The 60,948-nt window shown below is 36.9% G+C and overlaps 9 protein-coding genes, 1 long non-coding RNA gene and 1 pseudogene across 13 annotated transcripts; 3 read left to right on the top strand and 8 right to left on the bottom strand.

Moving 5' to 3' along the window:
• The first annotated feature begins 693 nt into the window (after positions 1-693).
• Positions 694-10,280, top strand: LOC103961278 (glutamic acid-rich protein). The gene is made up of 5 exons (XM_009373823.3): positions 694-862; positions 5,026-5,113; positions 5,523-5,824; positions 8,119-8,759; positions 9,752-10,280. The coding sequence occupies exons 1-5, from the start codon at positions 694-696 to the stop codon at positions 9,989-9,991; spliced, it is 1,440 nt and encodes a 479-aa protein (XP_009372098.2). The 3' UTR covers positions 9,992-10,280.
• Positions 10,281-12,487: 2,207 nt separating this feature from the next.
• LOC103961277 (protein REDUCED WALL ACETYLATION 2) lies at positions 12,488-16,768 on the top strand. Of its 2 annotated transcripts, none has more exons than XM_018650912.2 (16): positions 12,488-12,772; positions 12,926-13,017; positions 13,193-13,330; positions 13,413-13,469; positions 13,564-13,636; positions 13,884-14,042; positions 14,229-14,378; positions 14,469-14,724; positions 14,810-14,925; positions 15,069-15,155; positions 15,226-15,314; positions 15,405-15,467; positions 15,672-15,728; positions 15,928-16,024; positions 16,099-16,257; positions 16,411-16,768. In XM_018650912.2, exons 1-16 carry the CDS (start codon positions 12,740-12,742, stop codon positions 16,414-16,416), a joined length of 1,632 nt encoding a protein of 543 aa, XP_018506428.2. In that variant the 5' UTR covers positions 12,488-12,739; the 3' UTR covers positions 16,417-16,768. The 2 variants fall into 2 exon arrangements, with proteins under 2 accessions (XP_018506428.2, XP_018506427.2); XM_018650911.2 differs by having other exon boundaries at positions 12,489-12,772; positions 13,190-13,330.
• Positions 16,769-17,461: 693 nt separating this feature from the next.
• LOC103961276 (ER membrane protein complex subunit 6) lies at positions 17,462-19,673 on the bottom strand. Its single transcript, XM_009373821.3, has 3 exons — positions 19,536-19,673; positions 18,379-18,509; positions 17,462-18,039 (listed from the first exon to the last, which is right to left on the bottom strand). Exons 2-3 carry the CDS (start codon positions 18,474-18,476, stop codon positions 17,793-17,795), a joined length of 345 nt encoding a protein of 114 aa, XP_009372096.2. The 5' UTR covers positions 18,477-18,509; positions 19,536-19,673; the 3' UTR covers positions 17,462-17,792.
• A 281-nt stretch (positions 19,674-19,954) lies between these two features.
• Positions 19,955-22,449, top strand: LOC103961272 (pentatricopeptide repeat-containing protein At3g48810). The gene has a single exon (XM_009373816.2). The coding sequence runs from the start codon at positions 19,968-19,970 to the stop codon at positions 21,969-21,971; it is 2,004 nt and encodes a 667-aa protein (XP_009372091.1). The 5' UTR covers positions 19,955-19,967; the 3' UTR covers positions 21,972-22,449.
• A 252-nt stretch (positions 22,450-22,701) lies between these two features.
• LOC103961273 (desiccation-related protein PCC13-62-like) lies at positions 22,702-24,135 on the bottom strand. The gene is made up of 3 exons (XM_009373817.3): positions 23,804-24,135; positions 23,323-23,548; positions 22,702-23,079 (listed from the first exon to the last, which is right to left on the bottom strand). Exons 1-3 carry the CDS (start codon positions 24,133-24,135, stop codon positions 22,702-22,704), a joined length of 936 nt encoding a protein of 311 aa, XP_009372092.2.
• Positions 24,136-27,543: 3,408 nt separating this feature from the next.
• Positions 27,544-29,636, bottom strand: LOC103961274 (desiccation-related protein PCC13-62-like). Its single transcript, XM_009373819.3, has 3 exons — positions 28,663-29,636; positions 28,177-28,402; positions 27,544-27,936 (listed from the first exon to the last, which is right to left on the bottom strand). Exons 1-3 carry the CDS (start codon positions 28,992-28,994, stop codon positions 27,559-27,561), a joined length of 936 nt encoding a protein of 311 aa, XP_009372094.1. The 5' UTR covers positions 28,995-29,636; the 3' UTR covers positions 27,544-27,558.
• Positions 29,637-31,424: 1,788 nt separating this feature from the next.
• Positions 31,425-32,578, bottom strand: LOC125471419 (annotated as a pseudogene).
• Positions 32,579-33,657: 1,079 nt separating this feature from the next.
• LOC125468245 (30S ribosomal protein S6-like) lies at positions 33,658-36,089 on the bottom strand. Its single transcript, XM_048571540.1, has 5 exons — positions 35,730-36,089; positions 35,277-35,331; positions 35,101-35,157; positions 34,849-34,926; positions 33,658-34,179 (listed from the first exon to the last, which is right to left on the bottom strand). Exons 1-5 carry the CDS (start codon positions 36,033-36,035, stop codon positions 33,785-33,787), a joined length of 891 nt encoding a protein of 296 aa, XP_048427497.1. The 5' UTR covers positions 36,036-36,089; the 3' UTR covers positions 33,658-33,784.
• Positions 36,090-38,661: 2,572 nt separating this feature from the next.
• LOC103961270 lies at positions 38,662-43,664 on the bottom strand. Of its 3 annotated transcripts, XM_009373815.3 has the most exons (11): positions 43,474-43,664; positions 41,892-42,799; positions 41,417-41,546; positions 40,867-41,318; positions 40,510-40,590; positions 40,313-40,411; positions 39,815-39,973; positions 39,578-39,664; positions 39,298-39,369; positions 38,853-39,169; positions 38,662-38,731 (listed from the first exon to the last, which is right to left on the bottom strand). In XM_009373815.3, coding segments are annotated over exons 2-11 (2,223 nt in total). In that variant the 5' UTR covers positions 42,717-42,799; positions 43,474-43,664; the 3' UTR covers positions 38,662-38,730. The 3 variants fall into 3 exon arrangements, with proteins under 3 accessions (XP_009372090.2, XP_009372089.2, XP_009372087.2); XM_009373814.3 differs by having other exon boundaries at positions 38,662-39,169; positions 41,892-42,737; XM_009373812.3 differs by having other exon boundaries at positions 38,662-39,169; positions 43,474-43,663.
• A 672-nt stretch (positions 43,665-44,336) lies between these two features.
• On the bottom strand, positions 44,337-45,884 carry LOC103961269 (F-box protein At5g49610). The gene has a single exon (XM_009373811.3). It carries the CDS (start codon positions 45,584-45,586, stop codon positions 44,792-44,794), a length of 795 nt encoding a protein of 264 aa, XP_009372086.2. The 5' UTR covers positions 45,587-45,884; the 3' UTR covers positions 44,337-44,791.
• Positions 45,885-55,014: 9,130 nt separating this feature from the next.
• LOC103961268 lies at positions 55,015-56,063 on the bottom strand. The gene is made up of 2 exons (XR_669374.3): positions 55,941-56,063; positions 55,015-55,828 (listed from the first exon to the last, which is right to left on the bottom strand). It is a non-coding gene; the product is annotated as an uncharacterized LOC103961268 (long non-coding RNA).
• Positions 56,064-60,948: the final 4,885 nt, after the last annotated feature.

The raw sequence follows: 60,948 nt of genomic DNA, 5'->3' as shown, positions 1-60,948 counted from the left end.
ACAAACGATATTATCTACACTAAAGGGAGAGGGTAGGCTTAGCCTCATAATGGACTAATGATAATGCGGTTCAAATTCGTCTTTGGCAAAAATCGAACCTAAGACCTCTCACATACAAATAAAAAGAAATACTACTTGACCGTAGTAACAAGTAGCGAGCCTACGCGGTGACTTACTTTCAAGAAAACGTCGAAGCCACCCAAAATGTTAATTTTCATAGTATTTTGTTATAATTTTAAAGGCAAGTGGGATGTTTATTTAGCTTTCTCCTAGGAACATGAATTGCTTTAATAGAAAGATTTAAACGCTGCTTTCCTTTCTCTATGCTTGAGAGCCTTTCTCACTGTCTCGTGTGAGTGTTTGCAATTTCGTCACTTTTCGTTGTTGCCAATCCTAGTTCCAGCTGGGGTCAGTGGCAGTTTCTTTTCTGTTTCTTCTGTTTTTCCCTTTGTGATTTTCTGCTGCGTTTTCCCTTTCCTACCAATTTTTTCTAGTCTGTTCTCCACAATTCTTTGGCATCCTTTTTTCTGTGTCATTTCCAATTCCATCTGTAGTCACTTTTCATCGTGATTTGTCGCGATTTATCGAGTCGGTGTATCGAATTCCTGTGTTCTCACTGGTTCAAGTGTTATCTACACCACCACCTTCTCTATCTGCCTTTGGCAACGTTGCATTTGGATCTCCATAGGCTTCATGGCTGGTTTTTCCCAGCTTGTGGTTGCGATTGAAGAGCTGTTCTCAGCTAATGATGGTGATCAGAGTGGGGATGCTTTGTCGGAAGCTTGGAAGCAGGCTGCTGGATGGGATTTTCTGGTGTGGAAATGGCTGCATCAGAGATCTAGGTTGTTCTTGGTTTTTTCTGGTTTGGGCTCAACCTTTGGTTGGGCTTTTTCTGTTTTTTGGGCTGGTCCTTTTTTATTTGTATATTTTGTCTGTGGGCCAGTAATTTGTAAATTTATGGTGTGTGTTTAATAAGGGTTCCTGCCTTTAGTTGATAAAAAAATAAAAAATATTTAATGGTCACTACTAATGAACAAAAGGTCCTACTAATATGGTCTCTACTAATATGGAGGCCAATAATTTGCATGAAAGTCTTCTCAACCTAGTGGTACGTTGTGGTGCGTCTAATTTGGGATGAGTAGGGAAATCAACGACCAAGATTAACCCAAAGCCAAAAGATAAAAATAAAGGTTTTTTTTTTAAATTCAATAAATACCTAACCATCTTCTTTATTTCCCGCACCACAACTTAATATTTAGTTTTACTACAATCTCTTAGGTTGTAACGCTAGTTGCTTTGTATTGTATTTGAAATTAAATTATTGAAGTTACATGGAGTTTTATTATTTTCAAAAAAAATATTTACAAAGTTCACGCTTAAACACACTTACAAGACATAAAAAAATATGTTGTGAATTGTATCACTCTTCTTTTGCCCTTACTCTTGCCCAACGGGTCGAGTTGCAGAAAGGCAATTGTTTTTCAGAGAGCAATTTATAGGGCTTTGCTGTTTCCCTTCTCCAACGGGTGAAATTGCTTTAAGGAGTACAAAGTAAATAATAATATTGGCATAACCATGGCTCTTAGAGATAGTCGTAGGACTGCTTCGCGAATGTATAATATTTGTGTCGAAAGAGAATCAAATTGGTTATTGAATGCAAACTTAAACGGTGCCCTATGCCTTGAAAGACGCTGAAAGAAGATGTCAGGAAGCGGATTGAAGTTTAATCTTATTTCTTGGCGACGTATTTTCTGGGAAGCAGATTTTGTACAAACCATGTGCATCGATCATTTATTATGCTATTGTTTTTTTAGTGCAATAAATTTGTAGCTCAAGTAATTAATGTAAGAGTCATGTTGAGATTAATGTAAGACTCAAGTTGAGTTGTCAATTGTTATGAATCGAATTACTTAAAAGGCAAATAACTTGATCTTCAAGATATTTGACTTTTGACATGATTCAATATTGGTTAGTAAGAATCATGAAACCAAGATTTGAAACCCTAATTAAATAAGACATATTGTATATGTGTGGGCAAACATTTTGATTTAATAGTGATTATGTGTCTCTCTCTATTAACTATAATTGTAACAACCCGTCCCCAATTATTACGATTTTATAAGGTGAATTTACAAAAATGCCCTTCAAGGAAAATGCGTTGACTTTTGTTAACTGTCTTGTCGAGTTACGTAAAATTCATTTTCTTGGCGTATCCTTGTAGTACTCGTCGCTACGGATGTGTGGGCACAAACGAAACGCATATTATTGCATGACGCTGCGAACGCCCAGGTAAGTTTCAGGTAAGTACTATATGATGTTAATGATTGCATTGGTTATGGTTATACGTAGAGGCATGTAGAGCTCATTATCCTGCACCTCGGTGTTAGTGCTCCCGCCTATGGCCAGGGCACAGTCCTTCACGTGATGTTCACCCCCTGCACCGCACACTTACCTTGGATCCAAGTTTGGTGCACAGCCTTGTCGTACATACCACAATAGGTGGTTCCGACTCGTGGGTGACCCGCGATTATTCGCACAGCCTTCACGTGATCGTAGCACTTGAGCGTATTTATTTACACTCAGCCTTGTCATACATACCACATTAGGTGGTTTCGACTCGTGTGCAGGAATTGATTAATGACCTATAGGTTCAGCTGTACAGGTCACGTTAGGTGACTCTGGCTGGCATATCATTTTACATTGATTTATTTCACCTGGCTTACTTATTTCATTGCTGAGATATTTGACATGACATATACTTGGTTTTCACTACTCTTGAGAATGATTTCTACATACGTATGTATTATTATTTTCTGGAAACTATACAAGTTTTACAGTGAGAGGTTATTACTTTCAGAAAAGAGAAATGTGTTTTCTAAAGCTTTGTTTTTGTGCCCACTCACCCTTCTGTTTTTCGCCCCTCCATGTTTTAGCTACTAAAAGTTCGTATCGACGAGGATTCTTGGCAAATCTCAGTATAGGTGGCTATCTTCGAGGGTATGATCCTTATCCACACTACTGTACTTTACTTATACTCTAACATCGAGTGTGAAATATGTTCATTCTAGCTCACAGCGCACTCTAGTCTTTAGGCACTTTTAGGTTTAAATTTATTCACATTTTCCACATCACCGTACTTTATAACTTCGTTACCTTCTAGGTGTCGACCAACACAGCTCGATTAGGAGTCCTAGTGGACATTTCGGGTCGGAGTCTGTCAATAATAGGCTGTTTTAGAGGAATCCTAATCACTGTATTAAGAGTGTCCCTGCTTTCACAAAATACACATTCCATTTTGAGCAAACCCTATTATTGCTAGAACATTTCCGCTTGCTGAAAGTAGAAGACTCATTTGTCATCTACAAGATTATGTTTTACGTATTCTACAAATAAGTAAGCTATAATTGGTTTATTGTAATTTATGTTTATCAAATATGTAATCCTAATGTTATGTTGTTGTTCTTATGATTTAAAAAAAGAGTATTCTTTCAAATCTAAGGATATGTTTGATTTATAGGAAATCTAATGAAAATAGCTTAAAAATTTGAGTTTTAAAGATAAGGACAAAAATAAAAAGTAAAGTGAATAGTTTCAGGATTGACTTTTTAGTATAACAATGTGATTTTTCGTTAAAATAAACAGTACCAAAAATTTTTCTTTAAAGTTCCCTTGATTTATCCCCTTCCCAATATCATATAAACGATGAGTTAATTTATCAACTTACGAGTTCGCATAGAAAAACTTAGACGGAGATATACTCAAACACATCATCTACAAAGCACATCTCAGAAAATATAAAACTTATATTTTTGTTTCACCTGATCTCACGTAAATCCTACGGGAGAGTTCTTTTCGTCAAGTAGCCCTAGGGAAGTAGTCAAAAGGGCCATCGTGATTTTACTGCCAGCAGGCTGCTAAAGCATTAACAGGGAAAAATAATTTTTCCTTTTTCCCCTGTTTTTGAACTTTTAACTTTCGAGATATTTTTCACACAGAAAAAAAAAGTGAGATACTTGATGGCAACTTGGTGATCTGCATTACTGCCCAAGTAAGTTTCAGGTGAGTACTATATGATGTTAGTGATTGCATTGGTTATGGTTATACGTAGAGGCATGTAGAGCTCATTATCCTGTATCTCGGTGTTAGTGCTCCCGCCTGTGGTCAGGGCACAGTCCTTCACGTGATGTTCACCCCCTGCACCGCACACTTACCTTGGATCCAAGTTTGGTGCACAGCCTTGTCGTACAGACCACAATAAGTGGTTCCGACTCGTGGGTGACTCGCGATTATTCGCACAGCCTTCACGTGATCGTAGCACTTGAGCGTATCTATTTACACCCAGCCCTGTCGTACATACCACATTAGGTGGTTCTGGCTCGTGTGCAGGAATTGATTAATGACCTATAGGTTCAGCTGTACAGGTCACATTAGGTGATTCCGGCTGGCATATCATTTTACATTGATTTATTTCACTTAGCTTACTTATTTCATTGTTGAGATATTTGACATGACATATACTTGGTTTTCACTACTCTTGAGAATGATTTCTACATACGTATGTATTATTATTTTTTGGAAACTATACGAGTTTTACAGTGAGGGGTTATTTTACAGTGAGGGGTTATTTTCTTGATATTGTTTATTTTAACGAAAAAACCCTTCACTGGAACAATATCAAGAGTTTTTCGTTAAAGTTCCCTTGATTTATCCCCTTCCCAATATCATATGAACGATGACTTAATTTATCAACTTATGAGTTCGCATAGAAAAACTTAGACGGAGATATACTCAAACACATCATCTACAAAGCACATCTCAGAAAATATAAAACTTATATTTTTGTTTCACCTGATCTCACGTTAATCCTACGGGAGAGTTCTTTTCGTCAAGTAGCCCTAGGGAAGTAGTCAAAAGGGCCATCGTGATTTTACTGCCAGCAGGCTGCTAAAGCATTAACAGGGAAAAATAATTTTTCCTTTTTCCCCTGTTTTTGAACTTTTAACTTTCGAGATATTTTTCACACAGAAAAAAAAAGTGAGATACTTGATGGCAACTTGGTGATCTGCATTACTGCTAACTTTAAAGAAAACACACCACCGCAGATCACCAGAAGGTTATGGAACATACAGAGAAATAGGCATCAAAATTTATATAGTACCAAAATCGCTGATGGCAGCTTGATGTATGATTTTTGGTTACACTCGACGGAATCGAACTTGAAACTATCTTAATCCTAACACATTATCCGACTTCTAATCGCTTGAGTTAACCCGAACCACTTAATGGACTCAGAATTCGAGTTTACAGGAAGTTTATCTTAGCTAGGAATTAAGAAATGTAAAATCAAATTCCAAACAAATCGAATTCCACAATTAACTCATATCAACCAAATATCACAAAATTTTATCGATTAATCAACTTAATTTAGCCGACGAACCCAACATATCTCTGCAAATTCCAACAAGTTAATTATATATACTAATATATTCACAACCTACATATCTGATATCTTTATATCTAAGAAATAATCAAGAAATTGATATGGATATTAATCAAAGGGTACAACCACAAAAGAGAAAGAAGAAGCAAAGCATACAGGCCAAGGCAAAAGACTCCACCACAGTTATCAACGTCCACACCGCATCATCGAGTATCGAGGAGCCGAACCCTCGGACGCTCTGCAAGTTCAAACTCCACCCAGAAGTGAAGTACGAGAGGTCGAATATTCCGGTCCACGACCACCGGAATATTCCTAACGAGGGCATGGAGAAATCGAAATCCAGCCAGCTGAAAGCCGAGGAGTACCACCTCGCTGCGCACATGAGTAACTAATATATGATCTCTCAAATATTTCTTTGTGCTGGCGGAGAGCTTTCCGGCACATTCAATACACACAAAGTCGGACTTGGAGGAATAGTAAATGGGACATATATCATATATTAGATGCTTTTATATATAATTATTTATTTATTTGGGTCAAGGGAAATATGGTTAATTAGGTAAATATCTATCAAGTACACGTGTTCCAGCTATGATTAGCTGACTAGATTAATTGCGTGGTGTCCCAACAGGATTGTTTACTGATCCTTGGTGAGGATCTTGAAGATTCGTGAATTGTGCCTATTCATTTTATATCGTGCAGTCAGTTTTTATCAAATATTATTTGTGTTTAATTTTAAATAAAAATATTTAAAATAATTTATGATCGTACGATGTACGATAAACGGACAAGATTGACTGATATTCGAGATCCTTGCAAAGAGGATTCGACGAATATCCGGGTTCGGATGGTGACAAGCATTTGATGTGGGGTCACGTTACATACGTACCAATCTTAACATACAGCGACGTAGATTCTACGCCTGTGTTCTAAATGCCCGGGAATATGGTTTTTCATTTGCATCTTTTTCAAAGAAATAAAATGAAGAGTTCCTAGCCATACATGGTAAATGCTCTAACAGTATGCGACATACAATTTTGCATGGATGGACGTGAGTTTAATTACAAAAGTATAAGAACCGAATTATTATCGTGAATACTGGTGAAATATACACACATAAAAAAAAAAAAACTTAACCTCACAATGAATTAGTAATTATTTACTGTTTTAAAATAAAAGAAGTTTTACGATGATTTTTTATATATTATTTTTTCTTCAAATAAACCGAAGAATATACCACAAAATTTGAGTCCATTCTTTATCCAGCATACCCTGTCATTCTCAATCTCAACAGTATTCCACCTAACTTTTATTTTATTTTAGTCTATTTTTTTTTTCTTTACTTGACAAAGAAATTTGAAATTCCCCCTTGATCGGGTACATTTTTTTCCAAAAACCTTCTCTTATAAAGAAACCAATCTCATTGATTTTAAACATTGATGGTTATTTATTTATTTTTTTTCAAACAACAAAAAACGCTTGTAAAACGATTTAACAACAAATGTTAAACTTACAAAAGTACAATTTGATATTTTTTTTAAAAAGCATTTCCGGCCATAAGATCTTCACTATTAATTATTCTAGTGTTTAGTCTTTTCGTCGTGTGTTTATGTGGCTATGACCAAGGCAACAATTAAAATTTTGGCCATGTTTCCACAAAATAGCCAAATTATGCAATTATTAATTAGTTTGGCATGCTTTTGCAAGTTAGAAAAAGGACACCAACATGTGCCTCGTAGGGCCTCTATGTCTAGTAAGGTGTAAACCAAAAGAGACTAATAAGCGACATCATCTACCAAAGTTTACTAAAAGTTCAATAACACATGAAAAACATTGAGTGATATATTGTAATGCCCAAAATGTAATTTACAATTATTAGCCAAACGATAAATATATGATTTTTCACAAACAACAAAATGAAGACCAAGTGTCACTCATATCTTACTCTAGCTATGTTGAGTTGACTAAAGCTATAGTGTAGTTGCAGGTGGTCTTGCCTAGAGCGTTATAGTCCTCCACCGAGTTTAGGAGACTGGTGGATTCTATTTTCGAATTAGTGTAGGTTTTGTTTGTGTCACGTTTGGCTGATGATGTGGTCTCGCCTTCGAGAGATGACTCTATGGTCTCGTTTTTCAACTGTGATTTTATGTGGTTTCGCTCTTCAGTTATAACGTTATGTGGCCTCGCTCATTAGTGAAGATCGGTGTGTGCATTGTTATAGGTTTGTTACGTCTATCATTCTTGTGATAAATTTGTATTAGTGCACTTGTGCCTGTGGTAGTCGTGTAGAGGTTTTTAATTAATAGCTTATTTGTGCAAATTCACTTTAAATCAATAAGTTAATCACCAGAATAATATATCTAATTGACACCTTTATATTTATTTACGATGATCAAGAAAATACCGCTTTCAAAAAGATTCCTCAAATACGAAGTTGTGGTCAACAAAATTATTACCCTATGTCGCCTAATTTACACACTCCGCCAGTCCCCCAATTCCGGCCCCTAAAAAGAAACAACGAGAAGAAGGTGGGGGCCTACACAGCTTATGATCCACTGAAAATAATGGGCCGTATTTTTGGGTCTTCACACATTAATCGGAAACCCTAACCCTAGTGACCTCAGACTACGCCCTCCCTTGCACGTGACAAAGCATCTAATTAATATGAAGCGCCGCAGGAAACCTATTAGAACAGAAATACAAATTGGCTCACCAGGACCGTCCGATTTCCCGCCACGTCACCTGTCCGCGTGAACCCGCGTTTCAGCGGCTCAGATCGCTGGTTGCAGAGCTACTGCTAGAGCGAACCAAGCAGCTCCTCTCTCGTCCCTCTCTCCCTTCCTCTATCTCACTCCCTCTCCCAAATCCAATCCCAATTCGTTTCATTGAGAACAGAAAGGGGAGATTTTCTCTGCAAATTTGTGTGAGCTTGGAGAGGATGAAGGTTATGGAGGAAGTTGTGGAGGAAAACGAAGTTAAGCCTTTGACCGCCGAGCAATTGGAGCAGTACGAGTCGCAGTCAGAGTCTGAGTCCGAGTCCGATGACAGCGTAGACGAAGAGGAGGAGGACGCTGACGAGGATGAGGACGACGACGACGACGACGCGGATGACGACGAAGAGGACGACGATGACGAAGAAGAGGACGACGACGACGATGTTCAGGAGGTCGTACAGTCGTCTGGTGGCCCTCCGATTCACTCGGTAGACGACGAAGACGATGAGGACGAGGACGACGAAGACGGTGAAGGCGGTGGCGACGATGACGATGGCGAGGGAGACGACGACGACGACGATGATGAGGGCGAGCCTGATGAAGAGGTAATCAACTCAAACTTTACCTTTTCCCGAATTTTCTATTTTTTATTATTTATTTTTGGTGTAGATTCAACAGATCTGGTAATTTTTGTATGTTTTTGTTGTGTTTATGTGAAGAAATAATTTTTGATATTATTTAATCTGATTTTTCTAGCGTTCTGGTCCTGGAATTCAGCGTATATTTGAATTTTCTTTTGGTTTTTTCTATATATTTTTTTAATTGTAATTAGATTTGAAATATTTTTCTGTGATCTGTTAGTCTGTAGATTTGCAGTTCGCATTTATAATTTGCAGTCAAAGCATGTAGCTGTTTATTATTTTTTAGTTTTCTAAATATTTATTTTTCATGTAGCAAAATTTAGAGAAAAGTCCTCCATAGCTTTTACATTTAAGCCTCTGCTAGACTTGTCACAAAACTTTTTGAAATTATTCTTTAAACCTTTTATTAATTTGGTTTCTTTTTTGTTTGTTGATTTCATCCTTTATTTTGATTAGATTAAAGCCGGCTGCTTTGAGGTTTTCCTTTTTACCCTTCTGTAAATCTAGCATGTAATTTCTTGTTGATGTAGCTACTGTTTACTTTTAAATCGAAAAGATTTTCGGCCACGGACGGCCCGTCTGTGATTACTGTTCTTCGCTGGCATATGTTGAGGGCGAGCGTTGAACGCAATAGAAATGTTCATGCGTTCGAGTTGTGGAAACAGTCTCTTTGTAAAGAAAATGGTAATGTTGCGTATGATAGATGTTCATCAAACCCTCTCAAAGCAAGGAGCCTTGTAGGCTTGAGGTTTCCCTTTACGTGTACTTTCATAGTTACCCGGTGTCTGAATTTGGCAGCGACAAGCCTTACGGATCTCTCAGCTGTGTTTACTTCTACTTCAATTGTTACTCCTTTATTGCAATTGTTACCAATTCATTTGTTCATTGTGTATGGTTCTGTTTTTTTATGGTAACTGATGGTTAAACCGTGGCTGACATCTTTTGAAAATCTGTAGGATGAGCTAGGAACTGAGTACCTCGTCCGCCCGGTAGGTCGTGCTGAGGATGAGGAAGATGCGAGTGATTTTGAGCCTGAAGAGAATGGAGATGATGAAGATGTTGAAGATGAAGACGAGGGCGATGACGCTGGTGGGAAGGTAGAGGCTCCCCCAAAGAGAAAGAGATCGGACAAAGATGACTCAGACGACGACGACGATGATGGAGGAGAGGATGACGAGAGACCCTCCAAACGATAGGGATTAGAGTACCGACCATTAACAAATAGGTCATTCGCTCTCTCATAAACTCATCGTCCCATTTGTAGAAAGAAGGATAGGATGATTTCGGAATTCTGTGGCGCTGTTGTTCTTGCTGTAGCAGTATGAAGGTGGAGTAAATTTCGTAGGTTTACAAGAAGCTTTTCATATTTTGTTAATGCTTAGTTGATGTCAGTCAGTCAATGTGTTGGGGGACTTGAAAGAGGTTGGTTTTAGAGAAGTTAATGTAAGTTTAAGGAACTTGATTAAGCTTGTAGCCTTTTCAGTATTCTCCTTCTTTTGTTATCTGGTAGGGTTGGTTGCAGGTTTATTAGGGTAGGACCCTTTGAACTATTCAATTTTGGTTGGTTGAAAACTCGGAAGGTTGGTAAATCGACATCCGATGATGATTGATTCTATTTCTATACAATGGTGGAATGGATTGAGAAGTTTCTTGGGTACTCGGTACTTTGGATATTTCAACCGTTGGATTATTTTAAAAATATAAAATCAAGATGTAACGGTTAAAACATCTGAAGGATCTTAGTATCTTTGGAGCATCAAATTATTTTTAAGGAATTGAAGGATCAATCCCCACCTAATTTCTGCACACTCAAGTTTTTGCACTTCACTTTTATATAAAAAATGGAAAATCAATGAACAGAAAATATTTGTTTCTGTCCCGGGCGCAACCTCTTTTTGTCCACTGATTTCAAAATACTAAATATAGAAATTTTAAATGTAGATTTAAAATTTTAAAGTGCTAATAACACGTTTTATTTCTGATTTATTATTGGAGGATTACATTCTTGCGAGGTTTAGTCTAACTATTGATCATCCAGTTTCTTGTTTCGAAGAGCCTCTTGATATAACTTCCGATTTATTATTGAATGATAGTACTAGTAGTTAATTTTGGTATGGAACACATTTTTTCCCTTCAATTGGGTTGAAAGCACCGACAAAGTTTGTATTCAAGCCCAATATAAACATCCTATTCTCGAGTTATATGTATTTCAATATTCAATAAATATCTTATTTTGGTAGATTAATTGTTGGGCCTGGTGAGTGAGCTCCTTAGACTAGAGTTAGGGCCTCTGCATTCTTCAAAATATGCCGACAAAATTTATCAGATCAAATAAAATAGAAAAATGCAAAGTAATAAAAACATAGCGTTATCCACGCATCATTTTTATCGCTTATGTAAGCATTGCTTACTACTTCTCTAATGGAAACAAAGATTGAGGATGGTCAGTCGTTAGAATCACACAATCAAATTTGTATTAAAATGTGTTTTAACAATATTATTTTAAAGAGGTTTTTTGAAATGGATACAAAGTAATTAAAAATTGGACCTATTTTAAAAGTTCAAAGTCACTAAAAATTGGACCTATTTCAAAAGGTAGTCTATAAAATTGGACCTATTTCAAAATTTGGCTATTTTAAATCATATTGCTTAAAAAACCTCTCTTTGAATTAAAAAAAAAAAATATAAAAATAGGATAAGACTATAAAAAAAGAAAATGATAGGACAAATTTGATTGGTGGGGGTAGACCCCCAAAACTGGAAAGATTTATTATAAGCAATAAGGTCCCATAACTATTCCATTTACTTGCATCAAGTGTCGTTCTCAAGCTAAATAGACAAAAGAATTTCGTGGACATTGCCCAATTTACAAGATTGGATGTTACAAGTTTGGTGTTGCATATCTCTCTCTCTATATTTTAAATTGAAGACATAGATTATCTCATTTATTCCAAATAAGAAACCAATACAAAAGATAGAAATTTAGGGTGAGTTTGAAAATCTTGTTTTCAATCTGATTCGTCTGAAAATCTCTCCTAGCTCGTTGGGTGCAATGTAAAATCAAATTTAGATCAAATTTAATAGACTACATCTACCAGTATGTTTTTGGTGTGGTTTAATAATCGAAGATTAATGGGGTGGATTTTAATGATTTAAGTTGTGCATTGTTAGTTTTTGTTTGTTGTTTAGTTATCGTTGTAATTTGCAGTAATTATAGAAGCTCAATAGGAGTTGTTTGGCCTCATTCTAGGTGAGTTTGGTCAATATGAGGTCGAGTTGGTAGTTCTCCACCAGAGTAACGAAGGAAAGTGGATCGACTGTGGTACACCTACTACTAAACAGTGTTTGTGATGTATTTTGCAGTCATGATATCCTTCTATACAATGTTTGTACAGAAGCATAACGTTTTTCCATATCATGATTGTTTTAAGGGTTTTCATTTCTTACATGATAAGAGTTTTCATTTCTCGCATCATCTTACAATAATGAACACTTCACACGTTTAGGCAGAATCCATAAAATTCAGAACTGAGAACCGCGGATCCATATCCACACCGTCGGATCCAAATCCAACGCCCCATAAAAAAGCGAAGGTCTATCCCCATTAAGTTGAAGTTAATGACACGATTTAAATAACAGTTAGAAGAAATGGCGCTATCACAAAAAATGAAAAAAAAAAAAAAAAAAAAAAACAATTCTAACCATATATGGTTGTCTCTCGCTCACGGCGTCTCTGTTCCTCACTCGTTTCCCACCTTCTCCTTCCCTCCGACGCTCCCTCTCTCTTTCTCTCTCTCTCTCTAAATTGAATACTCTGCAGCGCGGCGTATATTACCACACAGACATTGCATTTCGCCCTCCAGATTCAGCAGCTGATCGAATCCGATCTGTGAAATGCTTGCTCATTGATCCATCCTCTCCGTCCGATCCGCTGCTTTCGAAAGATGATAATCTTTAGCCCTGTAACTGCCGGCCAGGTACTCGATTCCTCAGCTTCTGCTGTTTTCTTCCAGATCTTGCTCGAATTCGAGCCCTTGCTTCCCGAATTTGTGTAATTTTGTCACTCATTTTGGTATAAAGTGGTGAATTTTGTTGAAAGATAGTGAGGATTTAGTTCCTTGTGGTTTCAGGTTTCATTCTTGCTCGGAGTTATTCCGATAATTGCAGCTTGGATTTATGCCGAGTTCTTGGAGTACAAGAAGAATTCACTTTCTTCCAAATTGTGAGTTGAACAATTTTTGCGCTTTAGCTCAATTAATTTGTATGTATTGAAGCATTTCAATACCGAAAGCTCGAACTTCGTATGTATATCTAAGTGTAAGTATTTGTGCATGTGAGTGATAGAAATGAGCTTGTTCGGGTTTGTGCTGAGTGAGATTGGTTTTTGACATTAGCAGGTACTCCGAGGTGAACTTGGTTGAATTGGAAAAAGAGGCGGTTAAAGAGGATGATAGAGCTGTTTTGTTGGAGGGAGGAGGTCTACAATCCGCCTCCCCGAAAGCTCGAATTCCATCTGGCTATTCGCCTATTTTCAGGTTTCTAAATGATACTCTTTGGGCTCTGAGTTGTTGGTTAATGATTGCTTAAGCCATGTGCTTACGGTTATTATGTGTTTAGGTTCATGTTGATGGATTCGTCTTTCTTGCTTGATAATCGGCTGACGCTTAGGGCAATGTAAGTGAATTTTTTCATGGGTTGAATAAAATGTATTTTCTTTTTTAGTGTATCAGAATGATGACCTTGGTCTCTCTTTGTGTCTCTCTTACAGATCTGAATTTAGTATCCTGTTAGCGTACTTATACTTATGCGATCGTACGGATTTCTTCAATGCATCAACAAAGGTGATATTGATAACTTAGTCATAGTATATTAACATTTCAGTCTTCATTATTAGCAATGTTTGGTGTTCGACGAAGCAATGTCACTGCACAAGTATTTGATTGAAAAACACTAAAATTTAAATGGTAAAACACGAAAACAAAATAACAAAGAAAGTACTAGGGAAGTTCATCTATTTTTTCATTTAAATTTTTTTATATCTTTCTATATTGAGAGCCTTATATTCTTGAATGTCATCTGTTTGTGCAGAGTTACAATCGGGATCTTTTCATATTTCTATACTTCCTTCTCATCATAGTTTCAGCAATGACTTCTTTCACGATACATAATGAGAAGTCTCCGTTAACCGGGAAAGCCATACTTTATTTGAATAGGCATCAAACTGAGGAGTGGAAAGGCTGGATGCAGGTTGGTTATTTTGCAATCTTTTATGATGTATGCTTGTCTATGTGCATTTCATTGGTACCAATGTTCAATGTATAAACCATCAGGTCTTTAAGTATGCTCACAATACATGCTTCTGTCATAGAGAATAATAATACAAGGCATCTGGCTTTCCATTGAGGTCTCACTCTTCTTTGCTCTATGTTACAGGTGTTATTTTTGTTGTACCACTATTTTGCTGCAACAGAAATTTATAATGCAATTCGAGTATTTATTGCTGCATATGTCTGGATGACTGGATTTGGAAACTTTTCTTATTATTATGTCCGCAAAGATTTCAGCCTAGCAAGGTTTGCACAGGTATGGGGTTTCCTAGATCTCTAAGATTGCGTGGGTGAGTTTGCCATATTTAGTGTATATATAACTCAACTCATTCCTTTTTATGTGTAGATGATGTGGCGGCTTAATTTCTTGGTACTTTTTTGCTGTGTTATCCTTAACAACAGTTACGTGCTGTACTACATCTGTCCAATGCACACTCTATTCACTCTTATGGTTTATGGGGCACTTGGTATTATGAACAAATACAATGAAACTGCGTCAGTGATGGCTATGAAAATCGCCGGTTGCTTCTTGGTTGTTATCTTGGTGTGGGAAATACCTGGAGTGTTTGAATTGCTTTGGGGGCCATTTACATTCCTCCTTGGTAAGTAACTCGTACAGTTTTATTTACCATGTCAAACATTGCAGACTACTGACCCAAATTGCCAAATTGCTAAACAAATTTGCAGGCTACACAGATCCTGCGAAACCTGGTTTACCCCTTTTGCATGAATGGCATTTCCGCTCAGGCCTTGATCGATACATATGGATAATTGGAATGATTTATGCTTACTATCATCCAACTGTAAGGCTTGATAAAAATCCCAGTCCAATTTTGTCTTTGGTGTATTTTTTGTACTTGACTGGTGGATTTAATATGAGAGCTTCTGTTTAGGTTTTGTCATTCTTTTGAGTCAGTAGCTAACCAATTGGCATATATCTTTATAGGTTGAAAGATGGATGGAGAAACTGGAGGAAGCAGAATGGAAGCGTAAAACATCAATCAAATCAGCTGTTTCCTTGATAGCCTTAACGGTATTTTGACTATCATATTCAGGAAAATCCCGCTTCTTAAACATTGATCTCTGACAGTCTGAATTTCCAGGTGGGATATCTATGGTTTGAGTATATATACAAGATGGACAAGCTTACTTACAATAAATATCATCCCTATACCTCATGGATTCCAATAACGTATGGTATCTCTCCTTGAATGCTTTAACAAATTGGACTGTATGTAACTTATCCTATTGACTAATATAGCATCTTGTTCTTGTTTATCAGGGTTTACATATGTTTGCGAAATGTCACACAACAATTCCGCAGCTACTCTTTAACCCTTTTTGCGTGAGTGGTTGTCTTGTGATTCTCTGTTTTAATCTATCTTATCTCACGTGTTAGAGTTATATCATTTGCTTTGGACAGCATTCGGTTTTAACTTTGAAAGATATGGTAGCTTTAGTTTTAGTTTTAGTTAAAAGTTATGCCTTTATCTGTAATTCTATTGAAAACCATTTTTTTCCCCTCCTTACTTTGTCTTTGGTTTACCAGGTGGCTTGGAAAGATCACACTGGAGACTTACATCTTGCAATTCCACGTCTGGTTAAGGTAAGCTTATAGTTGTTCCTGCGGCACGTTTAAGGTATCACTAATAAGACTGGCTTCGCAAATTTTTCAAGTACCTTCTTCTGTTAGCAAATATTTGGTCAATGAGAACTGGTGGCGCATTGTATATGTATTTCCCGATTATGTACATACATATGTATTCAGATACCTTTCTTACTCTGGTTTCTGTGAGAATTTGCAGATCAAGTACCCCTGATGCTCAGCCGAAGTTGTTGCTTTCTATGATCCCGGATTACCCAATGTTGAACTTCATGCTCACTTCTGCCATATACGTTGCTGTAAGTAAAGGACGTTAATTGCTGTAATCTGAAGATACTCTTTTTCTCATTGTTGAAACTTTGCTATATTGCAGATCTCTTGCAGGCTCTTTGACCTGACAAATACATTGAAAATAGCATTTGTACCCAGTAAAGATAATAAGCGCCTCGTCTCCAACATAGTTACAGCTACAGCATTTTCGTGTGGATTATACTTCATCTCTTTTGTCTTCCTAAAAGTCCCCCAAATGATGGTAAGTTTAATGCATCTGAATTGGTTAGTTAAAGTCCGAGTCCGTTTCACATTGTTCAAAATGAGTAGTGACTTCGGGCATTTCCCTGCTTCATCTGTTCACATGGTTCTTATCTCACTCTGCAATTTTGTCGATACTCTTAAAACTCCACAGGCTTGAGAATTCAAATATGTAGAAGATATAGAACACAACAAGGCCGGTTGCTTGTCAAAGTTTATGCGACACCGGAGAATACTGTTCCACTGCAAGAAATCTTGTCTCCGTAACCCAATTGGGATATTGAATCATCTGCTGCTCATCACAATCACTCGGTTATTAATCGAAATGTAGATCATTGTATTAGTTCTTTTGTCAACATTGTATTAGCATTAGGTGTCGGGACATACGTTGTATAGGGAAGGTGGGTACTTGAATTGATTTGACCTCCAATCTGGAGGACACCTTTGCCATACTTATACTACCACTTTTGATACGGTAATAGTAATAACATCATCCAAGAGTCTTGTGCTTCCTTTCGTTTCCTTTACCAGATACCAAATGTTCAACTACGTACTAGTTAGTTACTGCAAAATACTTGGAGCCATGGCTACTTTGCAGATATGAACTGTGAATGCGGTTGTTAATGATTGGTTTATTATTCGAGCGTTGATTAATTTGCTTATTTTCTAATGGTAACACATTATTTAATTTGCAAATTTGGTTGAAAATTTTGGTCTTACTAGCATTACATGCTAAATATTTGGTGTTTTAAAGATTTTAAACAACTGCAAACTAATTAGGCCCTGTTTGGAATTGCTCATGTAAGTACCTTTTTTGTTCTTGAAGTTTAGGGAGAGAGGAGGCTACGGAGGGGGTTGTAGCCGCTTTTTTATTTTTTCAGATCACCCACAAAAAAGAATTGCTAACCTAGGCCTTAATTTAACGAAGATGACAATTCTTACCAAACTCAACTAAACCTCGTTGACCATGTAAGAAACACATTTACCTTCCATTATAAACAAGTCAAAATTTCTATTAAAAACTCAAGTGCTTTATAAACTCACTTCTATAACGCATAAAAGTAGTTTTTATTAGCAAAAAGCGCTTTTAACTCTTTCAAAAAATCTCAAACAAACCCTTAGTCCTAAAGAATTCATAAATTGCACTTTTTCATGCCGTCACGGATATCTCACCCGTGAAAAGTTACTGCTGTACTCTCAACATAGCTGCCTCAACCTCAATATATAAAAAATTGATTTCCTTACCTTTGTCCAACATTCAAATTGGTTAAAAGAAAACTAGTGTGACAGAAATCCAAAGGGCAAAACAGCTCCAGATATCGCCAACAGGCCTATGCATGTTATCCTTTCAGCTAAGCAGTATTCATCGGAAAAAAATTGCGGTGGACAAAGCCAACGACGACATTCGTTTGGTTTCAAATCGGCAGCAAAAGACTACATTGCAGGAAGCAGCAACGGGTTCAGACCTTTCTTGAAACAGTAAATAGTTAGCAGCACCACAGGGTTCCTTTCATTCGAGACGTAGCAGATAACCCCTCAGAATATATGCACAATGTCATATGCGAATGTCCAGAACAGCACGAATGACAAAAGCCCACCCAGAAAGCCGTCGAGTATAATCTGGCTCCAGCTATCAAAATATGAATAAACTGTAAACCCCGTCTTGGCAATGAGTCCAACTGAAGTGACGGTCATGATAAGAAAATAAAAAATAAATCCGGTGAGGCCAGTGAACCCCAAAATTCCAGCAATGACACCGCCGATGATAGACATAAATGTTCGACTGCACAAAGGACAAATGCAGACATTTTAGTATTTACCCAGAAAGTTATAAGAATGTAATTTCTAGCATGAAAACATTTTGAAGATATCAAATCATTTGGTGTGACATCTTCCCGCATGCTATATTATGATTCATCCAAAAGGTCATCACGTCACATAGTTATGCTAGCCTGATGTGATATAGTAACCGACATGAGTAAATACATGGAACTGTGATCCCTCCCAACATTTAGCAAGATAATTTATCGTCGATTACAGGAGGATCGACAAGTCCACATAAGAACACATGGGAAACATAGAATAAGTTTTCATGATGGGCCATGAGGTTGTCAAAACAAACCTGTAATATATAACTTTCATGTTACTTTGCAAATTCTCAGCGTTGAGGGTTGGCACATCAAATGCAGCCTCGCTAGATTTCTTCTCAGACGCACCCATACCTTCTTCTTTCTATGAGCTGAGAAATAATTCCTGAAGAAAAAGAAAAAACAAACCGACGGTCCCTCAGTTTTGTATAAACCATCACCCTAATGTCATTGGACTAAATAACTAATGCAAGTTCAATCGGGCAGCTAGTCCAAAAAAACGCAAACCATAGCGTAATAGGGAAAAAGAACAGGAAATCAAACAGGTAAAGCTGTGGAGGAAGCAAATATACACAAAACTTTCAGAACATAGTGAATGGAACTCCTGGGCATTCACCAGACTCACAGTCATATGACATATCTGAAATTTCCACCAGAGGGAAAATCTACAGAGTACAAGGTGAAAGACTCAAATGGGTTTGCAACTTTGCACGAAGTTCTACAATCACATAGAAGACTCGTTTCTGCTTTAAGAAATTACGATGAACTAAATTATCGAGATTTCAATGTATAAACAGCACATAACCGGCTAAAACAAGTCACACAGATTGCCAACCTTCGTGTCTGAAATCCAAATCACACGCTTGATATTTATCACTCAGCAGAAACTGAACTGGGTTCTTATAATGGCGTGTTTACTGAGGAGGAATGGAATGGGTAAAAAATGGAATTGCACGCAGTTCACGGATTCAGGTGTTTACTAATGGGTAGGAAACGATACACGGGTGGGACCCACCCTAATTCCTCCTCATGTAGTGATTACGGATTAGTAAACGAGCTATTAGCGTCCTGAAGATTTCTAGGTCTAAGGTTTTTCATAGTAAGGGCACAGTAGAGTAACCTGACTACAAACAAGTCTATCACTAACACATCTCACACCATGAAAATTACATACCAAAACAGAATTATACAAACTCCAATCCATTACCCTGAACTTCTACAAATTCCAAAACCACACCCCTTTTCTGGAATTAAAATTTACAAAGAAAAATTAAAATCTTGCCCCGCAAATTTCAGATTCAGTGTAATCATCGAAAATCTAGTAGTACAAGATCTGTAATTTGGAAATATATCATAAAACTCGATGAAATCCAAAACAAATAAATTGAAGAAATTGCAGGGATGAACTAACAGTGAGGAGCGATCGGAGGCCTCTGCTCTTCCAGTCTGCAAATCGAATGAGCTTTGTTTGTGCGTAACTGGGTTTATGGGTCTTAGAAGGAAATCGAGTCCGAGTCGAAGTAACCAACCCGCCGATCCAGTTTACCAAATGTTTGTATTTCGCCCCGAAAGTTTAATTCTTTTCACATTTTTGCCTCTATCCTGAACCTGAAAACCCATTTCTGTCCTCCCCTTCTTCACTTGGACTGTACTTTCTTTTACTCGGACTGTAATTTCACTGCAACACCAACCCTAAAAAACCTTCAAATTCTTCAACTTTAATTGGATATCAAGCGTCCCAGAACACAAAAAATTGATCTTTCATTGATTAGGTTTTGAAATTTGCTTCAGCTAGGGTTTTGAAATCTCTAATTTGATGAGCAAAATTTGAGCTGGTTTTCCGATGTATTTGAAGGAAGGACGCTCCTTGCTGCTGAAAGTTCACAAACCATCAGTCCCATTTGTGCTCAATACAACAAACCCAATTCTCAGTTCAAACCCTAAACCCCAAATCGAACCCAATCAAGATCAACCCTTTCTCAAAGAGTCTGATGTGTTGCAGAGGTTGAAATCCGAGCACCACTTGGGCTCTGCGTTAGAGTATTTCAGGTCAATTGCCAATTCCAGAGCTTTTGAGCACACCCCATTGACGTACCATGCCATGATTGAGAAGCTTGGGAGGCAATGTGAGATGGATGGTGTGCAGTACTTGTTGAACCAGATGAAATTGGAGGGAGTTGGGTGCTCTGAGGAGCTGTTTATAAGTGTGATCAGCTCGTATCGGCGAGCTGGGTTGGCTGAGCAGGCCTTGAAGATGTTCTATAGGATTAGGGAATTGGGGTGCAAATCCACTGTCAAGATTTACAATCACCTCTTGGATGCTCTGCTTAGCGAAAATCGGTTTCAGATGATTAACCCGATATATAGCAATATGAAGAAAGATGGGATGGAGCCAAATGTATATACGTATAACATTCTGTTGAAGGCATTGTGTAAGAATGATAGGGTTGATGGTGCTCACAAACTGCTTGTTGAAATGTCTAAGAAGGGGTGTCCGCCGGACGCAGTGAGCTATACCACTGTAGTGTCTGCATTATGTAGACTTGGGAAGGTAGAGGAAGCCAGGGAGCTTGCTGGTAGGTTTGAACCCATTGTGCCTGCTTATAATGCTTTGGTGAATGGGGTGTGCAAGGAGAACAAAATTGAGGAGGCTTTGAAGTTGTTGGTTGAAATGGTGGATAAGGGTATAAACCCTAATGTTATCACGTACTCAACGATTATTAATTCACTTTCTGATACGAGGAATGTTGAGTCTGCTCTTGCAGTTTTGGCTCAAATGTTTGTGAGAGGATGTAGCCCTAATGTTCACACCTTTACTTCCTTGATAAAGGGTTATTTTGTGGAAGGGAGAGTACACGAAGCTCTTGACTTGTGGAAGCAGATGATTCTCGAGGGATTTAAGCCAAATATTATTGCATATACTACTCTGGTACATGGTCTCTGCACTAATGGAAAAATGGGCGATGCTGTATCTGTTTGCCATGAGATGGACAAAAATGGCTGCCCTCCAAATGTGACCACATATAGCACTCTGATTGATGGCTTTGCCAAAGTTGGTGACCTTGTTGGTGCATCTGAGACTTGGAACAATATGATGAACCGTGGTTACCGCCCTAATGTTATAGCATATACATGCATGGTGGATGTTCTCTGTAGGAATTTTATGTTTCATCAAGCTCATAGTCTTGTAGAAAATATGGCTGCTGAAGGTTGTCCTCCGAATACAGTTACATTTAACACGTTTATCAAAGGGTTATGTGCTGATGGAAAGGTAGATTGGGCTGTCAACATGCTCGATAAAATGGAGAAAAATGGGTGTTTTCCTAACATTACAACATATAATGAGTTACTGGATGGTCTCTTCAAGGCGAACAGATTCGAAGAAGCTTATGGAATTGTCAGGGAGATGGAAGAAAGAGGGATGATAATGAATTTGGTAACTTACAATACCATTTTGAATGGTTTTTGTCATGCAGGAATGACCAAGGAGGCTATGCAGCTTTTAGGAAAGATGCTGGTAAGGGGAACAAAGCCTGATGCGATCACATATAACACGATTATATATGCCAATTGTAAGGAAGGTACGATAAGCACTGCGATTCAGCTGTTCGACAGAATTGGTGCAGAAAAGGAGTGGCAACCAGATGTAGTAGCTTATACTAGTCTTGTGTGGGGGATTTGTAATTGGGTAGGTTTAGATGAGGCCATGATTTATCTAAATAAGATGGTAAGTGAAGGGATCTGCCCCAACACGGGCACATGGAATGCGTTGGTGCGGTGTTTCTTTAGCAGTTTAGGTCATTTGGGGCCAATCTACATGCTGGACGATATAGTTTGCAATCGATAAGAAAACCGAGTTAGATGCTCTTATGGAGAATCATCTATTTCTGCGATGAGCTTACAGACATGCTTACACATTAAAGTCCAGTTACCTGTGAATATCTAAAGTAGCTCATACGCTCATCCCTTGCTTCCAGAAGTCTGAGCAAGCTGTTAGTGCAGTTGTACACCTTGGAGGCCATGGAAAAATGATGCAGCAGCAATTTTGGGTCTGCACTGGAACTTTTGCATTGCCTGAAACCTGATGGAGGCAAAAGCCAACGCACCATACTCCCCAGAAATGCTGCAACATGTCACTGATCTTTTTAACATTTTTTTCTTATGGCATGTCGCTTTGCGCTCTTGTTGTAGCAATGTGCTAGTGTTTTTCTGCATGTAATCTCCATAGTTTCGTACTCTTTTTTGGTCGAAAATGTAATCCGTGTTATTTGCTCACTTATGTATGAATCATGTTCGTGAGTTGTGAATAGAAAATTTTGGCTGCAGATGCAAGTATTGCAACATATCATAAGAGTGTTTTCTTCATCTTCCCTGTTGTCTACTTTGTCAAGTTCCCATGTAACCTGATTTTATGCGAACAAAAATCGAAGGATTTATGCAAGCAAAATGAAACCTGTAACGATTCCTTAGATTAAATTATTTAAGAACGTGATTTACTTTTATTTTTTATTTTTGAAAAAGATATTCTGAACAGGGTAAAATAAATGTCAACCAAACTAGTCCTATTTGTTCATGTTCTATTCCTTTTTCAAATAAGATTTAGCAATCCGGCCGTCAGCTCCTTTAGGGTAGATACCGCCAGTGACACGTTCATCGCCGCTACCATATACGATCCTTAGGATCTCCTCTGGAGTCCTGTCATATGCGACTGAGTACTTGTCTCCAGCGAGAATGTTGCCGCTAATTTTTCCCTCAGCGCCTATGTATTCGTGAACCACAAGGCCTTCATCTTTCAAACCTGTGCGTCCTAGCTTATTTCTTAGATCCGAAAGACGACCCGTGAACTCGGCCACTGTAATACCATACGGTTTCACTATCAAGTTCGCGTGCTCATATAGCAGTGCTCGAATTACTGCATCTTGGCCTGATTCCACGCCCAAAAGACCTGCAACTAGCTGAACAGGACCAACATGCACATTCAGGTTCACAATAGTATGTGATAGAGAGTAACAAATTTGGTTATGCTTTTAAGGTAACGTTCTCTTGCCAAACTTATTTTCTGGATAAATGCTAGGACTATTAATTTGGACGATGAATCATGTTGATTCTTGTCACAATATGCGGTTGAGATTGATCACATTCTAAAACACTTATCTAACATAATACTTGTAGTTCTTGGTATTGTGTTTGAAGCTTACCCTTTTGGAAGTAGCACCTTGGAGCTTAGGGCTTGCACCAACATAGCCAGTGAGACCAACATAAGGAATCAAATAGGATGCAAGGAGATAGTTGATTGAATTGGCATAAGGGTCAAATGGTGGATTTAAGGGACTCCCAAATGCAGAATCAAACACATGAGCAAATGATTCTGCACTTAAATTCAACAATGGCCTTGGGAAACCCTTCACTGTTTTCTTAATGGCTCTGCACAAAAAAAACACATAATTACGTTAGAAAAGCCTTCTATTATGTAGCATTTGTAAACAAGAAATGATTTGTGCACGCTCATTTTTTCCTTCAAACATGTTCATTTTTGTTTCCTAATTCTTCTTTAATTCATCGGATCCAAATGCTAAAAATAAACTATGTCAGATATACAGAAGTTAAAAAGAAGTGTGCGGAAATCACTTCTCTAGTAAATTAGGAAAATTACGAGGAAAAATATATAGAAAATTGAACCTCAAATGTCCAACTTCTTGCCATCCAAATTGCTCGATGACATCCCTAGTGAAGTGGTCCAACTGTGCCCTTTTAGCACCAATGGGAGTTGGACCTCCTAGGGTTAAGCTCGGATCAACTGTGTCCAAGCCATGCCCGAAAGCACCATACAAAAAGAACTCAGCTTCCAAATACTCTAAATTCAAAGGAAACTCCAAAAGATCGACATCCGATTGAGGGACGGAGGAGGAGCGGTCGTGGTGGTGGTGGTCCAATATCGATTCGGAATAGCAAGATAGTGGAAGGAGGATGAGGAAGGCAGCAATGGCGGTGGCATAAGCAAATGTAGCCATGTTTGTTACAGCTTTGAGTGTGTCTTAGTAAGAGATGGACTTGTTCATTTTATATAGCATTCTGACGAGCTCATGAGTTTAATGCACATTTAAACACAATAAGAAAAATAAGAAAGAAAAATCTGATGAGAACGTCTGTTTTTGCATGCAAGCTGGGTGTACGTGGCCGGTGATCGGGGATGATTCATGATGCATAAGAGGTAACAACGATTTCATGTTGCAACATTTGCTAAAAATTACTTTCCTAAGTAATATTTTATGTTCGACATCGTTTGGTATGAATATTAACAAATATAAATATTTAGATTTTATATGATCAGTATGGATAACTCATTATATTCGATTTTTTATCTAGATAAAATTGAGAGTGGATTAGACATTAAGGAAACTTATCATTTTTGTTCTACTTTTTTTAGGAGAAATGGAATTGTAAAGGTTATTTTATTATTTTTAATTATTTATTATTATTATTATTATTATTATTATTATTTTATAAGTAATTTATCTTCTCCTTCCAGTTGTACACAATGTTTTCATTTTTTACTTCGACATTTAACGTACGTTAAATGTAATAGGATAGTAGGTTGTCTATTCCAATCCAACTGGACACCAAACAAAGCCCTACACATAAAATTTAACCACACCTTTGACATTCACTGATGCAGGTATGTTCCACATATATGGTGGTATGACCAAACTTAGTTAGAGAGTGTCAGCTTAATTTTGTGTCTAAACTTAATGAGGTTGTATCATAAAATATTTTATGATACACAGAAAACAAGATTTTATGAATAGGATTTAAAGATTTGTAGAATGACTTAATATCCAGAGTTATGATATTATATGCCATGTTGTAATTAAAATTTCACATAGTGTGATTGTGATAAAGGCACTAGACATGACAAATATATCTTTCTCTGTCGTTTCTCTACCTAAGTTTTAGGTCACAACATCGAACCCATATTAGGGTACAAACATGATTATTTTTCACGTGTTAGTGGGTTAAATAGTTTTTAGGCGGAAGATGAATCGATGAGGATCGAACCCACACAAAGTGCATAAAGATGATTTTTTTCACTGCTACAGTAACAACAATATCTGCTTGTATGCCAGCGTCTTAAATGGGAATCAAATCAACAGTTTTAGCTAAAACACTTTGAATACATAAAATAACCTAAAAGACAAATCCAAACAAAGATTTTATATGCTACCATCCATTTACATTTAATCTATGGTTTTAAACATTACACAAATTTATACAAAAGCATTTCTCACTTTCTCTGCCCTCAGTTTTCTTATCCATCCTGTTTTTCCTTCACTGGTTGTTCTACCCTTCCTTGTTCCCTATCTTCTTCTATATCATCATTGTCAGATGATTAATCCGATATATACCAATATGAACAACGATGGGATGGTGCCCACAAACTGTAAAAAAATATACGTTTTTCAAACGAAATGCCAATTCTTATGTGGCATGGCTTAGAATAGCAACAGACAGAGTTGCTGTCAAATTACTTCAAATAATTTTTAATTAATTATTAAATGTTTTTTATTAATTTTTTATTGGTTTAATCTGGATTATCACATCGTGAAGCAACAGTCCAGGGAACTATCTTGAAGCAAAGACATCGGCAAAAAAGAAAAAACTGGAGCAAGAGTACAGGGGGCGTTTGTTGTCCCGGACTATCTCGGACTGGATTAGCTTCAAGGACTAAGCTGGACTAGCTTAGACTAAACTAAACTGGACTAACTTAGTGAAGCGTTTGGTGCAGTATTGGACTAAGAAGCTGGATAATAACAAATTCTAATATTATATTATTTAATATATAAATTATTAATATTTTATTATGATCTTATCTTTTTCTCCATCTTTTCCTACCATTTCCATCCCACTCTTTTTCTCTTCTCTCATCGTCCCACCCTCTCCCTCTTTTTTTCCTCTTAGACCTCTCAATTCATGTCTCTTTCTCATTTCTTGTCAAACTCCTTATTGATTCCAGTCTCTATTTGACTATTTCTCTGTCCTCCCTCCCTCTCTAGCTATGCGTTGTTCGAACGGAACCTCACGGCTTCAATTTTCCTGACGGGTTGCAGGTTTCCCAATGTGTTTTCCGGACAACCCTCGTTAAATTGGATGAAGTTAACACCGCCAATAAATTCATCACCATCCCTAGACCAAGATCTTAGCTTTGAATGCTCGAATCTGTCATGGATTTGAAGAAGCCCAAATAGGTCGAGACTTCCAGGCCATTTTCCGACCACATTCGACCACATTTTAGCCTCGATTCAGGTAAAATCGTAATCTTGTCACTCCCAGCTTCAATTTGGTATATTTTATATGAAAGTTGGTTGTGAAATGGATCTGAAAGAGAGTCGGAAATTTAATGATTGATCTAGGTGACCAGAAATGACGAGGAGTCTGTCGGGAGTGATCGTTGAGCATGACGAGGACGAGAAAGAGAGGATAGTCTTAGCTAGTCCCATGGTTATTGGGGGGTCTCGCTAAGACCCCTTAGTGAAGGGTTTTGTCCATGCTAGTCCTCTTTAGTCTCATTAATGTTAGTCCCAGCATGGAACAAACACAGTATTGAACTAATAGCTAGTCCAGTCCAGTCCAGTCCAACTTAGTGAGGGCAAACAAACGCCCCCTATACGTCCTTCGCTTTTCAGAATTACAAATCATTAACAAAGAAATTAAATATGCGAACAACCCCTCTCCCTTTCTTTCTAAGTTCTCCGACTTCTACAGACATGCTTGCACATTAAAGTCTGGTTACCTGTGAATATCTGAAGTAGCTCATACACTCATCCCTTGCTTCCAGAAGTCTGAGCAAGCTGTTAGTGCAGTTGTACACCTTGGAGGCCATGGAAAAATGATGCAGCAGCAATTTTCGGTCTGCACTGGAACTATTGCATTGCCTGAAACCTGATGGAGGCAAAAGCCAACGCACCATGCTCCCCAGAAATGCTGCAACATGTCACTGAACTTTAACTTTTTTTCTTATGGCATGTCGCTTTGCGCTCTTGTTGTAGCAATGTGCTAATGTTTTTCTGCATGTAATCTCCATAGTTTCGTACTCCTTTTTGGTCGAAAATGTAATCCGTGTTATTTGCTCACTTATGTATGAATCATGTTCGTGAGTTGTGAATAGAAAATTTTGGCTGCAGTGCAGATGCAAGTATTGCAACATATCGTAAGAGTGTTTTCTTCATTTTCCCTGTTGTCTACTTTTTCAAGTTCCCATGTAACCTGATTTTATGCGAACAAAAATCGAAGGATTTATGCGAACAAAATGAAACCTGTAACGATTCCTTAGATCAAATTATTTAAGAACGTGATTTACTTTTATTTTTTATTTTGAAAAAGACATTCTGAACAGGGTAAATTAAATGTCAACCAAACTAGTCCTATTTGTTCATGTTCTATTCCTTCTTCAAATAAGATTTAGCAATCCGGCCGTCAGCTCCTTTAGGGTAGATACCGCCAGTGACACGTTCATCGCCGCTACCATATACGATCCTTAAGATCTCCTCTGGAGTCCTGTCATATGCAACTGAGTACTTGTCTCCGGCGAGAATGTTGCCGCTAATTTTTCCCTCAGCGCCTATGTATTCGTGAACCACAAGGCCTTCATCTTTCAAACCTGTGCGTCCTAGCTTATTCCTTAGATCCGAAAGACGATTTGTGAACTCGGCCACTGTAATACCATACGGTTTCACTATCAGGTTTGCGTGCTCGTATAGCAGTGCTCGAATCACTGCATCTTGGCCTGATTCCACGCCCAAAAGACCTGCAACTAGCTGAACAGTACCAACAGCACATTCAGGTTCAATAGTAGGTGATAGAGAGTAACAAATTTGGTTATGCTTTTAAGGTAACGTTCTCTCGCTAAACTTATTTTCTGGATAAATGCCAAGACTATAAATTTGGACGATGAATCATGTTGATTCTTGTCACAATATGTGGTCGAGATTGATCACATTCTAGCACACTTATCTAACATAATACTTTCAGTTCTTGGTATTGTGTTTGAAGCTTACCCTTTTGGAAGTAGCACCTTGGAGCTTAGGGCTTGCACCAACATAGCCAGTGAGACCAACATAAGGAATCAAATAGGATGCAAGGAGATAGTTGATTGAATTGGCATAAGGGTCAAATGGTGGATTTAAGGGACTCCCAAATGCAGAATCAAACACATGAGCAAATGATTCTGCACTTAAATTCAACAATGGCCTTGGGAAACCCTTCACTGTTTTCTTAATGGCTCTGCACAAAAAAACACATAATTACGTTAGAAAAGCTTTCTATTATGTAGCATTAATTTGTAAACAAGAAATGATTTGTGCATGCTCATTTTTGCCTTCAAAATCATGTTCATTTTTGTTACCTAATTCTTCTTTGATTCATCGGATCCAAATGCTAAAAATAAACTATGTCGGATATACAGAAGTTAAAAAGAAGTGTGTGGAAATCACTTCTCTAGTAAATTAGGAAAATTACGAGGAAAAATATATAGAAAATTGAACCTCAAATGTCCAACTTCTTGCCATCCAAATTGCTCGATGACATCCCTAGTGAAGTGGTCTAACTGTGCCCTTTTAGCACCAATGGGAGTTGGACCTCCTAGGGTTAAGCTCGGATCAACTGTATCCAAGCCATGCCCGAAAGCACCATACAAAAAGAACTCAGCTTCCAAATACTCTAAATTCAAAGGAAACTCCAAAAGATCAACATCAGATTGCGGGACGGAGGAGGAGCGGTCGCCGTGGTGGTGGTCCAATATCGATTCGGAATAGCAAGATAGTGGAAGGAGGATGAGGAAGGCAGCAATGGCGGTGGCATAAGCAAATGTAGCCATGTTTGTTACAGCTTTGAGTGTGTCTTAGTAAGTGATGGACTTGTCCATTTTATAAAGCATTCTGACGAGCTCATGAGTTTAATGCACATTTAAAAACAATAAGAAAAATAAGAAAGAAAAATCTGATGAGAACGTCTGTTTTTGCATGCAAGCTGGGTGTACGTGGCCGATGATCGGGGATGATTCATGATCCATAAGAGATAACAACGATTTCAAGTTGCGACATTTGCTACAAATTACTTTCTTAAGTACTATTTTATGTTCGACATCGTTTGGAATGAATATTAACAAATATAAATATTTAGATTTTGTATGATTAGTATGGACAACTCATTATATTCGATTTTATTTAAAAAAAATTGAGAGGTGGATTAGACATTAAGGAAACTTATCATTTTAGTTCTACTTTTTTAGGAGAAATGGAATTGTAAAGGCCTTTTTTTTTTTTAATTTTTAATTTTTTTTATTAAAATTAGTAATTTATCTTCTCCTTCCAGTTGAGCACAATGTTTTCATTTTTCACTTCGGCGTACGTTAAATGTAATAAGATACTAGGTTGTCTATTCCAATTCAACTGGACACCAAACAAAGCCTTACACACATAAAATTTGACCAAACTTAGTTAGAGAGTGTCGGCTTAATTTTGTGTCTAAACTTAATGAGGTTATATCATAAAATATTTTATAATACACAAAAAACAAGATTTTATGAATAGGATTTAAAGATTTGTAGAATGACTTAACATCCAGCGTTATGATAGTATATGCCATGTTGTAATTAAAATTTCACATAGTGTGATTGTGATAAAGGCACTAGATATGAGAAACATCTCTCTCTATCATTTCTTCGTCGCGCAAAGTGCAGTCGCGCAAACGCCATTTGCGCGACGTTTTGTGTTTAACGTCACGCAAACATACTTTGCGCGACGCATTTAGCTGCGTCGCGCAAACATGTTTTTGTACTAGTGAACCCATATCAAGGTATATAGACGTAATTATATTTCACACGTTAGTGGGTGAAATAATTAGTTCTTAGGCGGAAGATGAATCGATGAAGATCGAAACCCACACAGAGTGCATAAGCATGATTTTTTTCACTGCTACAGTAACAACAATATCTGCTTGTATGCCAGCCTCTTAAATGGGAATCAAATCAACAGTTTTAGCTAAAACACTTTGAATATATAAAGGGGAATTGTTATTAGCACTCCAAAAATCTCATTCTACACTCCTCATATGTGTAATTTTCTTTCTAATTATAGAAAGTTTGGAGTGCAAAATGAGATTTTTAAAGTGCTAATAACAATTCCCATATAAAATAACCTAAAAGACAAATCCAAACAAAGATTTTATATGCTACCATCTATTTACATTTAATCTATGGTTTTAAACATTACACGAATTTATACAAAAGCATTTCTCACTTTCTCTGCCCTCTGTTTTCTTATCCATCCTATTTTTCCTGCACTGGTTGTTCTACCCTTCCTTGTTCCCTATCTTCTTCTCTATCATCATTGTCAGATGATTAATCCGATATATAGCAATATGAACAACGATGGGATGGAGCCAAATGTGTACGCTTGTAACACTCTGTTGAAGGCATTGTGTAAGAATAATAGGGAGGATGGTGCCCACAAACTGTAAAAAAATAAATACGTTTTTCAAACGAAATGCCAATTCTTATGTGGCATGACATAGAATAGCAGCAGACAGAGTTGCTGTCAAATTACTTCAAAATTTTTTTTATTAATTATTAAATGTTTTTTATTAATTTTTTATTGGTTTAATCTGGATTATCACATCTTGAAGCAAGAGTCCAGGAAACTATCTTGAAGCAAAGACATCGGCAAAAAAGAAAAAACTGGAGCAAGAGTACAGTAAACTATATACGTCCTTCGCTTTTCAGAGTTCTCCGACTTCTACTTCTCCTGGCCACTAACCATGAAAGGTATGAATGTCCACCATGGATACTGTGTTCTTGACATCAATAGAAGGCGATTAGTTTTAGTAAAGGATTATTTATATATTTAAAACTTAAAATATAAAACAGAAATTAAGAAAAGAAAACAATGTAATAAAATAATACTTTAATTTGACATGTCGGGTAGAGACCAAAACTTTAAAAGATATCAAAGTACTACGTAGGGTGTCAAATTGTAAATTTATGTTTAAAATTTAACATCTCCATTATCATCTATGTTCCAATCACAATGAAAAATTTCTCATCATATAGTGTTTTCTTACTGCATTTTCTGTCGTGTCTATTTTGTCAAGTTCCCTTGTAATCTGATATTATGCGAACAAAATGAAGCCTGAAACAATTCCTTAGATCAAATTATTTAAGAACACGATTTATTCTGTCTAGCTAGGAAAAAAAAAACTTTCGGAACAGGGTAAACTGAATGGGAACGAAACTAGTCCTATGCCTTTTTCAAATAAGATTTAGCAATCCGGCCGTCGGTGCATCTTGCCCTGATTCCACGCCCAAAAGACCTGCAACTAGCTGAACAGGACCAACATGCACATTCAGTTCACGATAGTATGTGAAGAGTAACAAATTTGGTTATGCTTTCAAGGTAACGTTCTCTCGCTAGACTTATTTTTCTGAACAAATGTCAAGACTATAAATTTGGACGATGAATCATGTTGATTCTTGTCATAATGTGAGGTCGAGATTCACATGCTAAAAACACGATAATTATCTAACATAATACTTTCAATTCATGGTATTGTGTTTGAAGCTTACCCCTTTGGAAGTAGCCCCTTGGAGCTTAGGGCTTGCACCAACATAGCCAGTGAGACCAACATAAGGAATCAAATAGGATGAAAGGAGATAGTTGATTGAATTGGCATAAGGGTCAAGTGGTGGATTTAAGGGACTCCCAAATGCAGAATCAAACACATGAGCAAATGATTCTGCACAAATTCAACAATGGCCTTGGGAAACCCTTCACAGTTTTCTTAATGGCTCTGCACATTAAAAAACATATAATTATTTTAGAAAAGCTTTCTAATTATGTAGCATTTGTAAAAGAAAAATGATTTATGCACGCTCATTTCTCCTTCTATACATCATTACATCTTGTTATTTTTGTTTCTTAATTTTTTTTTTCATCCATCGGATCTAAATGCTAAAAATAAACATGGTCGGAGACTCGGATATACAAAAGTTAAAAAGAAGTGTGCGAAAATCACTTCTCTTGTAAATTATGAAAATTACGGGGAAAAATATGGAAAGAAGATTGAACCTTAAGTCTCCTACTTCTTGCCATCCAAATTGCTCGATGACATCCCTAGTGAAGTGGTCCAAATGTGCCCTTTTAGCACCAATGGGAGTTGGACCTCCTAGGGTTAAGCTCGGATCAACTGTATCCAAGCCATGCCCGAAAGCACCATACAAAAGAACTCAGCTTCCAAACACTCTAAATTCAATGAAAACTCCAAAAGATCGACATCCGATTGCGGGGCAGTGGAGGATCCATCGTGATGGTGGTGGTGGTCCAATATCGATTCGGAAGAGCAAGATAGTGGGAGGAGGACGGGAAGGCAGCAATGGCGATGGTGGCACAAAAAAAATGTAGCCATGTTTGATACAGCTTTGAACCTTTGAGTATGTCTCAGTAAGCGATGGACTTGTTCATTTATATAGCATTCGGTTGAGCTCATGAGTTCAATGCACATTTGATAAAAATAAGAAACAAGAAAGAAAGAAAAATCTCATGAGAACGTCTGTCTTTGCATGCATGGTGGGTGTACGTGGCTGATGATCGGGGGATGATTCATGATCCATAAGATGGACTTGTTCATTCAAGTTGTACACAATGTTTTCATTTCTCACTTTTGCATACATTAAATATAATAGGAAAATAGGTTATCCATTTCAATCCAATCCTAACTAGACACCAAACAAAGCCTTACACACATAAAATTAAGGGTAAATTGTCGTTTGACCCCCTGAACTCTTATTCTAGTTGAAATTGACCCTTAAATGGTAATTAACCCCCTGAACTATTTGAAAAAAATCAATTTCCCCTTGCCATTAGATTCCTTCCACTATTCTGTCAAATTTAAGGGCAAATTAATTTTTTTTTTTTATCATCAATTCTTATATGTCACTTATAACCACCAATAAAATTATGATATGTGGACACATATAACGTTTATTGTACTAAAAAATAATAATAATGTGTAATGACATGTATGTGAAATGGTTCGTTGTGTAAAACTGTAGTAATAGTTTAGGGAGTCAAACGGTAGTTTACTTAAAAATTTAACCACTTGTGTTAGTGGACCTTACCTCTATTAAAGAAATGATACAAATAGATGATAAATGTAATACTACTCTAAACTGAGGGAAAAAAACTTGAGAATTTTGACAAAAGTTAGAATTTAGAAATTAGGATACACTAATTCCCCTATTTAGATTCATAAGCATAGAAATTTAGAATTTCCGTCTGAAAAAAAAAAAAACTTAGATTTGGAACCTTCCGAAGTTTAAATTCCATGTAAATAGATATCATTTTCAAATTTCTGTGAGTGAGAGTTTAAAAATAAAATCTTTTTTCAAATTCCATTTTATTTTAAGTTAGTCAAACAAGAAAATTCACAAATTTTAGAAAAAAAAATTCTGTCATTTCTATTTCTATCGCTTTGAAACTCCGTAGTAATCTTGAATTTCCTCATCCAAACACATTGTAAAAGATTTCTACAAATTTAAACGTTTTACACAAATTTATACAAAAACACTTCTCAATTTCTCTGCCCTCAGTTTTCTTATCATTCCTGTTTTTCCTACACTAGTTGTTCTAGCCTTCCTTGTTCCCTATCTTCTATATCATCATTGTCAGCGTCGACAATAATAATCCCATCTTCTTCATAGTCTTCGTCATCATACTCCAGATCATCCTCTTCTTCTTCATCAGAATCTGTACCTCCACCGAGGGTGTGAAACTCGGGAGGAGGAGGGCAGTCTTCTGTGATTGCCTCGTCCCTCTTGATCACAAGATGCCGAATGACTCTCTCATCCTTGTCTAGCATGGTCTTGAAGTCATTTATCCATTTGGCTTCCATCTCAAAGTTCATCAAAACATAGTAAGCGTTCTTCGCTTTCTTTATTTGGTATGCTAGTCTTCGCATTCCCCAATCACTCACTCTCCATATCCTGGCTTTCTTCTGCCCTAGAAACTCTGCAAGTAATTCAGATATAAACTTCAATAAACATTTGTCCATAATTTCAACTGCAACTCATAAGGGTAAGGGAACTTCATTCTACAAGAATTCCAATAAGTATACGCCCCTTCAGTAGAACGTTAGCATGTTGCTATATGAATGTTCAATCTAAGCAACACTTATAGGTAGATGAAATTATACCAATTACAAACTCACTTGCCATGTCAGGCGAAAAACTAAATTATAACGTTAAAAACAAGAAAAGCTATCCATCCAAGTTCATCACCACTCCTCAAAATTCTTCAAATATGATACCTAAAGTTAAATTGCTAAAGATTTTTTCGAGGGCCAGCGTTGACATTATTTCAAGGGCAAGCTAAATGTGAGAGATCAACATTTCAGCAAGGGAAACATTAACACCGAAACATCCAGACATCATCACAGTATCTGTAACCATATTTCGAACTCTACTTCTGTTTGTCTCTTTATTGTAGAGACAGTACTAAGAGAGTTGGAAGACAAATTTTAAATAGATCATGGTGACCTACCATATTCGGTTCAGTAATAACGGAGACATTACTAAGAGAGTTAGAAGAGAAAATTTTGCATACATCAAAATCATGGTGAATCTATGATTCAGTATTAACAGAGAATTACTAAGAGAGTTGGAAGAAAAAAAATCTAACCTTCAATTTTCTCCTTGACACTCCCAACCTCTTCCGCATGCTTCTCATGAATCAGATAAACCAGTTCATAGTGGCGCACTGTAACAACGGAAACAGTAAGTCATAACCAGCCCACTGCGGTTAAAACTCAATAACATTTTCCACTTGTTTTATGAATTATCAGAAAGACAATTTCTTTCACGATTTAGATCACACAAGTCAAACCAAGAGACAAACCTACTAGCAAGAAAAATGAGCATGAACCACACTTACTTCGTTCCTCATTCAAATCGCTTTGCAGCTGAAGCTTCAAAAATTCATACACCTTTTCTGCATAGTGACGAAAACAACATTAATAACTGCAACACCCCAAATCATTGTTCGAAAAAAGGGCAATCGCTACTCCTTTTTCTAAAAGCAGCAATCACGTTTGAATCATGATGACTCGCCTTCTTCGGCATCAGCAAACTCGGGGACAAGATTACCATCTTCCTGAACTTTCTTCTGCAATTCATAACAAAGTCTCATCCCAAAATCCACCATAATTAAACATAAGCAACCCAAAAAAATCTGATCTTATCCACATTCGTTTAGTTTTTCAAGAAAAATAAAATCTCTTTCGACGCAAGGCTCACACTTGAGTGGTAAAAGACAACAACCCAAAGAAACAGAACAAACCCACAATTTGAATGTATCAGAAACAATAATTTACTTAGTTTAAATCCCCCATAACAAACTTTGTGCATTCTACAGCAGCCAAAAATTAAAGGGTCGCACTCAAAAGTCTCAATTTTTCAGAAGCCAAAATTACATAAGTCAAAAAATCAATAAACCCGAAATAAAGAAGTGAAAAAAAGTAAAAAAAAATATGGAGTTTGTGTAGAAATTTAATTAATGGCAACCTGTCTAAGTAGCACAGATTCAGGGAAAGGCCCAGTGGCCTCATCCGGTTTCGATGAAAAGCTGTGATTGTCTTCCTTCTTCTTCTCCTTGTTGCTGTTCTTCCTCGCACCAACAATCACCGACCTTCTCACTCCGACTGAGAGCTTCTGAGCGGGAAATGGCCGGCGAGACGAAAACGACGAGTACCCATTTGAGAATTTCAAGCTCGACTTTTGGTTTCTGGAGGAGGACCCATTTGTGCCGACCGGTTTTACAGCCGTTGGAGTGAGAGAAGCTCCAGAGAAGGAGTGTGTGAGTGCCCCCATTCAAGCAGTTTTGGAGCTGAGACTCGGCGAGGATATCCGGTTTGCGGTACCAGTAAAGAGAGAGGGGTGGTTTCGTAATTTCAGTAGAGTTATATCACAACGGTAAAATCCTGTCCGTCAATAAGTGGATCCTGGCCTACCGTCCGTTTGATTCATCTAATTCTTCGTGGTAGATATCCAACGGTCTCCTAGTTAATTGGTTTTTCTAGGCCATCAATTTTGTTTTAATTCTTTTTCTTATTTTCTTTTATCTTAGTGTAAAAATATCAGACATATTAGAAATAAAAAAAAAAAATTGAGTTCACGATTACTTTTTTTTTAACGACACTCTAAACTCCTATAATTTATAGAATTTATTTGAAAAAGAATTTATATGTTGGCTTATGATTTAGCCAACTGACTTTTGCTCGATAAATACCATGGTATAAGCCATAAACGAATAAAAATATTGTATTACTCTTGAAATAAAATGAAACCCTAAGAGCATCACCAGCGTGGGGTTTTGCTCGGGGGAAGGGCTCCAAAACAATTGCCCGAGGGCCGGTGGCTTGGCTCCAGCGTGGGGGAGCCGGATGGAAGGGGGAGGCCCGAGGGCCAGGCCCGTGAGGGATTGCCAGGCCTTGAGCCCGAGGTGGGGGTGACGCAATGCTGACGCCAGGGTGGCGTCAGCGCATTATTTAATTTTTTTGTGTCAGGCGCGTGCACCCCACCCGCGGGTGGGGGCGCGTCGCCGAAACAAAAAAAATTTAAAAAATAAAGTGTCAGTTACCATTGGGAAGCCACGTGGCTTCCCACGGTGCGTTAGATCTTAACGGTCACTTAATGTGGACCGTTAGATCTCAACGGTAAAAAAAAAAAAAAAGAGTCAGATTTAATATCCACCGTTCGATCTGAGATCAACGGTGGATATTAAAATGCTTTATAAATTAAAAAATAAATGAAAAAATAGTTTTAAAAATCTGAAAAGTTACCGTTGTGACACGTGGCACAATCTGGAGTGTTGGAATTCAAATTTTTTTATATCCAACAGCAGAGATTAATTAATTGAATAAAAATTTAAAAAAAATTGTAAAAAATTCAAAAAAATATCTGAAAAATCTGAAAAAAATTGTAAAAAAAATTGTTTTTACTTTTCTATAAATACCTTCTCATTATCATCTACCTTACACAACAATTTCATATTTTCTCAACTACTTTCAATCACATTCCTTTCTTTGTCTCAAAGTTTGAATCCATTTTTTTCAACAAAATGACCACTGGTGCAGGTACGAATTGGTCACTTATTGAAGATGTTGCGTTGTGTACTAGCTGGGTTGAAGTTACTCATAGTTCGCTTACGGGTAATGAGATGCAGTTGCGAGAAATGTGGAGTCTTATTCATACCAATTTTCTTGAGAAAATTGGTGGGAAAAGAACCAAAGAATCGATGTCCAGTCGTTGGAAATTACTTAGCCAATCGTTTAGTACGTGGAGAGACGCTTTGATTGGTTAATAATCTTATCAGAAATCCATCACCAATAATTGTATTATTTTGTATTATTTAATAATACTTCGGATAATGACACGTGGCGCAACGAGAACGATTAAAAATCTTATCCGATATTACAATTAAAATTATTTTGTATTAATTTTATAAATAAAAAAAATACTAATATTTTATTGCCTATTGCCAGGGCTATAGAAGTGTAACGGTGGAGATGCAAAATCTATTACCAGGGCTACTTACTGTTCATTAAGGGCAATTACTGTTCATTAGGTGGATTGAATAGTGTATTGCCAGGGGGGAGGGCTCCAACGCTGGAGTTGCTCTAATGATGACATAACTACCCCGACGGCGGAACTTGAAATTTCCACTGAGGTGTAATGTAACTTTCATTTTTCCTCCATCTACTAGAATAGTGTTATTCACACGCCCATTTTACCTATCACAAATTATTGTTAATTTTAACTATTAATTTTCTTCAATTCATTCGACCCGATAACCGAAATTAAGAGGGATGTGCAGATAACACCAACCTCTATTATATGCGGGTGACTAAGTGACTTTGTTTTGAGAGTTGTTACTTGTTTGGATAAAATGAACTAATTTTGCTTGGTGAGATAGGCTAAAGGCTAGTTTGGCCTTGCCGAAATTATTTTAAAAGCAACTAAGACTAAAATTGCGCTCGATAAATGAAAAAATTGTCAAAATCATGGGCTCAAAACAGAAAGTAGAAGCAGCTCTACCCATGCTTTCGAAAACATCATATTTTTTTTTTCTTCACAGCACATCAACCCCGAACTAGCCTTAAGTTCCATAGTTTCCTTCATAAGAATTAACACAATTTATGCATGTCCAAAAAGGGGTACAAAATGGGTTGTTTTTGTACAAAATTTAACTAGCAACAAGGGTGGATTAGCATCAAGACATTTCAGTCCCCAATGGCACCTAATTAGGGTACCCTGTCAAGAATCAAATTCAAATCGAGCCACTGGAGATTGAGAAACCATTTCGATAGCACAAGTTCAAAGCTGAACCACCAAAGCGATCCTATTGGGAGCATAACAAGGATTAAATCGACTCTCTAGCGGGTTTATCATTTTGAACTAGTGATTAATGATGAGACGGTATACAAACTCCGTAGTATTGCAGGCTAATGGTGATTAGATTCTATACTTATGATTAATGATGTCAAACTTTCCTCAGGCCTTCTCTTCTGATAAATAAAAAATAAAAAAAAAAGACAACAGGCCGACATTGAACATATGAACTTTCTTATCAGGAATCAGCATCACTAAGATTAGTACGAAACAAACGGCGACAACTTGGATACTCACCATTTCTTTCCCTTTTTCTTTCTCTTGTTAGCACTGCCACTGGTGCTGCCACCGCTCTTGGTACCAGGTCCAGATTTGGCAGATGGGCTCTCAGTGGAGGTGCCGGCACCAGAATTTTCAAACATGCCAGTTTGCACTGCATTCTGTAACCACTCGAAGAATTCTTCCTCTGTCATGTTCTCTTCCATATTCAATGTTGGCATCCGACCTCCTCTTTGCCCTGAACTTGCTCCCCTTCCGGTATTATGCTTATTAGAGGTCACACTAGTGTTCACATGAAAACTTGGCTTGTGAGTGTTGGCTGGACATCTCATTCCCTGCAACAAAACTTAGCTTCATGCATATCTGCTTTCAATGTGACAATAATTGTGTGTAGGTGTAGAAGCCAGCATGCGTGTTTTTCAAAAGGAAAATAAACTTATAAGAACAATTCAAACTGAATTACCTGGCAAATATACCACTCGGTAGCATTGTATATCTTGCTATCGGCACAAATAAATGCGGATGGAGCATTTAACTGCACATACAACATTATTTAAAAAGGGATAATCTCGCATTAGACACATTTCAGGTACTAATAGACAAAGCCTTTAGTCATACTGATGATAATTCTTTTTCATTCTCTAAGGTTCTTTTCTTTCAATTCCTACTCGCAAACAATGAGCAAACTATCAAGACACAAAATTCTAAAACAACCTTGCTCCAGCATATATAAATGCACGAACCTTCTGCAACATTCCAAAGAAGAAGGGTTGGGAAGATTGTTCAACCCACCCATCACCATCTTTTGCTTGATGAAAATCTTTGCAATCCTTTCAAAAGAGAAATTCCACAATGAAAACAGCAGCACCAGGCGCAAAAATCTCTAGCAGCATCACGCTTTAAGGATGCAAAACCCTTAAACTCTTTGACAGATGCAAACAAATAGAACAACATTAAAAGCTATAAAGGTAAATGAAAACCTGGCACCATCGTGATTGGGATTTTGATTTCCTGGTGAGCACCCAAACATGCAAATTGCCACACTTATTGCAGGCGATTCTCCTTGAATCCCCAAATGGGTCCTCGCCATCAGCTTCTGGGTGTGGAAAGCCAGGGGGAAAGACACTGTGCCCTCCATTCTAAGAAACATATTGCAATAAAAGCTTAGGTAAGGTGGATGGACAAAAAGACTAAGAACACATAATAAGTGACATCACACAGAGCTATATTCAGTAAATGAACAAATAATTCATGGTAATGGTATGTACCCAAAACAACGCAAGTTTCTACTAACAATTCCAAAGTTAATCAAAAAGTTGAATGATATGACCCCCTTGAATTTCGGGAACCGACTGACAGGTTTCACTATCAAGCTTCAACCTCTTGTCACATTCCTCATGGATATGGAAGAAATTAGTCAAAAGATTTCAGATTATAAAACCAATTACAAGAAAGCATAGAAATTAGATATATACTACCTTTTGTGAAGAACTTTGAAATCTACGGAAAATGTTCAGCAGTTCCTCTCTCCTTAATTCGTCGTCATATGTTTTTCGCTTCAGGGAATCCAGTAAAATCTAGAAAAGATGGAGCAAAAAGGGCCAACATACAGTCAGAATCAGAATCAGAATCAAATAGACCATAGAAAAAATTTCAATGCATATCAAATGATAACCTCATATGCATTTTGAAGTTTCTTGAAAGCTTCAGCAGCTTTTTCATTTCCCATATTTTTATCAGGATGGACCAACATTGCCTGATAAGAAACATAACAAACTTGTTTAAAGAAAAAGAAATATTTTAACAGAGCAGCATAGCATGTTATCCAGGCGCTGTACTTCTATATGTGTAACCAAATCTATGGAAAGATAAAAGTCATCATTCACCATAGTAAAACAAAGTTAGATCTCAGACTCAATGCTTGGCCATACAAATCTTGAAACTTCCAAGAGAATAACATAGCAAGAAACAAAGAAGTTGGAAAGGATCCCTTTTCATGCCTATTAGAGCAAACAAATAATGGCACACTTACCTTTTTCCTGTACTCCCGCTTCAGTAAAGAAACATCTACATTCTCGTACCGAGAAAATCCCAACGCAGAATAGTGATCAGTACAGTTTAACAGCCGGACTACTTCATCTTCAGAGGTTATCTCAGAATCAGTGCCACTGGTTGAAGGTACTCCAGGGCTACGATCAGTAGAAAACCATGGGCCATTTCCGGAGGATGAAGCATGCGCCTGCTCACTGTTAAAGAAGTCTGGTTGACCTGGCATTCCTGATGTTTGCTCAGATGATCCGTTGGGCCTTCTCTGCTGACTTACGTTGTTCTTTAGGAAATATATCAGATAATCACTTGAGATGAAAGATAAATTCAGCCCCAAAAGCAAACCCAGCCATCCAACAGATGTCCAAGCACAATAAATGGAATACACAGTGGCAATTGACAGGGCAATACGCTCATGGCTCAGTGTGAATGCCAAACCTGAATGTTGAAAAATGTCAAACCTCATCAAGGTGTGATGAAGAAATATGCATACTATAAATAGATGATCTGCACTTGTCAGAAGGTAAAAGAATCACCTCCTAAGAAGATTATAAATCCTGTTGTCCAAATGTTTCCATAGAACCACAAGAAAAGAGCTCCACAAAAAGAAACCACCAAAATCGAGAGCATGAACCCAATGAAAAGTCCAATCAAAGCAGCAAAGACCTGGGAATTTATTCAATGGGTATGAGAGCATATTAATGCAAAACTTAACAGATACTCTTAAACTCAACCATCCACCTCACCCATTGCAAAAAAAAAAAAAAAAAACAAGTAATTATTCATAAGGAAACATTCATAAAGTCTGGACCGTCAACAAGTGAGAAATAAACAGAAGGACCCAGGGAGGTTTAAAGGGACAAAGGACTCAAAACAGGGGCATTTTATTGAAAACAAAACAAGTAGAAACAAAATAAGGCCAACTATAATAATAAACATCCCAGCCATAGCAACTATAAATTATAATGAAGTGAGTGTTCAGTAACGACTTAGCAATACTAGGGGGCTTACCAACACAATCAGAAACTTGAACATCCCGGCCATAGCAACTACTGAGAGAATACTGCACCATATAACTGAAAAGAAGGAAGTTGTCCCCATCCGAACTAAGCTATCAAAGCCCCTTAAGGTGCAATCCAACCAGGCCATTGATAAAAGAAACAATATACTCCCAAACTGCATAAGCCACTTCAAAACGAATGGATATGCCTGCTCAAACTTTGTTTTGACATAATCACGGGCATACAGTGCCTTACTTTTTATGGTAAGAAACAATGACTCGTGCCTCTGTAGCCATTCACTAGCCATCTTCAAGAGCGGCAATGCTGATGTCTTCAAGTTTCTAAACAATAGGGTATCTGAAAACTCTAATCGAGCTATCAAAGTTCTCATATGCCATCTATTCAGGGAGGAACCAGATTTTCTTTTTGTGTGTTTTCGGCGTAAGTGGCTCGGAGGTAGTGTCCCATTTTCTTCTCTCCTGCTTGGAGCTTCATTATTCCCATTGTGATCTCCTAAATCACTCCCTAAAGAACTTGACTCCTCTGGACCCTGCACTGCATCCATACCTTGCTTCTCTTTCCTCAAAGACTTTCCAGACTTTTGTTTGCTTTTATTCTCATCTTCAGGATGATTGGTTTTACTTGCACTGGCTGAAAGAGGACTGCTTGGCTGGTCACCATTTGGCAGTTCCTCTCCAGGAAAAACTTTCACCTCACTTGCCTTCCCATTCCCTTTCGTTTCTCCCAGTGTACACCCTGAATCTGAACCCTTCTTTCTGTGCTTTGATGTCTGCCGATCTACAGCATTCTTCTGTTGATTACCCTTCCGAGCCATAGGGTAAAAGACCTTGACGTACTGAAAATTAGGTCGCAAGATGACTTACAATCGATTCAAAGCAGCCATTCCAGAAATACAATCTGAAAATAAACAACACACACAGTCACAAGGATGCATGTATACATAAAATCAAAACTTTTTATGAAGTACTTCCGCAAAAAATTCGACCACTCATAAATCATTGAAAATCAGACTAGCATTTGTTTTGATAAATTGATTACCGAACTGAAAATTGCCAATGACAGTCATACATATGTGAAAATCTAAACTTCCAACTTTACTGATAACAGGCCTTTAGTTAGAGGACTACTAAAGAGTAGACTTAGGAATCAAAAAAGGGTCATGGACCCCATATCAATATTGGGCAACCTGCATAACTTTTGAGGTGTGAAGTACAACAAAAACCCAAGAATTTCAATCTAACAAATAACCAAAACCTCATGCAAAAACAAACTTACATTGTTCATTTCGCAAGAAACAAAATTCTCGGGAAGAAATACATATTACACTGTATTGTTATCAACTAATCACCCACGAATCGATATAAATTTCAATTTAAAAGTAAAAATCGCAAAACCGCACTTTAGATTAAAAGCCCCAAATGTCAGAAAAATGATTAGAACCCAGTTTTAATCAATCAGCATTCCAACACACCGAACAAAAATTCGATGAAAGCAATAAAATTGAGCAGAACCCACATCATAAAATCACAGGAAAATTAGTAATTAACATTGAACGATTGGTGCGGACATACCTGGAGCTCGGAGGCACACAGAGGGATCACTGAGAGAAGAAACAGAAACCAGAGAGCATCAAATTTCTCTGTTCGGCGAATTGGGTTGTTCTGGAAATGGAGGAACTGAGCAATCAGCAATCAGCATGCAATCCAAATGTCACAGTTTTATTTGGGTCTGCAAGAAAAGGACAGAGAAGCACTCGTGAAGAAGCTCCGTAGGAGTTTTTCTGTTGAATTGGGGTCTGTTTGGCTGGCTGGATTTCCTCGTTCCGTATCCGGATTGGGCTTCGCCGATGAATAACAACAGTTGTCGCCGCGCTGGACTACGCAGGGCTCCGGGTCCCACGTGTCCATTCATTTTCGGATTTTCTTTTTGTCTAAAGCCCAAAAAATAAATAAAAAGCCCATAAAGTTTTCTTTTGGTATGGTGCGAGCCTAATAAACACCTCCACCTGCTTTTAGCAGAATCTCTTACGAGAAGCGCCTTATGGAAAAGCAATTCCAAACGGACTTTTTTTTTTCAATGGCAGCGGGAAGGGAAAGTCTTAATTTTCACAGTAATATACTTTTCACGTGAATATATTTCCAATTGAACGCAAGTTCGTTTCTCCAGTAAAGAGGTCTTTTTTTTTTTTTTTTTTTTTTAACAAACGATATAATATACACTAAGGATGAGAGGATGAGCTTAACCTTACAATGAGCTAACAATAATATGATTCAAATTCGCCAAGTGATAAGATGAGCTACCAGCAGTGTGGCCGGACCGACCGCTCTCGGCCAACTCTCCTTTGATAGGAAGGGCGGCCGTCACGACCACAATCCTCTTTCGACTATCAAGAAAATAAGAATTACATGATAAAAGGCATTTTAAGAGTAATTGATGAGAGCAAAGGAAGCAACGGATATATTCCAAAGCCAAAAACACAAGATTACAATTTGTACAGCATAAGTCAAATGTTGATAGCTGTTGACAAGCCCCAATCGGCCAAACATACAGATAATTAACTTAGGAAATCTATGTGCAGAAGTTCATTACATGTAGTTTCACACCTTACTGACAAGAAAAAATTGTGCTCCGAAATGCATGTGCCGAGTGCCACAATGGGAGTGTGGAGCTGTTCTTCACAGAGTACATCTCTTTCCACGCACGAATCTTCCGATAAAACACCAATATCTGCTTGTGGGTTGCCAAGAAAACACATTCACCAGTCTGACATATGGGGAAGATGCCCAGGACAAGTCCTTTGATACATCGAAGACTCACCGTATCCACCAAATGCCACTCCTCACTCTCGTACTCTTTCAACACCCAAATTTTCATCCAAGCATCTGAAATCTAGATCACCGACAGGCAACCATCCGACTCCAACAAGTAAAACCTATTTCCAGATACACAAGTCACTTGTTCGGGCAATGACATCTTCCTCCAAACATCATACTCCAAATTGAGCGTGAGAATACAGGAACTACCAGTCAACCAATGAAGTGCACCATTAACAAACACGACTTGGTTCTTATTCATATGGGTGAATTGATCACTGTGAAACGAAACAAACTTCCTCCATTTGTTCGACTCAGAATCAAATATCATACATACAAAAGTTCCATCTGACCTATGACCAAAAGTACGATGATAACCCGCTAAAACAACATTAAACTTCTGGGTAGACAAATTGCAAGCTAATCCCACCAGGGTTGCCTCACCATCAAGATAAAATCGGGTGACATGCCGCTCCCTACTCTTCGGAAGCAACTTGAACTCCCGAGTCATGGGATTACAGACATAGTAAACACCCTTATGAGGAATGCTAGAGCAACACAACACTCCATTACAGGAGGCTCTGACCATAACCCTATCCCTCAAGAAATGTAACAAAAATTCGGAAACACCCCTCCGATTGTCCACAACAATCAAATCAGATTTCAATCCTAACGAGTCAGAAACCTGAACCAATAGCATCGGGTTCTTGGTAGAAGTTTCATTGTACAATTGAATCAAATACTCATCAGAAAACAATCTATACCAAAGTTTACAAACAGTTTTGCTCCTAAAAAGAGACTTAATGGGCAGTTTTGAGAGGATTTGGAGGACGAATTTGTCTGGGAAAAAAACATGTCTTTGGGAATCCATGATCAAATTCTAATAAATATGAACATAATTCAAATTACCTAGATGCCTAAATTACGAAAAGGGTGTGGAAATCGCTTACCGGGTGAAGAATTCGAGATGGGTGTTCGATCGAACGCAGTTTGATGCATCGAGATGAAGTGGGATTTCACTTCTGAGTTTCAGAGTTCGCCATTCGTTTACTTTCAAAGAGGAGTTATGAGCAACCGAAATGTAAAGGTTGATAAAAGGTGCGTCCTTGATCCTTAATTTGGAGCAAAAAGATGGGGATTGTTTGTGAATTAAGGATTTTGAGAAGGTTTGTTATATTAACACCCACATGTTGTTGAATATATTCCACATAATTAACACAACTCACATATGTTTTTTCAATTAAAATTTATCTTATTGCACCCCCCCACGTATTTTCTCATAATACCCTTACACCTCACACTCCACACTCCACACTCTCAACATATACCTTATATCTTCTACATACACTCCACATTTTCTACATGCACTCCACTCTCTTCATAATGGTTTCTTTCTTCTTATGCCATTTGATACAAAATCATTCATGTCATGAAGGATTTGCTCAACTTTTTTCCCCTAAATTATTTTTTGGCAACAAGGATTTGCTCTACTTTTTTCTAACCAGTGAACATTGATCAGTGAAGGTGTGTGTCCAAAAAATGACAATACATTTTAACCTTCATCCACCTATGACGGTACATTTTGAACACGGTTTGAGCCATAAGTTCAAGCAACCCTCAGGTGAATTCCAGAAATGACAATACATTTCAACCTTCATCCACCTGTGACTGTACATTTTGAACATGGTTTGGGCCAGAAGTTTAGGCAGCCCTTCGAAACTAGGATTAACTTCTCAATGTTTGAGGATACAATGTTACTGAAAGTTGCTGACTTGGATATCTGTCTTATAGTTGTGAAGGTCAAGGCATCTCATCCCGCCCATGACTTGGATATCTATCCTATATTTCTAAACCTTATAACGTTGAACTTGTCATTACATATTAGATATATAAGTCATTTAATATTAAATTTTTAATGTGGGGTGTATTCAACACTATGTGGGATGTTAATAAAAAAAACCTTTTGAGAATCGGGAAATAAAGAATTGATCAAATTTGATTGGATGATGGGCTTTATGGGCTCCAACCAAGTTGGGCAATGAGAATGGGCCACAGATGTTGAGCACTAAGGAAGTTATCTGAGAAAAAGAGATTTGTGCCAATCGGCGAAATTTTGCAACTAATACATTGTTTAAGTGGTGTCACCACTAAATGAAAATTAATGAAAAGGGCTTGAAAACTTTGAGTTTTAACGATAAAGACAAAATAAAGGGTTAAGTGAATAGTACCAGGATTGACTTTTTAGTGTAAAAATATGGTTTTTCGTTAAAGTGAACAGTACCGGGAGTTTTTCGTTAAAGTTCCCAATATATAATTGTCCTATGTTTTAAAATTGTTATGCGCATCACATCGTGTCACTAGTTGTAAGAGATTTTACTTCTAAGTGGACGTTAGCCTGACAGTTACTGATTTTTATTTTGATTATTTTAAGCTACACTAATGTATACGAAAAAAATTTCAACTCTAGTGCAAGAAAACATGCATGTTATTCTTGTCAACCGACCTCACCAATGAGGGAGCTACACACTGCCTATGAAAGCAACTCCACTGGGGGGAGTAGCCTGATGGACCGGCGACTAAATAGGACCCAATAACCCCAGCTCCTTGCTCTAGCCCATGCGGGCGATTGGACTAAGGTGGGGCCCGAGTGACAAGCCCGACTCGAATCGGTGGCCCGAGAGCCTCAGGGCCAAATGATGCCAGGCTGATGTCAACCATGATTTAATTACTTTTGCGTCAGGTGCGTGCATAACACACACGCGTGAGGGTGCGTTCCCAACAACTTTTTAGGCTTTGGGGCCCGCGGTGCAGACGGCGAAAAAGTTGTCGTTGGTGGCCACGTGGCACGTTCTCGTCTGTTAGATTTCAATGGTTACTTTTTCTAGACTGTTGGATTTCCAATGGTCAAAACAAATTTGAAACCTTCCACAATATCAACCGTTGGATTTAAGATCAACGGTCCACGTTATTCGCCTTTAAAAAATTTAAAAAAAAATCACATTAAAAAATTCTGAAATATTACCGTTGTGCCACGTGGCATAATCTAGAGGGTTGGATTTCAAATTTTTTTTAATCCAACGGCATAAATTAATTAAGTTAATAAAAAATCCGAAAAAAAAATGATTTTACTTTCCTATAAATGTCTTCTCATTATCCTCTACCTTACACCACAATTTCATATTTTCTCAAATACCTTCAACCACATTCCAATCTTTCTCTCAAAGTTTTAATCCAATTGGTTTCCAACAAAATGACTAATAATGCTGGTACGAATTGAACGTTTATTGAAGATGTTACGTTGTGTTCTAGCTGGGTTGAAGTTACTCATGATTCCATTACAGGTAATGAGATACAGTTGCGAGAAATGTGGAGTCTTATTCATACCAATTTTTTTGAGAAAATTGGTGGGAAAAGAACCAAAGAATCAGGTAACAATATATTATTTATTTGTTTGTGCTATACCCAAATTTACATTAGCTACTTTGATTATAATTATTTCTTCTCCCCATTATGTAGACACTTCAAGCACAAGCTTAGTATAATGCCAAAACTAAAAACAAAAACAAATCATTCACCCAGTGAGAATGTTGGAATATTGTCAAAGATGTCCTAAATTCAGAGGTGTGCCTGTCAGTCCAGAAGTTGTCATGTACAACACCCTTCTACACTCTACGCCCGTTCATAACTTGCATGTTCATGAAACCGACACAAAAGAAGTGCCAGAAACGCCCATTGAACAAGCGTCGAGGTTGACTCGTTATCCAATTAGGCCTTAAGGTAAGAAGGCTTCAAAGAGAAAAAGGGGGTGCTTCCAAGAATGATTATGCAAAATATATGGAAGAACTTGCTCACCAAGGTGAATTGATTTTGGTGTGGGAAATGGCTAAATTTGAGGCTGATAAAGCTAAAGAGGAGGCAAAAGCTGCAGCTATTGAGAGATTATTTCAAGCTAATGAGAGAGAAAGAGAGCTACTTAGGCAAGAAAGGGAAGAGCTTAAAGAAAAAAGAAGGGCTCAACAAGATCGTGGCATTATGAAGGAGCCTGTAAAGGCAATGTCTCTGAATTCTAAATATTTTTGGAATTCGGAGAAAGCGGACGTGGTGCGAAGGAGGCGTGCAAGAGAAGCGAGAGCAAGAGGAGATGGTCCTAGCATCACAAATTGGTTAGGTGATGATTTTGCATTCACGAGGGACTAGGGAATTTGTTTTTAATCGGAGCCCATAATTTTCCAATTACTTTGGGTTGTAATTTCTTATTTATTGAATAGAGTACTTTATGTTGTTTCTAATTTATTGAATTTAGTACTTTATTTAAACTAAGAGTATATTGATTTAATTTGGTAATTTATTTAAACTAAGAGAATCTTTATTCAAACGACATAAACAGACCAAATAAAATTACATAAACATACCAAATAAAATTACAAACACACCAAATAAAAAATAAAATAAAACTCACTAAATGAACTTAAAAAACACATCAAATAAAATTAAATAAACACACCAAATAAAAACAATCACACTAAATGAACTTAAGTTTCTTAAGCTTGTTTCAATTCCCACTAGTGCTCTATCAAGTCAATTTGCCGGGTATTGTGCATATATGGGTCCTAAAGTGAAGTATATCGTTGAATGAGCCTTTCATTGTAACGTCCATCCCTTTGTAATTCTTTCTGGAGATTGAACATTTCTTCCCCTTGCTTAAACAATTTTTTCTCTTACTCATCAATTTCCCATAACATCCTTGAATAAGACATTGTAAGAAGGAAGCATAAACTATGAATAATGATAAAGATTTTGATTTTGGTGTGTGATTGCTTAGGTTGAATGGTGGGTTATACGGAGGAAAAAGAAAGGATTAGGTTATAGATAATGTCACGTGGCATGCCATCATTTGTTAAAAATCTGATTGAAATCTATCCTCAAATATTGTAAACAGATTGTGACACGTGGCACGACGTGATTGGTTAAAAATCTTATCGGAAATCTATCCTTAACGATTCTGAAAAGGTAACGACATATGGCACAATGGCATTGGATAAAAATCTTATCGAAATCTATCACCAAAAATTATCTTTTCAGATAATGATACGTGGCGCAATAAGAACGATTAAAAATCTTATCCAAAATTACAAATAAAATTATTTTGTATTATTTTATAAAATAAAAAATAATAATATTTTATTTCTTATTGTCATGGCTATTTAGTTTAGAGGTGGAGATGCAAAAAGCAATTACTGTTCACTGGGGGGATTCAATAGTAAGTTGCTCTAGGTAGCCTTGGCAACGCTGGAATTGCTCTGAGGGTCTCACATGACCCCTCAAGGCGTGTTTACTTAACTGGAATGGAATACAAAGAAACATATTTGCACTTTTTTTGAGGCATTCAACCGTTTACCAACATTTTAGTAATCGGAAGCAAGGTGGGGCTCACACAAAATCAGGAATTGAACTCCTAAATCTCTCGGAATTGGATCCCATCCATAGAGGTGGTATTTGGATTCCGGGGAGAAGCCTCTATCAAGAATCCAACTTTTCTACCCAAACTACCCATGTCCTTATGCCTTTCAGCAGAGTGCCAACTCCAGCTTAATCCCGTCCACCAGCGATGACGGGGCTCAAGCTGACTGGTTCATGATGATTTTGTCAGGATGGGTTTCGAAGATGTAGTTGGTGAAGAATAGGTTGTTGTTGGCGACAACTGGGTTTGTAACTCGTTTGGTGCTTATCTGGCATTGAATCGACAAGGAAGAAGATGGAGAAAAGAAAAGAAAAAAATGAGGAAGCTAAAAGAATTGGGAGATGGTAAGAAGAGTATCAGGGAGCAAGGATGACGGGGAAGAAGATGGAGAAAGGAAAAGAAAAAAAAATAATTGGGGATGAGAAAGAAGAGATTCACGGTGGAAGGAGGTTCTAGAAGAAGATGGAGAGAAAAGAAATGAAAAAAGAATTTGGAATGATAAAGAAAGAGTATCACGGTCCAAGAGCGGAAAAAAAGAATTGGGTGAAGGGAAAAAAAATTATGAATAGTATAAAACAAAATTTATATGGAAGTGAATTAGTAAACAATTTATATGGACTCAACATCATTCCTGCCAGCTTTTAATAAATAAATAAAACCTATTTATATATTTTTATATAGATGAATTTTATTATATAAATTTAATTAAGAATTTAATTTAATTAATTAGTATGAAAATAATTTATTTATATAAGGATAATATAGTAATCAACCTAATTTTCATTCCAATTGAAGTGAATTAGTAAACAACTTATATGGACTCAACATCATTCCTACTCCGATTCCATACAGTTTTAATAAATAACTTCAACAGGAATCTGATTCTAATTCCATCTCACTTCAATTCCTCCTCAATCCAATTCCTCCTTAATTCAATTCATCTCAATTTGATTACGGATTAGTAAACGAGCCCTCAATCCTTTAGGCATTCCACTATTTTTGTTCTTCCCTCTTAAGCCTACACTTTACATGTTACGAGTACCATTGTGATGTCTCGTGTCAATGATACAACGCTTTATGAAAGACACAAGATGCCACGGTAGCACCCGTGACATGTAAGTTGCGCATAACAGCCACGTATTACAATAGCCGGAAAGAAACTTGGTACTACCATGGGGTTGCAAGCAGTCAAGCACACAAGACATTCCCAGGTCTTTGTTACCCTACTGGAGTGTGGTATAGTTTCCTGCATCTTCAGCTCTGCATAAACCGCAGTGTAGCTACAAATCACCTGAACTTTCCTACATTTTATGATTCAACACACGCAGTGAATGCTCCTGACAACCAAACAACGACATTCGTGATCATGGTCGAGGACCATTACATTTGATAAATTAGCTATAAGCTACACATAATAAGATAGAATAAATCGGCACAAAACTTAGTGTCGATTCACTAAAAACATATAACATTCTTGCAGTAACGTAGTTATGTGAGAAGAACCTCGAACCAAATAAAAACCGAGTGCTACTAGACTAACTTGACATGTAATACTTTTCACTTGTCTTTCACAGATATGATATGAGAGGAAGTAGGAAAAAAAATAAAACCCTAGATATAGGAAGAGCCATGCATGTTAATTAGCATGTCACCCAAAGGAGGAAAAAAGCTTGAAAGAAATGGACCCCATATGCTGGTGAAACCCGACACAGAGTCTCAAGTGGGATATGAAGGAAATGATGAGATTTGCTTCTACCAAGTTTTCTTCTTACTCACTCACACTCAGCTCTAATAAGTCATGTAGAAGGTTAAAAAGGAATTTAGCTTTTCAATTTCCACTTGTGGACACCATCATTTTGTGCTACAAGTCTCCACCATCCCTCTGACCCTCCTTTTAGCATGTAAAAAAACTATGCCAACCAATAATTACTACCAAATTTGCTTGTTCAACCTAAATGCATCACTGCCTTGGCCAAATTCAATTTCATTTATCATTTTAGTTATGCCAATTTCACGCTCATTTGTTCAACTACTTTTTGTTTAGTTTTTAGCTTTTTTCTTACTTATATTTGCTTGGATGTCACTTAAAAGAAGCGTAATCCTTCTTTTGAATTTACTATTATTAGAGGGAGGAGAAGAGTTCGAAACTATTATAATAATTTAGAGGAGGGGCAGAGTTTTAAACCCAAGATACATAGGTAAAAACACAACACCCTATTCACTAGAATATTATACCACATGCAAAGAAACGTAAATAAACCGTAAGGACGTGTTTGCGTAGTTAGAATCATAGTCGGAAAGAGTAAGATTGATTAAATAGGAGTTTGGAATTGAATTGAGCAAGAAGCAAAATTAAGAATGTCCCTCATACTTTCTGATTATTGATTCTCGTACTCTTATACAAGATTGCAAATTAAACTCAAAATGAGTTGTGAGAATTGACAAGTGCTATATCTTTTTCAACATATTCTTTTGATACTAGAATGAGAAATACTGCTAACTAGATCATGATTTAATTGACAAGAGAAGTAAAATGAAAATTCAAACTAGAGATATTCTTTTAATATTAGACAGAGAAAATCCGTCCTACCTTTAGTTAGAGTATTTTCAATAGAGATGTCAAAAGAAAAATTCAAATATTAATTTGATGGCTGATGTGGCAATGTCAAATTTCCTCCTCCTTCAACCCATATGTTTTATTGTTTTAAATGATATTTGTAGGACCAATTTTTTTTTTTAAATCAATTAATAAATTTTCAAGATCTATAATTGGTGCATTAATGAGACCCACACAATAAAATAATTAAAAAAATTATTTAACATCACATTTTCTCATAGGATTGACATATCGGTTGGAGCTCGTTCCTACCTTCAAATTTAATTACATGACATCCCACTTAGGATTTAACATCTTAGAAGATAGTTACTTGGTCAAATCACCTTATTTGAACTCTTTTGGATATTGACAAATATTTCAAATTTTTATGCATTGGAGTCATTTTCTTCTCCCATATCATCATAGTTTAGTCTGCCATTTTCGCCTAATAGATAATTGCATTATAACCTAATTTGTTTGATCAAATAGAATTTGGAAATTTCACTATAGGAATTATACTACATGCACAGAAATAACAACTAAAATTCCACAGAAACTACAAAAACATCATTTTGGTGACACATTGAAAATTGAAATACGCACAAATAGAGAATACAGTAAAATCTTGATAAATGAATGTTCGATGAAATAATAAATTCTGTTCATCCCGACTGAGACCAATGTACTAAAGTACATTTTAAGGTCCAACGAATATATAAATTAATAGTTGACAAAATACATAAATGAAATAACACATAAATATTCATAATACATATCTAGGAATTTTTTTACTTTAACAACTTCTATTTTCTCAATTCAACTCTTTCTCAAAATTTGCTTCTAAAATACATTATATCTTCCAGGGCATTAAGTTTGAAAAACACTTGATCTTTTAGTTCTTAAATTACTTAGAAGTTTGAAGTCATATACTCTTGAGACTAGGCATGCTTATAATTGTTGTTTTTATAAGATACATGTATTTTTGTTTAAAAAATAATTGTAATAAAAGAACAAAACAAAAAATATTTTTAAATTAATAAATATTCACAAGTAGCCATTTACCACAGTGATAGAAATGAGTTAAATCTTACATGACGGCGTGGGTTTGAATTCCTATCGATGACAAATCTAACATTTAATCTAACAAAATTTATCATTTAACAAAAAATAATAATAATAATATTCATTTGCTGATAAATTAATAAATTATTCATTTATTGATATAACAATAACTTTTCACATATAATAATTTTTCTTAGTTTCAAGAATATTCAATTATAGAGATTTTACTGTATATACCGTAGCACTTGCCATGAATGATTGATTGATTGTTGGGTCTGGCAAAACCTAAGCGTGGACAAGGCATGTAAATTTTTTCAATACATGCCGACATATATTCCCAATCTAGTATGGGAATCTCGATCAATAAATAATATCCAATGTTTGGTTCAAGGAAAATAACAGATAAAAAACAGTTTGTCTAAAGCTATATATGGTACGTTCATCATTTTCTACCCCGGTATGAGGTTAGGTAAAGGCTTCTCTTAGGTTTGGCCATTGTCGAGGGGAAACAGACATTTCTTAATTACCATGCTATGAGCATTATAAATCAATATATAGAGGAGACTTGAACATTATAATATTTTGTGTGTATGAGTAAACGAAATGAATCATTTGAGTTAATTACAAACCTTTTTACTTATGAGACATAGACGTATTTGTGTTGTAAAGTGTCATTAGTAGTAGGTCTGACAATTTTTTGCATGACCAGTTAGCCCGACAGGAAACAATACAAAAATAATGAGTTTCGGGTCAATCCGTTAACTACTTGGGTTGTTATCGAGTTATCTGTTAAGATCATAGGTTTGACATGACATGACTCGTTACGCAAACGATACAAACACGACTCGTTTGCCAAATCTAATTACTTGTTAAGTTCTTTTAAAAAAAAATTTGGTGCAGGGCTAGCCGTTAAATTCAGCAAACCTTAATTTGAGTTATCAACTACAGTACTCGCAAACCCTAGATTTGGGTGAAAACGCTGCCAAGTTGTCCATTTATGACCATGACTTTGGCATTTGTGAGTAGATGAATTCATTTGATAAGAACTAGCTAATATATAAACAAGAGAAATCACCCCATTTTTGAGCTCATCAGACTCCCAGCTCAGCACATTTACGAGGGATAAAATTAACCAAAAAATCAACATAAACAAAAGGAAAATTAACATAAAGGGGCATCAGCTTTTGGATGAAGAACTTTACTGGCAGTGCAGGTTACAAATAAGTCTTTCGAGAAAAAGGAGATAGAAAAAAATAAAAAACAGCAGTCACGAGTGGGAAGTCTTACACAGATCTGAGAGAATATTTATTCTCTTACTTTCTCAGCCAACAACATATAAAACAACGAAACTGATGACTGATGACTGCCAACAGCATATTTCTGTATTTTCTGCCTTCACAGAATAAGTAACAGCTGCAGGCAATTATAACAAAAATAAATAATAAATAGAATTTTATTTTTATTTATTTCCTACTGAATAAAAACAACATATATGAATGTCACTGCTAATTAATATTTCTGAATTTCTACTTTTTTTACAACCCTGCTTGGAGGAACACCAGCAAAAGAGTCCTTGCTTTCATGGAAGACTTTGCTATGGTGGGCTTGTAGTTTGAGGTAATTGTGGAACAGCTCAGGAGGGATAGACAAGGAAGGAGAAGATGAATTGGGCGGTAACGATGAGGAACAAAGGCCAAGCTCTATATCGGTTAATTCCGATGCAGAACTTGGGGCGAAATGCAAAACAAAGACAACAGACCTGGCATGACATCTTACAAGGTCAAGAAAAGGTCTTACAAGGTCAAGAAAAAGGGAAGGGATCGATGCGAAAGTAGTAGAAGATGAAAGGATATGGTCATGACGGATGTAGACGAAAAAAAAAAGCTCAGCTAGGATAGCACCAAATCCACATCAAGCACCTCCTCCCTCTAACACCACCACAAAGCTCGTCCCAAAATCAAAGCTCCCGTTTTGGTCTTCGCTTTTTTGAAAGCCTGCGAAAACACACGTACAACAGATCCCATCAAAACTCGAAGGTTAATGCGTGACATTTTATATATTAGCACAAGATATACAATATATGAAAATGTTTTAGCTTTTTCATACCTTGGATTGGAAATTTGTGTCTAGCTTTCATGTTTGAAGAGAGCTTTTGGGAATCCCACATCGACAGAAAGAAGAACGGAGAAAAAAGGGGAATTTTTGTGTGGAACAAAAGTGAAGGGGTAGTGGCGAGGTTTTATAATGGGCGCAGAGAGAGAGGACTGGCAGTGGGCTGCCCTAATGGACCTGACAGCGACAGGTCCAAGGCCCAGAAAGAATGTAAATGCTAAATGGACTGGGTGACGTCAGCACAAAGTCGGCCAGCGCCGAACCCCACGTTAAAAAAAGGTAAAAGGGCAAGTAAATAACGGTCGGTCAATAAGCCAAAATGTACTTTGCCCTCCGAATAATTATTTTGAAGAAAAATATTTAATAAGTTCAAAATTGAGATTGTTTAGCCTAGGGCTAGGCATTGGCCGGGCCAGACCTAAATTTGGAGGAACAGGACCCTACCCGTTTTAAAATGTAACTGGGCGGGCCGGGTTGGGTAGAGGGATTTTGAGTTTGGAAACCGGACCTAACCCGACCGGTTTGAAACGGACCGGTTCGGGGCGGGTCCATGGGTAGAAGAAGAAGCGGAGCTTGGGAATTGGAACTTAATGTCGGCCTTGTTTCCGTAGTCTTGCTTAATACCAATCTAAAGCAGGAGACTAGCTAATGAGGTTTAGTGAAGGGCGGAGTGCCCTGTGATGGGTGGTGCAAGTGTCTGGGTTCTCTAAGTTTAGGGTGTCGTCGAGGACTCGAGGAGGACAATCGAGGTTGCTGAGCCGTCGTGGTGGTTGGCATGGCCTAGATTCGCGACGGCGATGGTATTGGAGTACTAGAGGAGATGACTGACGGAGAGTGGGTGGAACCATGGAGGGGAAGGGATGAATGACGGCGAGAGAGAATCGAGTTCGAGGGCATTGTGACAGAAGGGTCGGTTTGGGCCGTTTTTCTATACATTTGGACTCGCCTGCCCCACCCCTAAAATTTCAAAGCCCCGGCCGGCCCCGCCCCATTTCTCTTATGAAAAAAATTGGAACCAACCCGTACGCACCCCGAACCTTGATTACCCGCCCCAACCCGTGGTTCCTATATCCGTTTGCCCACCCCTAGTTTAGCCAATTAATTATAGCAATAGATAAATGGTTTGTAATGTTTTTATCAAATTCGTTCATATATTTTTATACAATTCCATACCAAACGATCTAATTAATTTATAAAATATATATATATATATATTTTTTACATGGTGATTTAAAATAGGGTTGTTTAGATATAGGCCCATGCAACTCATATATCTCGAATAAAAACCCACCTATGAATCAACATCCAATAAAAACCCAAAATTTAAATAAATTGCCACATAAGAAAACAAGTAACCTATTAATATAAGTTATTTACAATTTATGCCACAACTTTCTATAACTGTTCTCATACAACCATTATTAGCCAACCATTATGGCTAACGTTTTTAACAATTTCTTTTACCAGTCTAATAATGGATTAATATAATGCATTACAATATCTCTTAACTATATAACTTTAGATAAAGTATTTTGCGAACACATAAACATAGATATGATAGTAAAACATAAAATAGAAGCTACATTTTTTGAAAAGTTAAATTGTAGGTGAATTATATTCATATGAAAACAAAATTGTAGATACACTATTGTTGTTAAAAAAGGTAAATCTTTTATGTAGTATTGTAGATACATTATTGTCACAGTAGATAAATTAGTTTCATATAAAATCAAAAAGTAGGTAAATTATATTCATACAAAAATAACATTGTGGATACATTATTGTTAAATAAGAAATGGTAAATTTTTATCCTAAAATTTGAACAATAGGTACATTATTTTATTGATAAATATTTTAAAAGATAGACTATTTCACTAAAAATATATATCTATTTAAATTGAAAAATGTTGTTAAGATTAAGAAAACTTGCCAAATTAATTCCTATATCAAATTAGAAGCAAATTTTATGTAGTGAGAGAAACATGAATCAACCAAATTAATTACAAAACGTGGAAATCTTGAATTCTCATATAACATGCAATGCATTTAGAAGTACCTTTTTTATTTTTTTTTATTTTTTGTAAAATCATTAATCCTCCGTAAAATCTACATATGTTTAATTGTGCACATTAAACATGCAAAAAGGGGTATTTTAGGCATTTGAAAAATTTTAAATGTGTAAAGTCAAACATAATTAATGAATTTGCTTATGTGGAGTCTAGTCATTGGGTTTTATTCGAGTAAAAAATTTATGTCGAGTTTTATATGAAAGAAATTGAGTTTGAGAGGTTAAAGTCATATTTTCAGTTTAAAATATTACTAATTTCCATCCTAAATAGTAAATATGAAGTTTTCAAGCCAGTCACATGGTAAATTGAAGATAACTGTTCCTTGTTTATTCCTTATTAATTACCCCCGCTATTCCCAGTATAATGGTTTATGCATGGAGTCATGACCGTACCAGAGAGATTTTTCAAAGTAACCGTCACACGAGGTGGTACATTACATGTCTCAATATAAATGATGGATTATGTGTGTTAAAAGGTTAATAACTTAAAAATTAAAATTTTCCACCACTTGTATAAAAACATGTGATGTACCATCCGTGTTCCCGTCACAACTAAAAATTTCTCGTATACAGAGGCCCGAGGGACCATGAACTCTCTATGGTCCACGTGGCAGGTTCTGGACCGTTGGGTCCACGGGAGAGTCTCCGGAATTTTACACAGAGTACGGCGGACACCATTGTAACCCAAAAATAATAATTTGTTTTGTTTTATTTTTAACAAACAGCCTTAACATTGTCTATTAATTTACTAAGAAATCACCAAAAGGTCCAAACTAATACTAATTTACTAGTTACAATGATCCTTGCGCAGCCTACAATGCATCGAGTGTGGATAGAGAATTAGATTTCTATGCATATACTCTAGTTCCATTTTACATTCGTACATCAAATTATTGAACATTGTTATGTCCCCCATCAATCTTATTTTCGTACTTTGTAATAAGACTGGTGAGAAGCATGAAACAGGTAGGACAAAACCATGTCCAATACCATAAAAGAAGTTAAGGTTTTCTTGTGGTAATGCAAAGTGTTGTCTAATCTAAAAGTAATATGGGACCTTACATGTTTTTATAAGTAACTGAGCTACTATCATTATTACCGATTGGTTTTATTGTGGAACCTCAAATTCCTTCATACTATCAGAGCAGATATATCCACATGCGATAGCCCACTACTGACCACACATGCTTTATATCAACTAATATACATTGTCCATGTGTTTGGTTTGCGTATTGTCACACGCAAGATGGCGATTGAGGACATAGAATGTTGAAAGTTTTAGTGGTGAACTCACAAGCTTAACACAAGTGGCATCTGCTGGACTAGGTGATGATAGTGATTAGGTTCAAACACTATCAAGAGAGGAAGTCTTTGTGGCCATTAGATTTGCCCGTAAAACTCCAATTAGTGGCGGAAAATTAGCTACAAGCGCCTCTAGAAGCATGAGGAGCGGAAGTTAGGATGTAGGGTATTCTATATACAGCATGGTTACATACACATAAGTGTATATATAATTGATGCAAGAGCCATCTCCAGCTGCTTGCATAAAAACAGCACAAGAGATGGGGAACAGAGAATCTGGGTAACTGCAAGAAACCTTAAATCGACAGTTTTATATTGGACTTCACTTCAAATACAGATCATATAAAATTGAGATCCTGTTGGAAATGGAACCTCAAGGGCGTGCGGGGAAGGGGGAGCATTACAATCACAGTCTCCCAAGAAATGGTCAAAGTAAAAGAGAAGTGATCACCTTCCCTAGTATTCCTTGGCCTGCGTTCTTCAATATTTTATTTTGTTAAAATTAATTAATTAATAAACATTTGATCACAAGGTTTGACTCTTCAGAGCCTTCAGAAATCTCTTTCATTTTACTGGCTTGTTTGCTTCTAAAGCTGGCGGCAACTATGAGTCTATGTGCCACATTAGGAGATTGTACCACTGTAAAATGCACAGCAGGCACTGAATTTGAATTGGTTCATACTTGTAGAAAACAAAAGATAATATTTACAACTTACTTAAAGTCTTAAAACTTTGATTTGATTTGGTCACAAGTGCCGCATATCAAAATTTGTGATCAGAAATTACGTGCATGCCCGCCTGTGGCCGGCAAAAAATTCTGAGCTCAGACAACACTAATCAGTAAATTTTATGTATCATAAATTCCTAGTGTGAACCTAGAAGTATTTTGTGAGCTGCCTCAAATTATTGTGGCCTCTAAAGGGCGGCAGATTCTTGCCATCTCCATATTTTTCTGTCTTGGCTTTTACCTTGCCTCAATCTCATGATGCCGTTCATTCTAATTGGGTGTTTTAATTTAATCTTACATACTCAGTCACTGTCCTCAATAACTCAGTCTGCATATTTTAATTTAAGCACTTTAAGCGTTGAATGAGATTATATGCATGTTTAGTAGTGTTTCTCACTTATGTAGAAAATGTTTATGCTCGTGAGCATTTTAGCTATAAAAAACACTTTTATTTGAAACATATATAAGTTTTAATAAAAATTTCAAATTCTAGAAGAAAAAACACATGATCTCTAGAAAAGTACTGAAAAAATGCAATTATAATTCAGAAACACCATTAGTGATATACAACTTAGGAAGAAGCACATGTTTGAGAGTGTTTTTTTGCTTATGTAGAAAACACGAACGTTTTGTATTTAAAATACTTTTGTTTGAAGCACAGTACAATTTTTATACAAATTTCAAGTTCTTGAAATAAAAAAGCACATAATCTCCAGAAAGCACTGAGAAACTCAATTATTATAACCCAGAACAGTATTAATGCCAAACAACCCGGGAAGCACAACATTTTTTATATTTCATGGAAGCACTTTTCACAATTCCAAAATCACTCCCAAACATGCCCTACACTAAGTTAGGCACATTGAATTTATTAGTACATGAATGGATGTACCTAACATGCATGT

Source organism: the organism of the source record quoted next, unplaced genomic scaffold, assembly GCF_019419815.1.
Source record: "Pyrus x bretschneideri cultivar Hongxiangsu unplaced genomic scaffold, Pyrus_bretschneideri_v1 Contig6, whole genome shotgun sequence".
In the NCBI taxonomy this organism is placed as follows: Eukaryota; Viridiplantae; Streptophyta; class Magnoliopsida; order Rosales; family Rosaceae; genus Pyrus; species Pyrus x bretschneideri.
The sequence above is the reverse complement of the archived record's forward strand: the minus strand, read 5'-3'. Positions and strand labels throughout refer to the sequence as shown.

Excerpts from the sequence above, each read along its gene's own strand:
- LOC103961277 (XM_018650911.2), top strand. The coding sequence starts at position 12,740 with ATGATAATCTTTAGCCCTGTAACTGCCGGCCAG. Across the intron at positions 13,018-13,189 it reads AATTCACTTTCTTCCAAATT|CAGGTACTCCGAGGTGAACT; the intron begins GTGAGTTGAACA and ends TTTTGACATTAG. Across the intron at positions 13,637-13,883 it reads TCTTCAATGCATCAACAAAG|AGTTACAATCGGGATCTTTT; the intron begins GTGATATTGATA and ends CTGTTTGTGCAG.
- LOC103961278 (XM_009373823.3), top strand. The coding sequence starts at position 694 with ATGGCTGGTTTTTCCCAGCTTGTGGTTGCGATTGAAGAGCTGTTCTCA. Across the intron at positions 863-5,025 it reads GTTGTTCTTGGTTTTTTCTG|AAAAAAAAAGTGAGATACTT; the intron begins GTTTGGGCTCAA and ends TTTTTCACACAG. Across the intron at positions 5,825-8,118 it reads CCACCTCGCTGCGCACATGA|GAAACCTATTAGAACAGAAA; the intron begins GTAACTAATATA and ends GAAGCGCCGCAG.
- LOC103961272 (XM_009373816.2), top strand. The coding sequence starts at position 19,968 with ATGTATTTGAAGGAAGGACGCTCCTTGCTGCTGAAAGTTCACAAACCA.
- LOC103961269 (XM_009373811.3), bottom strand. The coding sequence starts at position 45,586 with ATGGATTCCCAAAGACATGTTTTTTTCCCAGACAAATTCGTCCTCCAA.
- LOC103961270 (XM_009373814.3), bottom strand. The coding sequence starts at position 42,716 with ATGGCTCGGAAGGGTAATCAACAGAAGAATGCTGTAGATCGGCAGACA. Across the intron at positions 40,591-40,866 it reads AGCGGGAGTACAGGAAAAAG|GCAATGTTGGTCCATCCTGA; the intron begins GTAAGTGTGCCA and ends GTTTCTTATCAG. Across the intron at positions 40,412-40,509 it reads AACTTCAAAATGCATATGAG|ATTTTACTGGATTCCCTGAA; the intron begins GTTATCATTTGA and ends CATCTTTTCTAG.
- LOC103961276 (XM_009373821.3), bottom strand. The coding sequence starts at position 18,476 with ATGGGTGCGTCTGAGAAGAAATCTAGCGAGGCTGCATTTGATGTGCCA. Across the intron at positions 18,040-18,378 it reads ATGAAAGTTATATATTACAG|TCGAACATTTATGTCTATCA; the intron begins GTTTGTTTTGAC and ends TCCTTTGTGCAG.
- LOC103961273 (XM_009373817.3), bottom strand. The coding sequence starts at position 24,135 with ATGGCTACATTTGCTTATGCCACCGCCATTGCTGCCTTCCTCATCCTC. Across the intron at positions 23,549-23,803 it reads CAAGAAGTTGGACATTTGAG|AGCCATTAAGAAAACAGTGA; the intron begins GTTCAATTTTCT and ends TTTTTTGTGCAG. Across the intron at positions 23,080-23,322 it reads AAGGTGCTACTTCCAAAAGG|CTAGTTGCAGGTCTTTTGGG; the intron begins GTAAGCTTCAAA and ends GGTCCTGTTCAG.
- LOC125468245 (XM_048571540.1), bottom strand. The coding sequence starts at position 36,035 with ATGGGGGCACTCACACACTCCTTCTCTGGAGCTTCTCTCACTCCAACG. Across the intron at positions 35,158-35,276 it reads GTTTGCTGATGCCGAAGAAG|AAAAGGTGTATGAATTTTTG; the intron begins GCGAGTCATCAT and ends GTCACTATGCAG. Across the intron at positions 34,180-34,848 it reads TGTCAAGGAGAAAATTGAAG|AGTTTCTAGGGCAGAAGAAA; the intron begins GTTAGATTTTTT and ends AATTACTTGCAG.
- LOC103961274 (XM_009373819.3), bottom strand. The coding sequence starts at position 28,994 with ATGGCTACATTTGCTTATGCCACCGCCATTGCTGCCTTCCTCATCCTC. Across the intron at positions 28,403-28,662 it reads CAAGAAGTTGGACATTTGAG|AGCCATTAAGAAAACAGTGA; the intron begins GTTCAATTTTCT and ends TTTTTTGTGCAG. Across the intron at positions 27,937-28,176 it reads AAGGTGCTACTTCCAAAAGG|CTAGTTGCAGGTCTTTTGGG; the intron begins GTAAGCTTCAAA and ends GGTACTGTTCAG.